This window comes from Pinus tabuliformis, chromosome 8 (assembly GCF_031772625.1).
Source record: "Pinus tabuliformis cultivar Carrire ecotype Pingquan chromosome 8, CPIR1, whole genome shotgun sequence".
In the NCBI taxonomy this organism is placed as follows: domain Eukaryota; kingdom Viridiplantae; phylum Streptophyta; class Pinopsida; order Pinales; family Pinaceae; genus Pinus; species Pinus tabuliformis.
In genome coordinates, this window is record NC_142294.1 from 548,657,859 (window position 1) to 548,729,947 (window position 72,089).

The 72,089-nt window shown below is 38.6% G+C and overlaps 1 protein-coding gene across 2 annotated transcripts; it reads right to left on the reverse strand.

Annotated features, from left to right (window-relative positions):
• Positions 1–2,766: 2,766 nt before the first annotated feature.
• Positions 2,767–60,079, reverse strand: LOC149236609 (uncharacterized). Of its 2 annotated transcripts, none has more exons than XM_089372438.1 (4): positions 59,321–60,079; positions 5,156–5,505; positions 4,792–4,878; positions 2,767–3,136 (listed from the first exon to the last, which is right to left on the reverse strand). In XM_089372438.1, the coding sequence occupies exons 1-4, from the start codon at positions 59,595–59,597 to the stop codon at positions 2,924–2,926; spliced, it is 927 nt and encodes a 308-aa protein (XP_089228564.1). In that variant the 5' UTR covers positions 59,598–60,079; the 3' UTR covers positions 2,767–2,923. The 2 variants fall into 2 exon arrangements, with proteins under 2 accessions (XP_089228564.1, XP_089228565.1); XM_089372439.1 differs by having other exon boundaries at positions 2,767–3,133; positions 59,321–60,074.
• Between the last annotated feature and the right edge of the window lie 12,010 nt (positions 60,080–72,089).

Below are 72,089 nucleotides of genomic sequence, written 5' to 3' on the forward strand. Positions count from 1 at the left end.
ATATAAAAATAGTCTTAATCCGATGAGCAGAACTTATATTGTGAATTTATTATTCTTAATAAATTATATGTGCAAGGTCAGCCAGTTTTGTAATGTAGGCTCACATGCCCAACAGATGTGTCACACACCCTCATTGATGGATATATATACAGGAAAAGTTGGAGAGAATTTGATCACAACTCAACTCACATCTTCCTCTCTCATCTTAGAGAGTACGCTACCTGGAGGACGAATTTCAGCCACACGTGGGAAGGACGAAGAGGACAGACCGTACGGATTTTCTGCTAGGGTTTCTGCTGCTAGGGTTTCGCAGAAAGTTTGACCAGCATTGACTTTGGTCAACGCTTGGTCCAATCAAGCTGAAAATTGGTGGAAAGTTCGATTTTTGAAGGCCGTACTATCTGGCACAAAAATCGAGGTCAAAGGGTTGACCGTTTTGCTGCTGCGTTGACTTTTAGCTTGCTGCCCCTGCGTTGACTTTTGTAGAATTGACTTGGGTTGACTCATCTACTAGTTGGAGGGATCTTGTGACACATCTGGGCTGGCTGACCAAAGGAGACTTTGCTGGCTGAAGCATCCTGTTGACCGCCGAAACAATCTCACACATTTTTCCTGTTTCTGATTTGTCTTCTGTAAGATCTGCTTATATGTTCTATCTGCATTTTGCTTAACTACTTGTATGATTGCTGTGAGAAAAGTGAAATTGCTCTTAGCATAGAACATCTTCAAAACTCAACACTCATCCTAATAGCTGCAGCCAAGAAAATTCAGGCAGGGGCGACAGCAGTCAAATTAGCAACCAGCTGGAGACTACTAAGCAGGCTGGAATCCCTGGAGGCAAAGCTTAAGAATCCACAAAGAATAACCTTCCAGCATGTGCGAAGAACAGCAAATCAGGTAGCCGACAGAATGGCTAACCAAGGTGTTTTTCAGACATCACCATACTTCTCCGGCTCCTTGGACATGGTCGAGGATGAACAACTCAAAAAGGACTGCATCGCTTTGGTGCAAAAGGACCTCTCCCTCCCGGATGCGGGTGGTTATATGGCATAGCAGGTCCGTGGCTCGTCATAAGGGCATGTGTACGCCCGGACGAGCCACGTATACCAGGAGGATTTGTATTAGGTGTAGCAGCGTGCAGCATTTAAGTTCGCAGGTGATGGTTCATGGCAGTCGAGTCCTTTCGGCATTTACTGCCCTTCTTGGTAACTGGAACATGGCGCTTCAAAGCCACAGCTTCTCGGTCATTCTCCCGCAGTTCGTGTTGGCTCATGCTCTGGTCCTGAGGGAGGTTGTGGTGGCTCATTGTATTGGCTCCTGCTCTGGTTCTGAAGGTGGTTGTGGAGGTTCTGAGGTCGCGAGGGGGTATTCCTTCAATTCGAGCAATTCGGGGATGTATGTCATTCTCCCGCAGTCTGGTATAAGGATTGGGTGCTCGGCGGTGGTGTGGGCTCATTCTCTGGTTCCGAGGGAGGCTGCGCGAGAGTATACCTGCTACCCGCCCAATTCAAGGATGCAGCGAGAGCGCCAACGAGGGATAAGTCGGCGCGGGAGTTATAGAGGCCGGGCTTCGTCTCAGAGGCAAGCCCCCTCCCCCTCCTCCTCAATCGAGGTTTCTTCCGAACGCAGACGATCCAGGGGACGGGCAGTGGGCAGAGGAAGAGCCGCGGAACACCAAGAACGGATGGAATGTGGGCACTCTGAGCATCCCATGGTAAGATACCGCATTCCATGCACACTGTCAAATTCTACTTTCTTTGTAACGGTTTCGGTGGAGCACTGCAGAAATCCTCGAGGTCAAGATGAGGCTCTTCATGCCAGCCCTCCGCGGATTCCTGGGTTGGCTCCCACAGTTGATATGCAACTTCCCGCCATTGACATGCTGCGCCCTGTTCAAGACAGTTTCTCCCCAGATCCTGGGGCAGGCCCAAGTGAACCTGTGCAGCGCAACATTCCCACCGAACCGGACATCCACCAGCCTCCCAGATGCAAAACGGAGGACGACCCGCACACCACTGATGATGACTAGTTCGCTCTGCAATTCGCCACAGGTTTCTGAGCAAGGAATTTTTTCACTGTCTGCTCTCACCGCTATCTTATATGTGTCAGGTCTTTGTCATTATGTAATTCTGTCCTTCTCTGTTACAGTGACGGCTATCTATAGTTGTTTCAGTCTCCATGTGTTTCAGTCTCAGCTAAACATGTATGTCGGTCTCATGAATGTCGATTTGGTTCAAGTGTCAGTCTTTTGTAATTTTGGAGATGATTATTCCTGAGCTTACTGTCAGTCCTTCGACAGGAATCACAGGGCTTCGGCTCTGTTGTAACACTGATGATGTAATTTTTGCCTTTTTTGTAATATAATAGCATAGTCTTATTCAGGAAAAAAAAAAAAAGTTAAGATGCATTTACGCATCACTGAGAATTGCTTGACAAGTTTACAAGGGTAAGCATTTGATAAAATAGTATGGGAAACATCTCATCCAATCTGATTTCTGAAATACAAGTTAACTGCATGTTGAAGTTTGAAATACAACTCAGTCAAATTTTTCTGCAATTCAAGATACAAATAACCACAAAAGCGATAAGCTTTCCTCTCATTTTCCTTTCGTTAAAAAAAAGTCAATGAAAATAAACAATTGCAACACAGAGAAACATTGCCCTTCAAAAATTACAAAGAGTAATAACAACAGAAAATAGGGAATAGTACAAGTCCTCCAAGCTTATAATAGTAAAGGAAAAAAAAACACTCCAGGACAAATAACATGACATAACCAAGAGCTCTTCCATTACTACACATAGAAACCTACAAAAAGAAAATATATGAAGAGAAGCAACAAACAATTTTTTTTGGAGCATTGGAACCACATCACATTCTGTTCATGGATTCCTACATCTACGAGAAGCATAAATAAATAAATATTCATTTATCTTTCAGGTTTAAACTAGCCATTCCAACAACTGCCCTGTTATCCTCATATTCATTGTACTCTTCTTCATCTTCACCCTCTGAGCCTTCATCTTCACTGCCACCATCTTCTTCATCAGAAACATTTTCGAGGTGCCCAGCATAATCATTACTATATGCATCCCCAAAAGATGATTCCCCATAATAATCCGTTTCACCATGAGCCTGCTACACGGGGAAAATATCGCTGTGATGATTAGTAACTTGAAAAATCTTATCGTGCAGCTGTGTCCAATATTGCTGTACTAGCATTTTATTATTATAAGGATAAATATTTTCCTTGATGAATTTAAATGTTAAAGTGATTTCATTTCACAATCATGAAAAGCAAACATCTAGGCAAAAAAGACAGAACCCCACCCAATGTAGAGACATGCAATCCACAAAAGAAACAAAAAGATTACAACAGGTAAGAAATGAGGAACTGGAGTTCAATTGATGAAGCATTACATTAAAAATGATGATATGTTGCACCAAGGATAGGAAACATAAAAACAGAAACACTAGAAAAAGAGATTTCCAAAATAGGGACAGCTAATGTCCAATGTTGGCTGGAAACTTGGGTAAAGCGTATAGAAGGAACAACAAAACAGCAAGAAACTTCAATGAAACCTCTCGAAACCTTTGTGCAAGCTTTGGAAACCCACAGGAAAGCCTTGAAAACCCCTAGACAATTCAGTGAATATGAAACAGAGCCAGAATACCCTAGAAACAGCCAAAAACTGCTAATACTGTTTTTTTACACAGTTTTATGGGGTTTCCAGCCTCCTTGGAAGCACGCCCAGTGAGGTTTCCAAGTTTGATGTGTTTTCCAGGACCAGAACAAGTCCCAATGTGATGGGAAATGTGTTTCAGGTAAAAATAAAATCACAGTTACCAGGTTCAAAAGTTTCGTCAGTTCAGGAGGGGGGTGTTTGGAAAAGTTTGGTATTTCAGAAAAAGTTCAAAAAGTTTGAAAATGGTTCAGAAATATGGAACAAATAAAATTATACTTGAAATTTAAACATATTATGAATAAATTCAAATAATCATAGAAACATGCATAAATATAGTATAGTTATGTGATGTGGGGAGCCACAGGGACTCTAAAGGAGTTATTTTGCTTTTGAAACATTTTTAAGGATTTTTTTTCCATGCCTTTTTGAAGGAAAGGTTTAGAGGTCCACTCTGGATCAGTTCAGCTGATCTGAAAGGTTCAGGGTCTGGTAGAACCTGGTAACCATGATAGCAATTATGCAGCCTCAGGGTTTATAGAAATAGGGTGATGACACACCAAGTTAAATACCTGTCTAGGATCACCACTAAGCAGCTTGGGATGTCAAATTGTCAATTCTATTTTCAACGTCTTCTACAACTATGTAATATAGTTTTGCTAACCAACATGAATCATCTCTGCTTTCCTATTTCACATGAGTTAATCGTTTACTCCAGACATTGTGTAGATATAAAAAAAAGTAATTATTTTGTGCACTAACATTGTGACTTTGAATGAATTTCCATCTTGAATACAAAAACAGAAGAAAACAAAGGTAATAGTTTCAAGATTCAACAGCAAGTATTTAATTGTTATTTTTGGCACACAAAATCAAATGAAATCCATAGGGTAGCATCAATCATACAGAATGAATAAAATTCCTTTACAGCAGTAAATAAGTTCAAAAAGACTAGGCAAGAGATGTCAATGTGCATGGATACCATAAAAGCAAAAGTTCATCCTATTTTATTAAGCACAACAATACAAGAACAAAAATACTTCAAAAACTAAGTCCTCAAAATAAAGAAGTACAGTTAAATATGATGAAGTTGAAGCTTATTAAGGTTACCTGGCGTCCAAACTTGTGTTGCCGAACAGAAACACTCATATCTTTTGTCTCTCTCAAAGCATAACCACACTTCTTACATGTTAGTCCCTATAGAGTGACAGGAGATAACAAATGTCAATTAGTCATTTTGTTTATTTATCCCTTCAACATTCAGTACAAGAACAGTTTCACGTCTCTTTCCTTATAAATGGAAATCCAGTTAAACTAATTCACAAAGAAATGATATGTAAAATGCACGAACACATTAGCAGATGGATAATAGTGCCAACTCCAAATTCAAATAATAATAATAAATCCCTATCTATGAAAAGAAATGGGTGAATGGCTAGAATGTCATTTGGGAGATGAGAACTGACATCCGTACCTCTCCTTTCTTGGTTGCATTAGTGACACTTTTCACATGATCATCACAGAAGCAAATCTTGCAACGCAAGCATGTATATATTCCAAGACGATTGCAAGACAAGCAATGAAAAGTCTCACTATCAAGCTGTTGGCAGGAAGCTTGATGCTCAAACTGATCATCCTCACACAACCATTGATCACATGAAAAACATCGGAACATCCTCCCACCATGATCCCAAAGAGTCCGCTCACATTCAACACATGTTGCATCAGTTAGTGGACATGTACAGCAATGAGTTGTGAGGCAGCGTTTGGAATGGCATATGAATGCTTCACAGAAATCACATATGCTGCCAACCATGTTCATTCCTGTAAAGTGCATCATCCAAGAAAAATAAATGGAAAAGTCCTGTTAGATGTGAGCAAATAAATCTCAGTTGATACAAGTCCTGTAAAGTTCATCTTACGAGAAATGTAAATAAAATGGAAAAGTACCTTTAAATGTGAGAAAATAAATCTCAGTTGATACAAGACGGATGGCATCAAGCATGTTTGCCATTTGCAAAAAAGATGTCCTAATGAGTACTGAAATAGCATTGCATATGGAATGAAAGGAAATGAAGTGAAATTGTATGAATGTCAACAAATGACCAAAATAGGTCAATGGGACTAGGAAGGTCCAATCATCTAAATTTTACATATTCCCTGTACTGATTTGGTAAGAGGAGCAACCCCATAACAATAACAAAACATTATACCAGTAGAACCCTCACAACCTCTGAACAGTGACAATTATATAAAACAACAATGGCAGTTTGGCTTAACATGAAAAATACTCATAAATCAGGCAGTTTAGGCAAGTAGTTTTAAACTTTTATGTAATTATTATTCTATTGAATATGAAGTTTCACTTTGGCCATTAAGCATCTCAAAAGCAACATTTTGGGATTTAAGACAATTGAGGATACCTTCAACATTTCAGCTTTCCCTTTAGTTGGTTCTTGCAAGTGATCTTAAGCATGCATACTGTTTCGGAGGGCACCAAGGTCATGAAAAGTTCAACAGTGTTGCTCCGATTACTCTTCAATCTGTATCAAATTGTATGAAGGCAACTTTGTCCAACGCTCTTATTGTGAGGTCTCACCCAACCTTCTCACCTGCTATCATGCTAAAACAAAAGCTTTACGCTCAAAGAATAATGAGCTAGTAAGCCTGAGAAACCAATATAGCCCATGGCATTATCATTGAAAGAATAAAACTACAAGAGTTGGCTCCACCCTTCACACAGAACTAGATCCAAGTTGAATTCTAGAACAAGAAGTGGCAGTGGTGAGAGCCACAACAGGAAGGGACCACTTTCCAACCAAATATGGCAAGCATATCATAATCACTAAAAATGAGATTTGCTTCTTCCAATGTTCAGCATAGAACAAGATAATGATTGCCGGGAATTAAATCCTACCCCAGAAACTGAACAATCTATCCTTGAAATGGGCTAAAAACAATAATTAGCAGCTCCTCCTTCAACTAGCAACAATTCAGCATGCGCTAAGTTTCCTACTTTTGGCACTCTCATGTTTTGCCTGTGCATTGATAAGTCTTTAATATACTGTGGACTTCATGTACCTTAGAATTCTTTGCTGCTTTCCATGAAAACCTTTAGGACTTCGCAGAAACTGTGACACAACCCCAACTGCATAATCAAATCTGGCCTCGTAGTAGTGAAATAGATCAAACACCCTACCAGATGCCTGTATTAAGCTGTATCCACTGGCTTTGAACCCTCACAAGCTGATAACTTCTTTAATGCTTCAATAGGACTTGCAATTAACTTTCATTATGCCACATTGAATCTGTTAGGTTTTGAGTGTTTCCTGCAAATACTCAGCCTAGGACATAAAGATGCCGCCATCTTTCTGCCATATTGTATCTTTTGACTGTTTCCCATGCATACTTTGGCCTAGGTCATAAAGATGTTGCCATCCATTTGTAGGGTGAGGCTTTCACACTTCTTACTCTTCATACACACACCCCTCAGATGTGGTTGTGGAGAGTATTTTTCTTGCACTTGCCATAAATGACCCAACTATAGATAACAAGGGCCTTCCACTTGTCCTTGCAACAACTCACTTGTGTTAGATTACTTTCCTTCCAATAACATTGTCTTAGCCTATGTGCACAATTATGGCTAGTCTAGATAATGTCTACTGTTTTGAACTTTTGATAAGGTTTCCTTACCTTTGTCCGCTTTTATCTTCAGCCTTTGGTCACATGTTTGGCCTTTTTGCTATACCCTTTGGGCTCTCAATCTGGGATATCTTCCAAGTGATTTGATCATTCTTGAGCTATGTAAACTATATGTGGTCCCTAGTTGGTTGGAGATGTTAGAAAATCAGAAAGGCAGAAAGATTCTCTTATGTTGATACTTGTGATATTTTTGTAGTCTTATTAACTTTTCTTTATGTTCTTCTTTTATCTTCTTTTCAGCAAGCAATCATCAAATCAAAACATGAAGATCAACCATACCAAATATAGGCACCCAGCCAGGGCTAAAACCCGTCTATAGGGGAACCCAGTCAAACTCTTCCACTAGCAAATTCAAATCAAACTTGAGACAATCCAAGACCTTAGACCAGACCAAAAGACCCTCCTCCTCCACCAAGTCAGCCTTCCAAGATGATTATGCAAACTTCAGTAGTCACTTCTTGTCTAGCAGCTTCAACCCAGCAACAATCCAGAATTTCGGCCCTACTACAAATCTGAAATTTCGGCCTCCCCAGCAGCTTCAGAATTTCACACGTGTGAGTCAAAGAGAGAGAAAAACAACTTCTTCTTGCTTGAAAAATGTCTCCTTCTTTGCTAGGGTTTTCTCCTTCTTCTTGGGAATTTCACTCTTCTTTTCTGCCTCCAACTACTGCAGATTGAACTTCTTAGTTGATGCTCCAAATAAGATCAAATAGCTGTCAATATATAGTGAGTCTATGAAGTCAAATTCCCTTGATGAGGCCAACTTGTCCTTCTTTGAGGCCGACTTGGTGGAAGAGGCCTGAATGACCTAATAGAATTTTTTTCTTGATAGATAAAGCCCAAGAAGGGTCTTTTACATGATGACAAAGACAAAGACCCTTGACATAAACCCTAGAAGCCTACAATGGAGGCTTTAAAGTAAAAATCATTAACCCAAGCATGAAACTCATGTTTTAATAAATCAATTTCTTTTACAATAAATTTTATTTTTCTTTCTTTTGACAAATACATTACATTATGACTCAAATACAATTACGAAGACCGACACTAGTTACATTTTTCAACAGGAGATGCCTCACCTTGGGTCTCCAACATCCCCATATCCATTTGTGCACTCTTTTCAAGGGGTCTAATTGGTCAAACTCTCCTTACTTTTGGTGCATGGTGTGCACTGTGAACTATGGGTTTTCCATATCATGCCATGCAAATCTCCCAGAGCCTATAGATCAAAACAATTACTTTTCCAAAATTACTTATAGTACCCCTATGGTGTACCTTGATCAAAACCTGTAGACCATTTCATACGAGAAGATTACCTTGTCAACTACAATGTTTTAAAACTTCGACTCGGCCGAGTAGACTCCAACTCTGACTCCGACTCGATATCGACTCGGCCGGCTCGATTTCAATGAATCGATCGTTGTAAAAAAATACATTAAATATTTATTTTTTTTTATAAAAAAACATAATTTTAAAGATTTTCATTCATGTTTCCAAACACACAGCATTAGAATATAGATAGAAGACAACATATGATTAAAGTAGGCTCATGATTCATGAATATATCCATTATATCAAAATGGCACCCAGTGCATTGTCCAATACATACACGATGATGATATAGAGATCAAAACAAAAACACAAAACCAAGGAGGCTAGAAATGGCCTCTACAACAAAAGTAAATTGTGACCAGTACTACTGGCTACTGCTAGAGGAGCCAAGATCATCTGGCTCAACCTCTAGATCAGAGTTAGACAAGCCAGCCCATGGCTCCTCATCATCATCTCCAACTGCAACTGTAGAAGTGGTAGCACTAGCAGGCTGTGCAGCAGCTGCAAGCTGAGATAGACGAGATATGTGCTTTTGTCGTGGCTGAGCAGAGGAAGCGCCTGCAACTGGAGGACTTGCTGGCCCTGAAGCTGGTATAAGTGGATCAAGATTTGCATTCAACTGAACATTATGTTCGAGTGATGCTATCGTCTGTAAATCATAATCAATATCCTCATCAGAATGAAACTCTGTTGGATGACTCTCCACTACCCAATCTGATGTTGGATCAATGTCTTCCAACACAATGGGCTCTGAATCAGGTCTTTTGTTCAACAATTGGTTGTGTCTGAGTTGGAGGTTGTATTGGACATAGACTAGATCATTTAACCGTTTTTTATCCAAACGGTTTCACTTCTTCGTGTGAATCCTCTCAAAGACAGACCAATTGCGCTCACACCCAATAGCACTGCAAGTTTGACTCAAAATACGAATTGCAAACTTCTACGATTCAGGACAATGGCTACCAAAAGCCTCCCACCATTGTGCTGCAAAAAACATAGGAGTGTAATGAGTTAGCTCAACAAAATTACAAATGATATCCAACTTTCAAATTATAAACAATTTAACAAAATAAGTATTAAGAATTTGAAAATTGAAATTTTGTTTACCTGGCTCATCTGCTTCCCTTGCAATCTTTGCTAGGTTCTTCCCAAAGGTACCTGAGGCATTGCTAAAGGTTGTGACCTGTCGGTGTATCTCCAGCTGATCACACTCCAATGGGATCATGCAATCAATGCAGTCAATCAATCCATCTCTAACCCCCCCCTTCAAAGCTCTTGTCGCCTTAGCTTTATAATGATACCGTGGGTTCAAAAAATACTCAGCTGCTGAGTTGATTGTTCCATCTTTCATCAATAATTGCCCAAATGGACCCATACTTAACCACTTTATCCTTCTATGCCCTCTTTATTTGCTCCTTTGCTTGATCCATAGCCTCATAAATGAAGCCCATAGCCAATCTTTCCCCATCCACCAACCACAACACCTTAACCAGTGGCTCAGCAAGCTTCACAATCTTTGTTGCCTTTCTCCAAAATATTTCTTCATTAACTTTCTTTTTCAATTCTTTGCCTTCCTATTTGTGGGACCACTAGCTTTGATTCCATTCTTCACTGGAAAATATCTTTTGCAAGTTTCTATGTTGCAAAAGCATAGATTGCAATGTCAAAAAATGAGTAGCAAATCTAGTGATGGCAGGCCTAATAATATCCCTGCCCCCTGTGTGTCTCCTCATAAGGCTCAAAATCCATGAATGATTGTAGATAAATTTTGTTATGCTTTTGGCATGATCTACAATGTTTTTGACCCAATCTAATTTGCCAATATCCTCAAGCATGAGGTCTATGCAATGTGCAGCACATGGGGTCCAAAAGATGGTTCTGTGTTTTTCCTCTAACAGTTTACCAGCAAGAACATAGATAGAGGCATTATGTGTAATGACTTGAACAACATTAGCCACCCCCACCTCCTCAACAACCTCATCCAATAGCTAAAACAACAATTGTCCATCTTTTACCTTATCAGATGCATCAACTGATTTTAGAAACATGGTTCCCTGTGGGAAAAAGATTAAAAGGTTTATGACAGTATGGTTCCTTTGATCAGTCCATCCATCTGACATGATGGTACATCCTATTCTTGCCCATGAGCCCTTGAAATCTTTCAAATACTCATTAATGGGGGAAATTTATTTCTGCAAACGATAACCCCTTATCTCATGCAAAGTAGGGCCTTTGAAGCCTTTCCCAGCAGCATGTATCGCATCAAACATTAGCTCATAATATGGTGAACGGGAAGCATTAAAGGGGATATCAGCATCATACCACCATCTACATATGTAATCACAAGCAGTCTCCCTCAATTCTTTCTTCCAATGGTCATCTAAAGTGGGCTGCAAAGTTCTACTAGCTTGAGGACCATGTGCATCTGATGGAGAGGAGGGTGTGACAGTGAAATAACTTTTGATATTCATATCACCTTTCTTTTGCATTTTACCCTTACCCTTTTTTTGAATAGACTCCAAAGAGGGAAGAACATATCGGAAGGGGTTGGATGCATCAGTACAAGGGATAGAGGAAGAACCCTCAAAATCAAAATGGGGGTTGGTAGCCAGCGTTTTTTGTATACTCCTCTTCCTCCCAATTTCAACCTCTAACTCTTTTTGCCTAGCCTTTTCTTCTTTAAACTTCTCAAAGTTGGCTAACAATTCCTTCCTAATCTCCCCAATTTCATCTGATTCACATGGAGTAATTTGGCCTCTAATCCCCGCCAAGTGTTGTTTCAACCTATTAATGCCCCCAGGACCTTCCTTAATTTTTCTATGGAAAAATTTGCAATGCATTTGACTATCAACCATTTCAACATATGCCCAAGCAACATCTTTCACTCTAGGTGCCATTTTTTGACTTGGAAATGAAAGCAAAAAATCTGAAAATGAAAACAAAAAAAATAGCATTGCTTCAATGTTCATTTCTTTCACAAAAAACACTCTTTTCAATTTCCAGATTTGCACATAAAAATTAATAAGCAAAAACAGATTTTTACAAGTGAAAAAAATACCTCTAGGCACAAACTGCCTCCTCAAGGTTGCTCCAACAAACCAACTCCTCAATGCTGCTCCAAATGGCTGCCCAAGAAGCTCCTCACTCCTGCTACAATGCTTGCCCAAGACTCCTCACTGCTGCTCCAAAAACAAACTCCACAACTCCTCACAAACTCTCACTCAAATGCAATGAGATGGCTGTGAGGAAATGAGAGGGGTTGGGTGGGTTTTATAGGGTTTAGGAGAGGGGAATGGACCCCAAAGAACCTAAAGGCAAATTAGAAATGGGTTTGGGGTCCCCAAAAAGCAATTTTCAAAACAAACAAAAAATCGTTGTTCTGGCTTTTTCGGGCCGCTGTCACCGAGCCGGCCGAGTAGGCTCGAACTCTGCCAAGTTGGCCGGGGTATTATCGAGCCGGCCGAGTTGTCGACTCGATAATAACCCAGCTGGCTGTTCCGGTTCGAAGGTTGAGTCGACCCAGTGGGGGCATGACTCGGACCAACTCGGCCAAGTCAGTTTCAAGTCGGCCGTTTTTTAAAACAGTGATCGACTAGCCTAAAACTCGGTTACACCCTTCAAGAATTTCCAAATCTATTTAAGTTAGTGTTGATAATATTGGCATTGGCAAAAAATTGGTGAGGGCCTAGATTCCAGAAAACATCTCTGAAATATCGGCGAAAAAATCGACAAAACATGGAAAACATTAAAAAATACAAAATATATTTGTTTTCAAAATTTTAAACATATAAAGCAACAACAACATCAAATAAACACATGGGCACATAAATATGGAGAAAGCACTAATATATATGATGTAGTGGATGCCAAATAAAAAATTATACATCAAATTCGATACTGAATCTTGAATCCTCATCATCAATATCACCCTCTAACCATTATAATAAGATAATATAAGCTTAACATGTCAAATTGAGATTTTGTTTTGAGCAATGGGTACATTTTTACTAGGGTCGTGACACAGGAGTTCAACAATCACTACCACCAACATTGAGGTATATAGAGGGCTTGGTGCTCTTGATTAAATGCTAGTGCCATGCCCCCATGCCCTCATACATGACAAAATCGAATGGAAACGTTACAATCTCCCAAATCCTAAAAATTGTTAAGTTTGCTAGATTTTGAGTGGGACCTAAAATTCTACTTTCTCCATATGAAAGCCAATAAGATTGGAACCACTCTCCAACATCCTGAAACAATGAATGGTGATTTTAATAATTTACGTAAAAGCGATCCCTTACTTTAAGAATTTAACATTACCATTAATTACATAACATTAGTAGGGGTTGGACAAATCCACTTGCTCAACACTTGGAATCCCTTCTAAGATTGCACAATAACCCTCAACTACCTCCAAATTGTCTCACAAGTCCAACTTGTTGAATGAAATGACAAAAAATGAAGGCATTATGACTCAAGACCATGATTTGTTAATAAACTGGGTGAAAAATCGAAACAATCACAATTTTTTAGTAAATTGTGCAATGTTTATTTTAAGGAAAAATTGCAAGCCGAAAAATCAGATCGCCACAAAAATTGTGATTTTTCGACACATTGCCAAAAAATCATTGATGTTATCAACACTGATTTAAATCATCTCTTGGTCTTTGTTAAGGGTTCCAAATCTTACTATATTACATGTCATTGCTATGTTAGACTAATGTCAAACTTGTGATCTAGCTCTCTTCCTCTCACCTCTCAGTGACTTGGACATCTTAGATCTGTTGTTTCCTTCAACCCTCCATCATTTGAAGGCTTCCTCGATAGGCTCTCCTTTACATTGGCTTGGTTTCATCCTTGTTGAATTGATTGGTTGTTCTACAATGTCTTTAGCTTCATCCCATACCCACATCTTGGTTTTCCAACATCACCACTTAAAGGGGGCGATGGTTTCCAACATAGCTTGCAAGGAAGGTGCATTCAAATTAAGGGCATTTGGGTTACCAAACATGCCTTTTAGGGTTTTATATTTTCTGTGTGATTCATTGCTTTTGCATATCTTTCCTTATTACATTGGTAGATAGCATATCCAAGTTTGTTTTGCAAGATTATCTTAGCACAATCAAGTGCACTAAGTTCATTCTTTTCCCTCTCCTAGCTACCTATTGTATTGCTTCTTGCCCTAGTCCAAGTAGCATTCAATTTGGATTCTTATTTACTTCCAAAGCTAGTTAAAACTCTAGTTCACCTAGGATGGTCAACAAACCCTAGGACCTCCTTCCATGTGCTTTATCACTAAAGTAAAAGAGTAAAATATTTAATGTTTCATGTTCATTGTGTGCATTGAATGGAATAGTGGGGTTAGATAGGTTGCATCTCTCTTTCCTTTTTCTTTATTTCAATTCTCTTTACTTTCCTGCGAGTAGGTAGACACACCAAGAGTTTAAAGGAAGATGAGCCCTATTTTGGCTCCCTTTGCTCTTCTTAATTCACCATCATATTTACTTCTTGTTGTTAAGACTTAAGAGAACTCGCCACTAATCATAATCACCATAGTCGTAGGTTTCACATAATCAACTCTCTAACCCTAATTAAGTTAGTGGGCTATTCCCCTCCTTTTAACTTCTATCCTTCCTTAGTTTGCCTGATTTCTTCTGAAAACTAGGGGGCCACCCCCTTTCCTTGTAAAAATTTATGAATCTCACACATTAGAAATCCCTAATACATTATCTGGTTTATTATCTCCTACTTATTCATTCCATTAACAAGTTATTTATTAATATAAATATCAAAATAAACACAAATGCAACCTTCACACATATACAAATCAGCAACTGAAATAACTGAGACAATCACACAAGGGACATCGTTATTTTTGGACAATCGTCCCTGGAAAAACCCAATGTGGGAAAATCGGTGCAGCAGATATGAGGGTTTTATTATTATGCAGTTTCTGAATACAACTAGGGTGCCAGAAATGGCTCACCCTTTAGAGATTTTCCTTGGCAGAAGTACCTCTCCTCGGAGACAGATATTCCGACTGATCAGCAACCAGATGATTGATCCCACAACAACTTTGACAGTTCCTTAGCTGGACAGCGAAAGCTGCTCCAAGCTTCTCTCTGGAACTGCGTCACCCTCTACAGCTCTGCGTCTACCTCTTAGCTCCCAGTTTGTCCCACGAAAATTTCTCAGTGCTGCCTCTTCAGCCCAACGTCAGCTCTGCAACCCTCTAAGTAGCCTCTGTTGCCTCTGCATCTTCTGCATTGGCCTCCTTAGCCTCTGCGTCAGCCTTCTTAGGCTCTGCGCTGTCTCTCCAACACTTTCTCTGCCTCTCTGATATATATTCTCGGCCTTTTGTCGAACTGCCCCTCACTGCAACAGATCACTAACTCTATTTCTCAGCAAACCCTACCCCAAAAAATCGAATTCTTGATCAACTTGGTGTGTCTCCAACTGACCCTCAAGCCTCCTCTTATACTTTTCCTGTTGACGATTCAACGGCCGAGATTGCATCCCTAATCAAAAGCTAAGATTAGATCTGGCTTGATCCTCGTCTCTTAGAAATTTCTCACCCATTTTATATTAATACACATAAATATTTTAATTTTCCTAAGTTTAGACTTAGGAACACCATTAAAAATATTAATTATTTTAATATCTCTCCATCTTGGTGGAATATCCCCAAACAATTTTTGGGTCTTGGAGATCTCATTTGCCTTACCCTCTCCACCAATTTTCATGGCTAGAGCACATCCAATGCTACCAAAAATCAACACTTCCTCTTAGCAAGGAATGTGCTCTAGTAATGCTTCACCATTGAAACATCACACTAATCTTTCGCATCGGTACTTGTGTTGATGCTTGGCCTGCTGCCTCACATCCTCCGCATTGTTGCTTCCTGTACTGTTGCCCATGACACTGCCATTGCCACTGCTATATCTGTACTACAGCTCCCTCTCAACATGCTGCATCATGTTGCCCATAGCACTGCCACTGTTAACTGCTGCATTGCAACTCAATTACCAAAAAGTAAGTAATTGACTTCTCCCAACCACTGACATCCCGGTCAATCTGGAATCCTCGTGATGTTGAAGTTGCCTCTGCTGCTAACCCATGCTCCCTCTGTTGCCATTGCGCTGCTGCAACCTCTTATGTGCCTCTCGCACTACTACAACCTCTACTGCACTGCTACAAAAATCTGCACTCTAGCCCTGCCTTGCTGCTCCACCACACTTTGCTCTACTCAACCCCTGTCATCATGCTACTGTCATTAAGGGCTCCGTAACCGGATGTGATCCAAGAGTTTGGGCACCTCAAGGATCCTGCCCCTGCATGTAGTCCTACTGACTACAACTCGATGTCACCCCATCTCTTCTCTAGAGGCGCATGATCACTCATGGCACAATCGTCATCAATCTCGACATCCTTCTCCACCTTTGTTGGAGCTACTTTTGAGTCAGAAGCTTCTCCCTTGCCTTTCTTCCTGGGGCACTGAGATGCATAATGTCCCATCTCCCCACAGTTGAAGCACTTGACCTTGGAGATGCCCTTCTTTCTCTTCCCTTGTTGTCCCGCAGATGCTAGAGCTGCATCCTCCTCCTCCTCTTTCTTGACTCGAACTCCCTTACTTCTACTCCCTGCCTTGGTCAACCTCCTAATCTCTTCCCATCGAAGAGCTACCCACATCTCCTCCCAACTAGAGAGAGTTGCTCTACCCAAGATGCTTTGGACAAACGTCTCCCGGTCCTTGAAGACTGCATTCAGAGCAATGCTGACCATAAATTCTAGATCCGGTGTAGACCCCATGGAAGTTAGCTGGTTGCGAATTCCTTGCAACAACCTGAGGAGGAAGTGATCTATCTCCTCTCCTTTCCACATCTGATATGACCTCAACAGATTTTCCAATAACATCTTCCGCTACACGGAAGAGCCCTAGTATAAGGTGGTCAGCGCCTCCCACATCTCCCTTAATCTGTTCTTTTCAGCAATATGTGGTATGACATGATCCTTGACCCCGTCTAGGATCATGCATTTCACTTTCGCCATGGCCTCCTCATACTTCTCATTTGCATTCGGGTCAACAGGGACAACTACAGTTTTCAAGGCATAGTCTTTGATGCGATGTTTATCCAAGATTGCCAGCATCCTGGCCTTCCAGATGACAAAATTGAAAGCCCCGTCCAATCTGTCCTGATCCCTCAATCCGTTCACTGCCATCTCTGCTCCTCTTCTAGACTCCCTTTGAGTCTCGACTTCCCTCTTAGAAATCGGCCAACTGTTGAATCAATCCACTCCAATCCCTCTTTGTTGCTACAACTCGGATCTGGATTTCTTGGCTAGAAATACATCGAGGTAGTGCTTCCCTCTACCTTGGTTTCGTCTCCTTAGACACTGTTCTGTACTGACAGAACCAGCATCCCACCAACTCCTCAAATCACAATCTGCACAACTCCCTTAGCCTCGGACACTGAAGAATCTGAGCCCTTCTGGCTCTGTGCAATCAGTGAGATCTAGATCAGCTCCTCCTGGCCTCGGTGTCAATCCTTCCTGGCTGAGAAAGATGATTGAGCATGGTGTAGGCCTGATCTGCCTCCTTTTGTCTCTGCGTTGGCCCTTCCCTTGGCTCGAAATGCTGACACAAGCTAAGCCTCTACATCACCTCTAAGCACTGCATCACTTCTTCCCTTGTTGCTTTAGCTCTGGAACAGCGCTGTCTCTCGGAACAGCTGCTTCTCCTGCAAATTTTCAGATTTCTTCTGCTGGTGTCTTCAGTCCTCATGTGATCTACAATCGCTCTGATACCATGTGAAAATTTATGAATCTAACACATTAGAAATCCCTACTGCATTATCTGGTTTATTTTCTCCTACTTGTTCATTCCATTAACAATTTATTTATTAATATAAATACCGAAATAAACACAAATGCAACCTTCCCACATATACAGATCAGAAACTAAAATAACTGAGACAATCACACAAGGGACATCGTTATTTTTGGATAATCGTCCCTAGAAAAACCCAATGCGGGAAAACCGGTGCAGCAGATATGAGGGTTTTATTATTATGCAGTTTCTAAATACAACTAGCATGCCAGAAATGGCTCACCCTTCATAGATTTTCCTTGGCAGAAGTACCTCTCCTCGGATACAGATATTCTAACTGATCAGCAACCGGATGATTGATCCCATAGCAACTTCGACAGTTCCTTAGTTGGACAGCGAAATCTGCTCCAAGCTTCTCTCTAGAACTGCATCACCCTCTACGGCTCTGCATTTGCCTCTCAGCTCCCAATCTGTCCTACAAAAATTTCTCAACACTGCCTCTTCAGCGCAGCATCAGCTCTGCAACCCTCTGCGCAGCCTCTATTGCCTTTGCGTCAGCCTCTTGGCCCTATGTGTATCCTGCGATGGCCTCCTTTGCATTAGTCATGTCTACCTCTACGTCAGCTTTCCTAGGCTCTGCACTGTCTCTCCAACACTTTCTTTGCCTCTCTGATATGTATTCTCGGCCTTTTGCCGAACTACCCCTCGCTACAACAAATCACTAACTCGATTTCTCAGCAAACCCTACCCCAGAAAATCGAATTCTTGATCAACTTGGTGTGTCTCCAACTGATCCTCAAGCCACCTCTTATACTTTTCTTGTTGACGATTCAACAGCCGAGATTAAGTCCGTAATCAACGACTAAGATTAGATCTGGCTTGATCCTCGTCTCTTAGAACTTTCTCACCCATTTTATATTAATACACATTAATATTTAAATTTTCCTAAGTTTAGACTTAGGAACCCCATTAAAAATATTAATTATTTTAATATCTCTCCATCCAGGTGGAATTTCCCCAAACAATTTCTAAGTCTTGGAGATCTCATGTGCCTTATCCTCTCCACCAACTTTCATGGCTAGAGCACATCCAATGCTACCAAAAATCAACATTCCCTTCTAAGCAACCAAGTTTGCAATTTCCTAATTGTGGTAGCATAGTGCCTCACTTTAACTATCACACTACATTTTGGTAACTCCACTGGGGAGTACTAGTCAATTGTTTCCTTTCTCAAGTGAGGGTTTCCCTCTTCCTTTTGTCACTTCCTCTTCCTTATCCCTAGAGGTCACTTCCCCTATCTCTTTCAATCTTGGTGCCAACCAACTCGTCTCTCAAAACATGTCAAAAGTTATTATATGTATCAAAAACAAGCATTGTAGACATACCTCCAACCACATCCAAGTATGTATCCATCAAAAATTTACATGGACAACTTCGTAGCCAAGGATTTCATTCACATATACGACCTCAACCTATGCCTCAAGCGTTGCCTTCAAACATAAGACACCTTACACCTCTCTTCAACATAAACCAAGTTAACCATGAATATCTCTAGTGTTTCCTTTCAACATGACACAAGCAATTGTTCCTTTCCAAGGGTATCATGTGACTTTGCCTCTACCCTCAAGACAAGATGGCCCTCCATCGTTTCCTATCCAAGTCGGCATCCAACCTAAGATAACATGTAGGACAAGTGACAAACACATGCCCGATATGAAAAGAGTCAAGACTAACTCACCAAACTTCTCAACTCGAACAAACTCAAAAGAATTGATTTCAAACTTTAGAGCTTGAACTCAAGAACCTTAGAGACCTCACAAGGAACCAAAACCTTTCTCAACTTCAACTCAAATAGAAGTAGCTAAAACCTCAACCAAGGCCAATGAAATTGAGCTTGCCATTCGGCATTACTTACCTCCATCCTTACAATGTAGATTACATGGGCCTTCCTTTCTAACAAAAGTTCTCATCCAATGGATCACAGTGACTCAAATGACCAACCTTTCCCTTCCCCTCAACTAGACAACTAGAGTTAGTATCATAAACACAACATTCAAGCAACTATCTAATTTCATGCTCTTCAAAGAAAGGATTCTAAGACTTCATGTTATAGCATCAAACATTCTAAACCTTTCCAAGTTTTAACATCTCAGCTTGACACTTTTTCATTGAGACAAGAAGCTACAGCTCAACTTGGTACTTCTACCTCTCATTCTAAAGTTGAAACCTTAAACCAGTTCCCCACAACTGAGATTGTGGTCTTGTGCCTCCTTATGCACGCAAACCTCAAAATCATTTCATAAAATGTGTAAGCATCTATACTTGCACCTTAGACATAGAGGTTGAACCTTCTTACTACACCCTCGCAATGAGGATTGATTGTCCACTATGATTACCCTTATGCCTAGCCCTCCTCCCATTGTCCCTCCATCTCCTTCAAACCCTCTTACTTGGAGCCTCTCCCTTTACGTGAGACTCCTTGTGGCCTTCCCTCATTCCCTATCTAAAGAAATGCTTCTTGTCTTCCTTCCTTGCTTAAACATCCTCCATCCTTTCACCTTACTCCTTTGTCCTTTCTCCTTACTCCTTTGTCCTTTCTCCAAAGAAGCTCCTTCGCTTATCCAACCCCTATTGTGTCCTCATTTTCCCTATCAGCCTTCCTCATCATGGATGTTATCATTCATGATTGCCTCTCTTTCTTAGTATGCTTCCTTTTCTCATGCTCCATGCCTTTGGAAAGACTTCAATTTTCCTTGCTCCACTCAATATGAGCACCTTTCCCTTTTTTCTCTCTCTTTCAAGGCATCCCCACCCTGTTTCTCCTTTCCCATAGAGGCCCATTGTTAATTTTAGATAGCAATGGTATGTTCTATGCTTTAGCACAATTTACTTCAATGTTCCTTATTAGCCCAATGACAATTTCCAATTATATTCAGTGACAATCACATTAACTTAAACACATTGACAGTAAATGCAGATAGAACATAAAAACATGTGCAGAAGACAAGCCAAGACAAAAGGACACAAGATATGGCGAATGCCAAGGAAAACCCCAATGTGGGGAACCCTTTGGTCAAATCTTCTTATTATTCTTCAATAGTTCAGCAGAGAGAGAAAGTACACATATCAAATTAACTTGCCCAAAATAGTCCTATCAAATCAGCAGTCAACTTTAGCCCTAACCAGAAAGTCAACGGCGGTCAAAGCAGCGCCAAAATGTCCTCCAAGCAACTCGATCAACAACAGATAAATCCGGCCTTCCAAGAGGGTCAAAGTCAACCCAAAACATATTAGTCAAACCAGTCAAAGGAGAGAGGAAAAACTGCAATAAATTCTGCAGTCAACCCTAGTCAAATTGTCCCAAACTTCTCGAAAATTGTGCCAATGAATGCGGCCTTCAAAAATCGGATTTCTGCCCACAAAAACAAAGTCAACGTTGGTTAAAAACACCTTAGTCAATGTTGGTCAACGTTGTTCTGTTTTCCTGAAATTTTCGGCCAGCAAGCAAACCCAAAAATTCGTCCTCCTTTCAAACATGCGAAGTAGAGAAGGTTGCCTCCAAGTTGTATGAACCAAGAGAGAAGAGAGAGAGATATGTGATGAGATGAGTAATGTCCAAATGAGGAGAGAGGTCACTCCTATTTATAAACTTCGTTGAGGGTGAAGAGACACATCTATTAGGCTTCATGAGCCTACATTTGACTGAGGTCGACCTTGACAATTTGTGAATGAGAGAATAAATTCAAAATTCCACTTCTGCTTGTCAGAATGAGATGATCTTTATATCAAAATTGGACTTCTCGAAAAGAGGAATCCACTGTAGTAATCATCTCCATCATATGAGTTGTCCTAAGGTGGAATTTGGCCCTAGTTGCCAATTTTAAGTTTTAACGCTCCCTCTCAACTAAGGAGAATCCCACCTGCCGGTCCATTTGTCATCATCATGCCATCCTGTCATCCTATACCATCCTTGTCATCACTGCCCTGCTGATCCATGAAGTAATAATGAAGAAGTGATCGAGAGTGAGTCATAACATCATACCACTCTCCACTGACAAAATTCAATCCTTGATCCCAAATCAAGTTGTTGAATACCATGCATCCTAGTCATAGGGAGTATGGCAATACACGATGCACCCATCGATAGTGCTATGGTCCCTAACCATCTTTTCCCAACTCATTGGCAAGATGAGAGGTACTTCCCATGAGTCCCAGACTCTATGCGCAAGATGTGTGTTAGGGCATCAACAGGAGAAGGTGAACCATTCATCCTACTCATATATGCCATAGGAGAAGGTGAACCACTCATCCTATGCATATGTCATTCGTAGGGAAAGGTGAACCACTCACCCTACATACATGTGTCTGGGTAGGGGAAGGTGAACCACTCACCCTACACACATGTCAACCATCATGGGGTATCACAGGGGAAGGTGAACCACTCACCATATGGTCGCTCATAGCTCCAAGAAGTACTCCAAGCCCTCAGGAGCTCCCAGAGCTCAGTGTCCAACTCATACGAGACCCTCATAAGAGGGTCGTTCCACGACTCCAAGTCTCTCTCGGAAGGTTAAGAATTTGACCTTCCCCAAAGGCTTCGTGAAAATGTCTGTGACCTGTTCATCCGTCCTAATGTGTTGGAGTCTTATTGCTCCCTGTTGTACCATATCTCGAATAAAGTGGTACCTGATATCAATGTGCTTGGAGCGGTCATGGAACACGAGATTCTCTGATAGGCAAATCCCACTCTGGTTGTCGCAAAAGATCACGATGGTATCCAACACGTGCTCAAATAGCTCATTGAAGAGTGTCCTCAACTAAACAGCTTCACAACAAGCCATACTCATAGCAATGTATTTAGCCTCGTTGGTGCTTAGTGCAACCGATTTTTGCTTTCAGCTCATCCAAGATATAGAAGAAAACCCCAAATAGAAGCAGCACCCAAGCGAGCTCTTACAATCCACCACACTGCCATCCCAGTCATCATCTGAATATCCATGTAGCCTCAAGTTCTCGGCAATGTATCTCAGTCCATAGTGGATTGTGCCCCGGAGATATCTCAAGAGATTCTTAGCAGCAATCCAAAGAATGTGATGAGGCCCAACCATAAACTGACTCAACTTGTTCACAGCAAAGCATATGTCAGGACGGGAGTTGACCAAGAACACCAGGGCCCCCACAAGTTGATGATAATTCGGGCCCAGCAGCACTTCCACATAGCTTCTTAAAGTTGAGTTCCATCGAAGTAGTCACGGACTTGCAATTCACCATCCCACATCTTTTAAGTAACTTCACAATATATTTTCCTTGAGAAAGGAAAATCTCACCTAGCTTTTGCCAGACCTCCAACCCTAGGAAGTTATGCATCAGTCCTAGGTCCTTCATCTCGAATTCAGAAGCCAAATCCCTCTTGCATTGATGAATGAGAAGGTCATCCCCTATCAAAAAGAGATCATCCAGATAAAGGACCAGAATGAGGGCTCTGTCCTTTTCAACCTTGAAGTATAGGTTCGGGTCAGCATCACTCCTTGTAAATCCCAGCTTCATAAGATAGCTATCAATCCTCTCATACCAAGCCCTAGGGCCTTGCTTCAACCCATAGAGGGCTCTCTTCAACCTACATACATGTGTCTCATGATCTTGAACTTCAAACCCCTCGAGTTGTTCCACATAGACTTCCTCTTTAAGCGAACCATGCAAGAAGGCATTTTTGACATCCATTTGGTGTAGGCTCCATCCTTGCGAGGCAGCAAGAGCTATGATCAAAAGGATGGTGGTATATATTGGGCAACCGGTGCAAATATCTCATCATAGTCTACTCCTTCCTTTTGAGAGAAGCCTCGAGCAACAAATCTAGCCTTGAACTTTTCAACACTCCCATTAGCTCATGTTTAATCTTGTAGAGCCATTTTGAAGTGACCACTGACTTGTCCTTGGGTCTAGGAACCACATCCCAGACATCATTCTTCGTGATCGACTCATACTCCTCGTTCATTGCATCCTTCCAAACTTGGTGTTTCAAGGCTTCTTCAAATGTACAAGGCTCAAATTGTACAATGGTACTCATGGTAGCTAAATACCCTTGGTACCTATTTGGCTTCTTGCTTTTACAAAATGTCCCCCTCGATGCAATATGTTTCTTAGCATCTTCAAGAGTATATTTGAGCCACAAAGGTCTTTTTCTTGAAGTAGTGGGCTCACTAGGAGGTGAATCAATGGGATCCATCGAACCTTCCACGTTGGGCATCGGTTCATAAGACGGAGGTTCATCCTGCTTTTCTGCATCAACATCATCATTGTCCTTCCTAGGGATAGGAAGTTCTCAGACTTTCCTAAGAGCAGAATCTTCATCGAAAGTGACATCATGACTTAATTCCACTTCCCTTTGACCAGGCACATAGATTATATATGCCTTAGAAGTTTCATTGTAGCCCATAAACGTTCCTTTCTTCCCAGATACATCTAATTTGTTTCTTTTCTCTTTTGGCACATGAGAATATACGAGACAACCAAAAATTCTAAAATGAGAAACACCGGGTTTCTTACCGATGAAAACTAAGTTGCACGAAACGGGGAAACGGAAACGAGTTTCCGAAACGGGAAGCGATACGAAACGCGACCTCCCCAAATTTTGGAAACGGGGAAACGCGAATATATATATATATATATATATTAAAAATATTTAAAAATTATTATTATATATATGTGCAATCATAAAGCATTAATGATACATTTACATTATATGATTATAATTTACTACATTTAAACATTAAGATTAAATTTACATCACATTTACTCATGAGTCATGAATGATCACATAATGAAAATAAAAATATAGGAAAATCCAAAATCAGCCTTTATTTATATTGCTGCTGAAATCTCTTTCTCCTGCTGCTGAAATCTACTTTGCTCACTGCTCAAAACACCCTAACTGAAACAACTGCCAGTCTCCAAGAGAAACGACTTGCTGAATAGTGTGATGAGAGAATGAGACAAACTGCTCTTTTATAACTTTAGAATAGGCTTCTAGAATTTACTGGAAACCTAAAAAAAATTTAAAAACAAATTAAAAAAAAAAACAACACATTACAACTGGGAAACGTGGCTTGTACGGCCTGGAAACGCGTTTCCAACCGTACTGCCACGTTTCCGTTTCGGGAAACGTGGCAGTACGGCCGGAAACGCGTTTCCAGGCCGTACCGTACGCGTTTCCCAGTTTCGTTTCCGTTTCCTGCCTAAAACGACCCCTCCCCCCACGTTTCCTGCAACTTAGGATGAAAACTTCTTCAGGTGTCTTGAAGCCCAATGCTTGATGTGGGCATCTATTTTGAACATACAAAGCGGTGTTGGCAGTTCTACCCATAAGAACTTTGGTAGACCTTGGTCATGAAGCATGGCACTGGTGGCTTATATGATAGTACTATTCTTCTTTCGGCAACACCATTTTGTTCAGGAGTATATGCAGTAGTGGTCCCCCTCTTAATGCTAGCTTCTCTACAATAGTCTTTGAATTTATTTAAGTCATATTCGACCCCATTATCGGTGCTCAATATTTTGATCTTCTTCCCTATTTGATTCTCAACCAAAGCTTTGAAAGAGCAAAACCATTTGAACACTTCATCCTTCTTCTTTAAGAAATAGATCCATGTTTTGCAAGAGAAGTCATCCACAAAAATAGCATAGTACAAATATCCACCCAAAGATGTCACAGGCAACATACCTGATAGATCAAAATGGACCAATTGAAGAATATCGATGGTTTGAGTTTCACTTGAGGGGAATGGTCCCCTTTTATGTTTTCCAGCTTCACAACCTTGACAAACACCTTCATGATCTAAGTTGAATTTAGGCATGCCTGTGACCATCTTCCTTACATCAGGAAGGGCTTTGAAATGAAGGTGAGCAAATCTTTGGTGCCATAACTTGGATTGAAGAGAAGTATCATAAGTCATTGCTCCCAACAGACTTCCTCCAACCTGATAGAGACCGTCAACCCTGAATCCAAGAGTGAATGCATCTATTGGGTTCCTTTGCCAAACACAAACCTTCCCATCAATGAATGTCACCTTGAAACCTTTATCCTCCATCGCAAAAATAGAGACCAAGTTCTTTTTCAGATCAAGTACATATAGCACTTCTTATAAATGAAGAGTTTGACCTTGATTTAAGTGAAGAGTAACAGTCCCAATTCCTTTCACGGGATAAGTGGCATTATCCCCAAGTATAATTTCCATATCCGTCTTCTTTTCAATCAAGTTAGAGAGAGCTTCTTTATACCTTGTGAATTGCCTTAAGGCACCACTATCAATCTGTTATCACCTAGATTGACCTCAGGCTAAAGGGAGGTAATGCCAGGGTAACCAAAAACCAAGCTTAGCCAAGTAGCTAGCCCCACTAGGCCGAGAGAGGGCTCTCTCTGTAAGGATCTCAGTCAAGATGACTGGATCAGGTAAAGGATTTTAGGCTAGGTATAGTAGCACAAAAGTTTTGATTGGATTTTTTAGGGGTTTTGCCAGATCAGGAGGAGTTGGGCAGTTTAGGTCTGGGAAATTAGGTCAGAAATGCAGGGTGTTCTATGGGCCAAGGTAGGCAGAGGCTTTAGCACTCTTGGGCTTGATGGGGTGAGATGTTTTAGACTAGTGAGAAGCTAAGAGGGGCGTGTGACAATCATGGATCCTTCCTGGACTGCAGAAAACATGAAATGGTGAATGATTTCCAAAGGGAAAGCACTGATACAATGGATTCTACCTATCAAACTTGAAAACATTCAACTAGAAGCAATGAAATGATTGATGGAATACATAAAACATATAATCACAGAAGAGGAAACTGTACTAGAACTCCATACCACAGGGATCCCATAAAAATAGCTACAATTCTTATTAATTTCCTGCCAAACTGCTTACAAAGGTGTACAATCAAGCTCTGAGCATCCACACTGAGTCCAACCAGTAAAATGACTAAGAAACTACATGATATAGGCCTCAAAACAACTAATCCTAGCCTCAGGGGTCGAATCCATGAGAGGAGGAGCAGTTGCACAAAAGACTGAACTGATAGCTAAAGACTAGGGTGGTCAAACTGACTCATCCCTAATATGAAGCAAACTGATTCATTACATGCCACTTAGGCCATTCATCTAACATATCTACCTTAGGTAACAAAAACACACTTTAATTACATCATCATTATGAATTACATCAGTGAAAAATCAAAATCCCACAGGTGGAAAGTATTTTTTGAGAGAAACAGTGAAATTTAGCTGCCTGTCAAGTGCGCAGCGCCAGTGTCAAACACGCAGTGCCTGAAGGAAGCCCGCAGCGCCATCTTCAAAGTGAGTTTTGACTGTCTTCCTGGTGTCCAAATCTAGCTCAAGATAGCTCATTGGAAAGCTTATCCTGTCTAGTTTCCAAAAATGCCCTTAGTTTCCAAATTGATCTTGATTTGCCCCTCCAAAACTGCAATCTCCCGAGATTGCTCAAACGTGCAGCGCTTGGCTCAGAAAATAGGCAGAAACATGATTTTTGGGTAGTTTTTTTCCTTTTCCACCTAGTAGTTTTGACTTTCAAATTTGGAAACATGGTTTTCTTGAGTGTAAATGGTCTTCTGAATCCAATGGTGGTGGCCATTTCTCCAAAAGATGCCCCAAAAAAGTGCGCAGCGCCCTAGGCGTTGCGCGTTTGACCAAGGGACTGATACAAAATTACCTGACTGTGGAGTACGCAGTGCCTGAAGGGTGTGCGCACCGCCATCTTCAAGGTGAATTTTGACTACCTTCCCTATGTCCAAATGGAGCGTGGGATAGCTCGTTGGAAAGCTTGTCGAGACTACTTTCAAAAACATCTTGAATTTTTCAATTTGGAGCTCATTTGCCCTGTCAAAAGCTCAATCTCCCAAGACTGGTCAAAATGTGAAGAATGAGGCTGCCAAAATGCAGAGTGTTGTTCCAGTGAACTTTTAGAGGTCTCCCTCAACTCCAAATTGAACTCATAATAGCTCATTGGTGTTAGGATATTCCGACACATAGGAAATAGTTAAGTACAACTTGGTCTAGTATAGAGTTAGGTAAAGTGTGTTTCTTTACCGTTGTACATTTTGTAACTTACAATCCGACGGTCACGATATGTAGTGATCCGACGGTTCATTCTCTCCTCAGTATTACCGACACTTGATCCGTGGCTTGACACCCGATTGGTCCATGAATTCTATTTAAAGCGCATGGAGGGTCATTTGTAGGGTAATCTGTGCATGAGAGAAGCTTATGTAAATTTTCATTCTTTGATTAATAAATTGCCTGAAGTGGCCGCGTTGGCTCAGGCTGTGGACTGTTTCCCTCTTTGAGGGTTTTAACCACGTCAAAAATACTGCTGTTTCTGACTGCTTTCGGGCCGAGAGGACTGCTCTGTTGTGTTCGGAGCATCTGTTCCAATGAGGAACCCCTTTCGTTTCACGCGAAAAGGTTTCCGGTAGCCCTAGCTGCGTCATTTTTAAGATCTGGAGGGAAAAAGAGTTTTCTCAAAGCAAGCACGCAACCCAAGGCCCCCCCCCCTCTCTCTCTCTCTCTCTCTCAAATTTTTTGTATAGATCAATTGGTTCAAAGCTATTTTAAGAGAGTAGATGTCTTGGGTTCAAGTCTCCATTTTGTGGGGGCGGACTTTTTCATTTCCGCACATTCCCGCACTTCGTCGGCAACTTCAACAACTTTTTTTCAAAAAGCCATAACTTCTTCATCCAGAAGCCTTTTTCAGAGCCGTTTTTTTTTAAACCAGCCTAATTTTTCGAGATCTATCCATTGGAACACTTACTTTCAGCATCTTCAGCTTCAGTTTCTGTTGAAATGGAAAGTCAATACCAAGTTACCCTTGACAGCACCAACTACTTCCAATGGTTGTCCTACATGGAGGATTTACTTAGAAGTAAAGGTCTCTACCGAATAGCCACAGGCCAAGAAAAGAAACCGAAAGATGAAGACAAGGCTGCTAAATGGGAAAATAGACAAGATCAAGCACGTGGTTTGATAGGGATGTCTATTTCTCCAGATCTTAGATTCCATATTGCAGAACTTGAAACTCCTCATGAAGCAATGGAACAAATCAATAAAGTTTTTGGGATTAAAAATGAAATTAGAGCCCATCAACTTGAAAATGAGTTGCTTACATTGGACCCTAATAATTTTTCTTGCATTGAAGATTTCTTGTCTAAGTTCAAGACCCTTAGATATCTTTTGGAAGGTGTTAAGGTTAAGAAAGAAGATAGTAACCTTATTTATTCCATCCTTACTAAGTTGGGACCAGCCTACTCTGTATTTGTTTCCACCTTCCATTCTACAAGGGAAGCCTTCATTTCTCAAGGAAAAGACTATAAGCCTCCTTCCTTTGACTGTTTTTGTGATTCTTTAATAAGAGAACAAGAAAAACTCTTACACCTTGGTCTTCTTAATCTTGGAAACTCTTCCAAGAAAGCGTTAGCCGCCTAGCAGCAACCAAATTCAAAGAATCCTAAGAAGTCATATCCTAAAAAGAATGGTCCTAAACCAAACAAGGGTCCTAAGCAATTTCAGCCCCAAAATGAAAAATCATTTCAACAAAATGATAAGACAAATAAAAACAAATGGAAGAAGACTGATAGACATTGCAATTTTTGTAATCGAGATGGCCACTTAGAATCAAAATGCTTTAAAAAGATGGAAGCCTTGGAAGCAGCAATGAAGAAGCATAACATCCATTTGGGCAATCTTCAACTTCAACTTCATCTTCAGGAATGGCACTTTTTGCATGTGGTTGTCAAGCATCTCGGTCTGGCTATGCATTAAATGTATCTTCTTCTTCTCATTCTCATGAGTGGCTCATTGATTCTGGAGCTTCTTATCACATGGCCAAAAACAAAGCCATGTTTTCTTCTTTAAATGATTGTAACACCAAAAATATATATGTTGGTGATGATAGATCTCTTAATGTTGTAGGGACTGGAATTGTTCATCTAGACAATGGTCAGTTTAATGATGTATTATGTGTTCCAACCTTATCCTGCAACCTTCTATCTGTATATCAAATAACTCATTCAGGTGAAGGTAAAATCGTTGAATTTTCACCTCATGATGTTGTAATCAAGGACTTAAAAGATCCTAAACAGATTTTGGCTACTGGCATTGCTGATGATTCTACAAGGTTGTATAAGTTTCACAACTTTGGGTCATCAAATCTTCCCTCAGTATTTGTTGCTCATAACGATGAAGTGAGCAAACTTTGGCATGAGCGATTTGGTCACTTAAACTATCGCTCCCTTCAGCATCTATGTAAAGAAAATATGGTGACAGGTCTTCCTATGGTATCTTGCAGAGATGGTGTTTGTTCCGGATGTGTACTCGGAAAACATCATCGGGACAGTTTTGAAAAACGTGCCTCTTGGCACGTCTCAGCCCCTTTACAGCTTGTGCATACTGATTTATGTGGTCCACTACCTGTTGTTTCATTCTCTGGCTGCAAGTATTTCTTAACTTTCATTGATGATTTCTCCAGACGCACTTGGGTATACTTCTTAAAACTCAAGAGTGAAGTATTTAACACTTTTTTGGCCTTCAAGGTCTTTGTTGAAAAACAATCTGGACATCAAATTCTTAAGTTAAGATCTGATAATGGCGGAGAATATGTTAAAAACACATTCATCAACTATTGCACTGAGAATGGAATTCAAATGCAACATACTGTTCCATATACTCCACAACAAAATGGTGTAGCTGAAAGGAAGAATCGCACCTTAAAGGAAATGGCTAATTGTATGCTACAATCTAAAGGACTTGGTCTTAGTTTTTGGGCAGAAGCAATTAACTGTGCAAATTACATAATAAATCGCACTCCTACTAAGGCTTTAAAGAATATCACTCCAGAAGAAGCATGGAGCTCAATCAAACCAGATGTAAGTCACTTTCGTGTTTTTGGAAGTGAAGCGTGGGCCCATATTCCAGATGAAAAGCATAAAGCTTTAGAACCTAAGAGTGAAAAATGTACTTTTGTTGGATATTCTGAAGATGTCAAAGGCTATAGACTTATTCCATTTAAGTCCAAAAATGTTATCATTAGAAGAGATGTAAAATTTGATGAAAATATATCGGCCTGCGAGCCTAGTCCGGCGGATGTGCCACCTCTCCCTATCTCTTCTACCTTTGAAAACATTTCTTCTTCAGATGATGAAAGTGAGGATGACAATCCTCCCCCACCATCTCAGGATCCTCCTTCAGCTCCTGAGCTTCCAAAATGGGTTCGTGCTACTCGAGATGCAGCAGGTGATCATGCCGGTGATCCTACAGATCAGCGACGCACACGTTCTCAGTTCGAGAGAGCCTCTTCTTTACTGGCTCAAGCTCCAGTAAATTATGATCCTGACACCTTTGCAGAAGCTTCAGGGCATCCAGATTGGGAAGCAACTATGAATGAAGAATATCATTCATTATTGGCAAACGATACATGGGATCTTGTTCCTTTACCAAAGGGACGAAAACTTGTTAGATGCAAATGGGTTTACAGAACCAAGTATGGACCAGATGGGAAAGTTGATAAACATAAAGCTCGTCTTTTTGCTAAGGGCTTTTCACAGGTTGAAGGCATTGACTACACTGAAACCTTCTCCCCTGTTGCCAAAATGAACTCTATCCGCCTTGTTCTTTCCCTTGCTGCCTCTTTCAAATGGGAAGTCCATCAGATGGATGTTAAATCTGCCTTCTTGCATGGGGACTTGCATGAAGAAATCTATATGGAACAACCCATTGGCTTCATACAAACAGACTCCAGCCTTGTTTGTCGACTTAAGAAATCCCTTTATGGTCTCAAGCAAGCTCCTCGGGCTTGGTATGCCAAAATGGATAGCTTTCTTTTAGAATCTGGCTTTTCTAGGTGTCATTCTGACAATACTGTCTACACCAAGAAAGTGGGCAACTCTCTTATCATCCTTGTTCTTTATGTTGATGATCTTATCCTTACTGGTAGTGATCCCAACCTTATAAACCATGTGAAGTCTAGCCTCAAAAGGAAATTTGAAATGACAGACTTAGGACACTTACACTATTTTCTCGGTCTTCAAGTCTTGCAATCCAAGGAGGGTATTTCCCTTTCCCAATCCAAGTATGCTTGCGATATTCTACGTCATTTTCACATGGAAGACTGTAAGCCAGCCCCTTCTCCCTTTCAGTCTGGAGTCAAACTTTCAGTCACTTGTACTTCTCCTGAAGTTGATGCTACCTTATACCGTCAACTTGTAGGAAAACTTTTGTATCTAACCCATACTCGTCCTGACCTTTCCTTTGCTGTTGGCCTTGTTGCTCGGTTCATGCAAAACCCCCATGAAAGTCATTGGAAAGCAGCTAAAAGAATACTTCGTTATGTTCGAGGTACAGTTCAGTTTGGGATTCATTACAGTGCCCAAGCATCTCCTCTATTGGTTGGTTTCACTGATTTCGATTGGGCTGGTGACCCTGATGATCGAAAGTCTACTGCCGGTTATGTGTTCACTCTTAGTTCAGGACCTATTACATGGGCTTGTAAGAAACAGGGTGCCATTTCTCTTTCATCAGCAGAAGCAGAGTATCGTGGTGCCGTAGAAGCTAGTAAGGAAGCCTTGTGGCTTCGTCAGATCCTGTCAGAGTTTGGCTTTCAGCAGCAGCATCCGACTACACTTTGGTGTGATAATCAAAGTGTCATTCAGCTATGCAAAGATCCAGTCCAACATCAGCGCAGCAAACACATTGAACTGCACATGCACTTCATCAGAAAGCTCATTCACGACCATGTTCTTGAAGTGCAATATTGTTCAACAGATGATCAAGTTGCAGACATCTTCACAAAGGCTCTCACAGAGGCGAAGTTCACTAAACTTCGATTTATGGTTGGAGTTCAGGAAGTTGTCACTAAGGGGGGATAGGCTCTAGTGCCTCCTTCCTTCTCCTATTGTGTCATATTTGTAAATCCTTCAATCCTATCCCAAGTTGTTCTTAAGGGGGGATGTTAGGATATTCCGACACATAGGAAATAGTTAAGTACAACTTGGTCTAGTATAGAGTTAGGTATAGAGTTAGGTAAAGTGTGTTTCTTTACCGTTGTACATTTTGTAACTTACAATCCGACGGTCACGATATGTAGTGATCCGACGGTTCATTCTCTCCTTGGTATTACCGACACTTGATCCGTGGCTTGAAACCCGATTGGTCCATGAATTCTATTTAAAGCGCATGGAGGGTCATTTGTAGGGTAATCCGTGCATGAGAGAAGCTTATGTAAATTTTCATTCTTTGATTAATAAATTGCCTGAAGTGACCGCGTTGGCTCAGGCCGTGGACTGTTTCCCTCTTTGAGGGTTTTAACCACGTCAAAAATACTGGTGTATTGATCTGTGATCTGGTTGTGAGCGGTGTCCTTTTGGTGTTCTTTCTGAGGAACTTACCCTGTAAAGCTCTCTATGTCTATTTATCATTTGACTCATCAAGCAAGTCTTTTGGACATTCCAGCTAGGAGAAATCTTGATTTTCCCAAAGTCACTCTAGAAGTGCAGCGACTCTCCTGAGGCAAATGATGTTTTGGACATTTCTCCCAAACCATGAGACCTGTGTAAAAATTAAAGGAGGTTTTTCTTCTTGAGTCTATAATGGACAAAAACCTCTCACTTTTGTCAAATTCATCTTTTCGTGCTCAGAAACATCATTTGAAGAAAACCTATCATGATGTGTGGAACAAGGGATTTATAGAAATGAAGGGAAATGAAGGGGATGAGAGGCTTCTATTTTCTTGAGAAAAAATTTTAGAAGTAGGGAGGGATGTTAGGAAGCAGGGGAAAGTGGAATTTCAAAGATTGAGTGAGGGGAAGGGGTCCAAAAGGGCAAAACACAGGCCAAAATGATGAATTTGTGCGAAAATGATGAATTTAAGGGATATCAGTGATGGAAAGTGTTTAAAAGGGTATTTTAAAGGTAGGGGAAGGTGTATGAGCATCAGGATACAAGTTTTGTTGATGATTTGACCATCCAAGGAAAATTACCTTCAAAACCCTAGGAGAGGGAAATGAGTCTTACCTAAGCACAAACAAGGTGTAAAATGACCCATTGAAACTTGAAATAATGATGACAACTCTTTGAATGATGGTACACTCAGCCGAATGGTGACATGGACCAATATTTGGAAAACTTTGCAAAGAGTGAAAATAATCCTAGACCTAAAACAATCCTAGACCTAAAACCTAGTGACCAAATTTTACTTGAAGACATTGAAATGACAAAATTTGACTTTGACACCCTAAGACCACTTGGTAAGAGCATGTTTGATCGCTGGTGGAAGGCTGCAAAGACCGACTCTAACACAATCAACCAATGATCCAATGTATCCGAAGTAGAGGCAGTGGTGAGGGCAAAAATAAGATAAAATTATTTTTGCTTTACAACATTAACTTCTTCATACCTAGAGTTTCTCGACTTCTTGGGAGGACGACCATTTCCATTTCCAACAGTGGGAGCATTCCTCTTTCCTTTGTTATTGAACCTGTTGTTCCTTTGATTGTCATTGCCTTTGAAGTTGTTGTTATTGTTGTCATCATCTCTTGGAGTATCCTTCTTGTGAGGACACTCTCTAGCAAAGTGGCCAACCCTGTTACAATTGAAGCATCTTCCTTCTTTGAATCTCGGCTTGAACCCTTGACCTTGATTTCTTGGACCAGCATTGTTCTTCTTCTTAGAATGAGCGAAGAAGACGGTAGGATTGTTTCCATTTGAGGATTTGTCTCTTTCCATCATCCTTATTTCTTCTTGAGTGCATCTAGCCAATAATTCATCAAATCTTGAAATCTTGTCATTGTTGAGGATGTTAGTGTTGAACACATCCCATTCTCTTGTAAGGCCTCCAAGTGCGATAAGAGTAAACTCCCTGACACCAATGACTTCTCCAATAGATAGGAGATCATTCTTGATCTCAGTAATCCTCATGAAGTAGGATTGGATGGATTCTCCTCTATCCATCTTGATTTCTTTCAACTTGTTCTTGAGAAAGAGAATTTGATTTGTATGATTTACTTTGAACCAAAGTTTTTAGAACCGGAACTGGTGACCGGACCGGTCCACATAATGAACCGGTTTACCGACCGAAGCCAGTCTAACCGGGACTGGTTTGGTCTAAACGAACCAGTTTTAGAAAAATACATTAAATAATTAATTTTTAATGAAACAAAACTATTTTTAAGATTCAAAACCATGATTCCAAGCTAATAGAGACAAATTATGCAAAGTTTGCTCATTTATATACCATGTAAAGGTGAATATATCAAAATGGCACCGAGTGCAAAACGTATCATCGACAAAATAGCAAAATAAATAAGCAATGAGGCTCTAAATGGCCTATAAAGTCCAAAAACAATGTTGCAAGCTATGAGGCCATTGGCCTACTACAAGTCTACAGTGTACACATGATCAATCATCAAGTTCATCACCACTACTAGCCACAGGATCATCATCAAAAGCTACATAGACATCATCTGGTTCAAAGTCTGAGGATGTCTCAACCTGATCTACAACCTTAGTAGCAATGCCACCAATAACAATAGAAGTGGACCTAATGGAAGCACGAGTTTGTCAACCTGCACGACTAGTGTCTTCCATTGGTTCTTTGCCTTTCTTTGATGACGCTACTGATCCTGGTTCTGATGCATGGGCAAACTCGTGAAAGGAAATCTGAAGTTCTGATGCATGGGCAAACTCGTGAAAGGAAATCTGAAGAAGAATATATCATTTTAATCAAAAAAAATTGGGAAATGTTTTAAGGTTTTTAGGCTACCATTTGCCCCTTTTTTCTTCCTCTCTAAAAAAATTTCGAATTTCTCTGCAGCTTGGGGTTTTTCATTTCTTTTCTCCCTTACTGGTGCCATCGCTCCCTCCTTTGCGTATTACCAACTCGCAATTTCCTTTCTTCTCGAAATCTGATCTCTGTCAGCTCATTTTTCGCTACCTCCTCCCAAACCAGTACTGCCATCTCCTTCCCCTGCCTCGTTGCTACCTAAGGTCGAGCCCTCCTCTACTCGCGGTTTTCTAAACCCTCTTACCTTAACCTCTTTTCCGCATCTCCTTCACATGTTTCCTCCCTCACCTGTCAGCTTTCTTCCTCAAGCTCCCTCGCAGCTTATCCTTGTCCCTTTGCGTTGCCATAAACCTGCTCTCTTCCTCGTTGCCTGCATTTGCGACCTGCAAAACCCTATTCGCGCCCTTGCATATCTCCCTTCTCCGTCGCTTCCTAAGCTCATTCGAGCTTCACTCCCTCGAGCTTCCTTTCCGCTGCCGTCAACCTACACACAACAAAACAATCTGATTTCCCTTTGTTTGGTTTCTTTTTACTTTGTTTTGATATGCATTAGGTTTAGGTTTTGTTTTTTAAATAATTTGATTTTTTTTGTTTAGTTACTTTTCATTTTAACTTTTGTTTTGATTTTTTTAATTTTTTTTTGTATGGATTATTTTTTATTTAAATTAAAAAAGAAAGAAAACCTAAGTAAAACATTTTGATTTTAAAAAATCCTTTTTTTTATGAGTTTGATTTCTTTTAGAAATTGAATTTCATTTTTTATTCTTCTTCTTCTTCTTCTTCTTCTTCTTCCTTTTCTATGACATTTGGATTTTGTTTGAGATACGAAAAACAAAAAATTAAGAAAAACCAAAAAAAAAATCCATTTTCATTAATGTGACTTTGATTTTTCTAGAAGATTTAAATTAAAAGAGAACTCTATGCTTTCACATTAAAAAATTTAAATTTTTATGTGGCCTTTGGCCCATTAAAATTTTAAATTATTAAACCCTTTTGATTTTCTACTTTTGTCATATTAAGAAACTTAATTAATCATTTGCCACATTAAAAATTTTCTCATAAAACTTAGCACATTAAAAATTGCCTAAGGAATAATTAAATTTTCAATCTAAAGTTCTTTCTTGGGTTTTTATTTGTGTTAGGTGTTTTTTTGACTTTAAAATTTAAAGGGAAAATTTTGTGGTGTTAAATTTTTTAATTTCTTTATAGTCAAACACTCTTAATATCTTTTAAATCGTCTCTAAAGGCTAACTATAGAAAAGCGACAATTTTTTCTAGATTGGAGTCATTAAAGAAAAATCATTTTAATTCTAGGATTGTGAATTGCTTAGCATTTGAATTTCATGGTTCTTCATGGTATTTAGATCTTTCAAAAGTTAATTGCTAGAATATTTTGCATGCTAAGGTTTTGAGCATTTTTTACATCTATTGAGATTGATCGTCATATTAATTGCTTGAATTATCTAATGTTTATTGCATGTTAAATATTTCGAATAATTATTAAAGTACTATGTCACAGAATTGTGATAAATTGCATATCTTTTGTTTCCTAAGTTAAGTATTTTTGTTGGCATTGATATTAAATTGTAAAGAAGTTTTTGTTCTCTTTGAGCTATAATTGTATCAAAAATATTTGAAGTAAGCTTGTGGTTTAATTGTGATATTTTAAGGTGTTTATTTTTAAATCTTTGTCTACTGAAGAGAAAATTTCATTTTGGTGATTAAGGGCTTTTGTGACATAAGTGTTTCTAATCCTCGAATCTAACTTCATCCCATCATCTCGTGCATTTACATATTAAGTTAGTTCTGCATAATCAAAATTTACTTCCAAGCATAAGCTTGGTCGATAGAGAGATAGGTACCCATCCATCTTTACTTGAGAAGCCTGCTTTTAATGGTACCTAAAATGGTGACCTTGCAGTTGTCAGAGCCACAGCTTGCTGCAGCACTGGAGGCATGTTAGATTTTCAGGAGAGGTATCATTAATCACATATTAGTGTGCTTCACCTTATCTTCTCTTTGCCAATTACTAGGAAATCAGGCTCAATATAGAAAGGATTGAAGGGTTTAAACTTAGATAGGCATTTAATTAAAATTAACCAAGATTCCTGCATCTCACATTAGTTTTAGGATCTGCATTTCATATAAGATAGTCATTCATCCAAGGCAGCAGTTGTTAATCAATTACTTGGTCCTAAATTTCCTGGCAAGATTGTTGACTCCATAAGAAACTGGTATCAGTCGTTTAAATCTAATTAAATCCTATATGTCTTGCTAAATCTTAATCAAGTACTTGGTCGCTTCATTGTGTCTCTCGAACTGGTTGGTTCCCAACTAAGTTCTTCTTCATTCCATTTCCATAGGGTCTACCCCCCTTAGCCTGCTATAGGGAGACAGCTTAAACGGAGAGATTGGGGATTAGGGTGACAACCCCCGATCTAAGTCGTTGTCACAGTGCCTAAACATTCTATGCGACAACAAGCACAATAGATGAAGAGGTCTACATAAAACAACCCTTGGGATTTGAAATCAAAGATAGGAAGGCATATGTTTGCAGATTAAAGAAAGCATTATATGGCCTCAAGCAAGCATAAGGACATGGTATGCTAGAATGGATGCATACCTACAAAGACTAGGCTTCCCAAAGAGTTTTGCTAACTCAAATCTCTATATTAAGGTTGTAAACAATGAACCTGTAATTATTCTTCTGTATGTAGATGATCTTCTCTTGACAGGTGTAGAAGGTCGAATTGAAGAATGTAAGAAGCAATGGCCAGCAGAATTTGACATGAAGGATCTGGGGCTGATGCATTACTAACTAGGACTAGAACTCTGGCAGGAACCTAATGAAGTCTACTTAGGTCAAAGAAAGTATGTAATCGAGATTCTGAAGAAGTTCAACATGATGGTCTGTAAAGAGATGACCACTCTGATGATCACAAACTTGAAAAGACTAAGGAGTTTTGAATCAAGCCTAATGGATCCTTCCAGATATAGACAATTGATTGGCTCATTAATGTACTTGGTGAATACTCATCTGGACATATGTTTTGCAGTAAATGTACTTAGTTAATTCCAAGTGGAGCCAAAGCATGATCATTGGATAGCAGCAAAACATATCTTGAGATATCTGCAAGGAACCATCAACTAGTGCCTGAAATATGATAAAAGGAATCATGTTCAATTGACTAGTTATACAAATTCTGATTGGGGAGGCATTAACAAGATGTGAGAAGCACTACAAGAGGATGTTTTAGTTTGGGATCATCTATGGTCTCATGGATGAGCAGAAAACAAAACATCGTTGCTTTGAGTAGTGCTGAAGCAAAATATGTTGCAGCATGTGAAGTTAGCCCGGAAGTCGTTTGGTTAAGGAAATTGTTGTCTGACTTATTTGAAGGACTAATGAACCTACAGTGATACGTTGTGATAACACTAGTTGTATTTGTTTGTTTGAGGACCCAGTGTTTCATGGAAAGACAAAGCATATCAACAACAAGTATCACTATATACGAGAACTAGTGAAAAATGGTGTGGTGCAGCTACAATATATCTCCACTGATGAGTAGGTAGCTAACATATTGACAAAATCACTTCCAAACAAGAAGCTTGTATACTTAAGGGACAAGCTTGGTTTGGTGGATTTGTCCTCCCGAATTGAGAGGGAGGGATAGACACAACATTATTGTCTTCACTTGGGAAGAAAGAATGGAGGATTGGGTAGCCATCTGTCATTCGATACACTTAGAGAATGTGGTAGGTCATTCAAGACAAGAGTAGTCGTAGACCAATAATCTTTGAGGATTAGCTACCCACGATAAGAATAGTCCAACGAGAGGTCATACTCTGGGAACACTTAGGTGGGGTATGTACTTTGGAGAGACAATGATGATGGTGTCTACACATCATTGGTCTTGCCAACACTATGCTTTGATCTTGTGGAGAGATAGAGTTGTTAGTCAAGGCCTTGCTATATGACAATGCTAGTTATTATAATGCTAGACAGACGGTTTACCAATCCGATTCTTCTTATGAGATCTCTTCAGATTGAGAATGACCATGTACCTCCTATGAATACCTCCCTAGTTAAGAAGGAGTGTTGAAAAATGTGTAACTAGGTTCGGTCTTCATTAGCATGAAATGTATTTTTGTATATATAAAATGAAAAAGAAATTATTTTTATCATTGGAGCATGGGTTTCATGCTCAAGTTCTTTTATTTTATAGGTCAAGCACCCATTGAGTGCTTCTAGGGTTTGTCCTAGGTATAAGAGTCATTGTCATATATGGAAGACCCTATGGGCACATTGTAAATTGTAAAAGAAAAATTATTTTGTCTTGAAAATGTCAAAATACCTCCAAGATCAAGTCGGCCTACATAAGTTGTCAAGTCGACCTACATGAAGAGCCACATCCACCCTTGAAGGAAGCCTATATATAAGAAGAACTCGTCCTCCATTTTGTTCATTCACTCACTCATCACTCATACAAAGAAGGAAGCAGTAGAAGGACGAAGAAGGAAGTGCGAAGAAGAAGGACAAGAAAAGTCGAAGTGTTTTGGGTCTCTCTACTTTCTTCTGGGAATGCGAAGTTAGGGTTTCTACACTGGGCAAGTCTAAGGTTTGATTTTGAAGCAAGAAGAGCAAGAAGGCAAGCGAAGGTCTCTTAGGGTTTCCTACTAGCCCTAAGACTCAAATCAAGGCAAGTGAGGTCAAGGGAAGAGCAGTTAGAGGGAGATCGAAGTCTCCTAGAGAAGCAACAGCGGTTGTTTGGGGCAGAATTTCGGATTTACAGGGAGGTCGAAGATATTGCAGCAAGAGGTCAAAGGAAGACTTGATCTTGGAGGGTATTTGTCTGATTCTAGGTCATGGTATTTGTCAATTGAAAGATTTGAAAGATAAGAAAAGATTTTACTGGTTTTCCCCTCAAGAGAAGGGGTTTTGGCCCTGGCTGGTAGCCTACATACTGTGTCATTGTTCTTACTATTTTGGTAGTTGTTTGATGTATTGCACTTTGAAATAAGAAAGATCAAAGCAAATAAGTAAAAAGCTAACACAAGCAGTTATCAATTTAAGAGAATTAGCATATACATTGCCCTACTAAATTCTCAACAATTGCCTCACATCTAGCCATGCTAGTGTTGAGAAATCTAACTAGTATCAGTCTTCATAATCGTATTTGAGTCATGATGTAATGTCTTTTTCAAAAAGAAAGAAAAGAAAAATTATTGTAAGAGAAAAATTATTTATAAGCATGGGTTTCATGCTTTCTTTATTTTATTTCTAGGTCAAGGCCTCCATTGAAGGCTTCTAGGGTTTGTGGCATATGTCCTTGTCCATGTCATCATGCAAAAGACCCTTCTTGGGCTTTGTATGTCAAGAAAGAAGTTTATTTTTGGGTCAAAATTGTATTTAATGCCTCCTCCACCAAGTCGACATGTCCTCCAGCCAAGTCGGCCTTATCGAAGGAATTCGACCTCACAAAATGACTATAAAAGCAGTGCTACTCAACCTCATTTGGACATTCAATCAAGCAAGTTCGATCTATAGTTGCAAGAAGAAAGAAGTGTGAAATACCTAGAAAAGGAGATAACCCTAACGAAAAAGGAGACACTTGTCAAGCAAAAGGATGCCGGCATTCTCTCTGTTCTGCCACACGTGCGAGTTTATGGGTTGTTGCAGGAGGGCAGAAGTTGCATATCTACAGTAGGGTCAAAAATCTGAAGGAGGAGAGTTGAAATCTGGGTTTGTTGCAGGATTGAAGCAGTTTGACTAAAGTTGATGATTGAAGTTGGACTAATCATCTTGGGACACTGACTAGTGGATTGGAGGAGGTCTTTTGGTCTAGTCAAAGGTCTTGGTTATCTCATTTGATTTAGTTCTAAAGGAAAAGAATAGAAGTTTTGGGTTTTCCCCTAGAAGAGAAGTTTTAGCCCTCGCTGAGAGCATATATCCTATGTCTCTATTGTGTTGATCTTCATGTACTTATGTTTTTGATACCTGCTTGATGATAAGAAGATAATAAGAATTCAAAGATAATCACAAGTAACTATCAAGATAAGAAAATCTTTCTGCCTTTATGATTTTCTAACATGGAATCGGGGCTAAGGCGAAGAAGAAGGGAAAAGGCAGCTTGAAGGTCAATAGCACTCATCATCTTAAGGAAGGATTCAAGAGAAGAAAGGAAGTAAGTTTTCATCAAATAAGTTCACCTATGGCCTCATCAATGAAATCTGAGAACAAACTTCAAGGAGCCTCTAACTATAGAGCATGGAAGACAAGGATGGACCTCATTCTTGCAAAGAATAAAGTATGGGATTTTGTATTAGGAAAGGTCAACGAACCCTCAGATGATGCAAGAAAGGAGAAATACAAAGAAACTGACATTCTTGCCATGAACTTAATAGTGGATGGAGTAAAAGACAACTTGATTCCCTATATATCCACTCTAGACTCTTCAATAAAGATGTATGATGCTCTCTCTAAGCTATTTACAATCAAGAATATTGGGCAAGTAGCAAGTCTAAAGAATGAACTTCAAACAGTTAAGATGACAAAGGATGATACAGTGTCCTCATATTTTGTAAGAATTGTCTGTATTAGAGATGAACTGCAAGTAATTGATGAAGTAGTCCCTAAAAAGGAACTTGTGATTGTTGCCCTTCTAGGACTACCAAAGTCTTGGAATGCCTTTGGGGTTGGAAATAGTTGTTGGAAGAATTCTCCATACTTCGAAGAAATGTGGTATGCCTCTATACAAGAAGAAGTTCGTCTCTCCTTGGTAGAAGGAAAGCAAGAAAATGAAGAAAATGCCTCAAATTCCTATTCTACTCATGTCCAGAAGAAAGGAGGATATAAGAAGTTTAAGGGGCCAAAGAAAAATCAAGGGAAGATTGATCTTTCTAAAATAGAATGCTATCATTGTCACAAGATGGGTCATTATAAGAATCAATGCCCGATAATCCTAAGAACAAGAAGAGAGAAAGAGACCTAGCTACAGTTGCTACCGATGATAATCCTCCAAAGAAGTCTAAAGCAGAGGATTCTAAAGTTAAGCTTTATTCTATTAAGTCTCGTGTATCCTTTACTTATAATATAGGTTATTGTTTTAGTTTTTGTAGAATGTTTGTCTCTAGGATCAATCCTTTGATTTCTAGGTTTTATAGATTTAAAATGTTTTGTTAGAAGGTTCTTGAGTTGTTTTAATGAATTAAAGGGATCCCTCACAAGTCTAAGTTGATGTAAGATCAAGAGGGAGCTTCCCCACCTTTTTCACAAAAGATAAGTATCTTGTTCTTTATTTCTTTTCATTATTAATTCCCTCTATTTGTCTAAGTTTCATTTGTGCTTGTTTATAATCCTCTCTCTTGTGTTTTCCTTGGAAGGAAAGTTTGCAGGTATACTTTAAAAATGTCTACAATTAGGATTATGGCCATAAGAGAAGAAGAAAGAAGCTTAGTTGCAAAGGAAGCCCTTCAATAGTAACTCCTACAAGGTTTGTAAAAGGAGCAACTCAAGGTAAGTTTAAAACTAAGTAACACTAAAACGGATACAGATATGGGGTTTGAAGCGGATATGACAAATTTCCAAAAAAACTGGATACGATACAGCAAGGAAATGGCATATATATATATATATATATATATATATGACAAAATAATAATTTGTATTGTAACTTCTGTTAAAATTGGAAACTAGGGCCAAACTCTATGTGGGTCATCTTATTTATGGCAGCTGATATTTTTCTTGGATCCCTCTCATCGAGAGGTGTAGGATTGATCTAAAGATCATCCGATTCCGATAAGTATCTATGAAGATATGAATTTATTTTAATTATGGACAAATTGTCAAGTCGGCCAGCAACTTATGTAGGCTCAGAAGCCCAACAGTCATGTCTATTCAACCTCTACATTTTAGTATAAATAGAAAAGGACTTGAAGTCATTTGACACACACACACATACTCTTCATGTGATCTCCTCCTCTCCACGTCTTTGGGTTTTTGGTGAAGGAGAGACACCAAGAGTATACACTGGCCTAAGTAAGGATGATGCCCTAGCCACAGTAAAGATATGCCCTAGCCACAGTAAAGATATGCCCTAGCCGCAGGCTTATGAGGAGATCTACACGCGGAAAAGAGGAGACTTATATGTAGCATAAATAAGCCCCTATACGCTGTCCTAAGAAGGAGATCTAGCCACAGTAAATGAGGTCTCTTCACAGCTGGAAGAAAGACCTCTATACGCTGTCTCAAAAGGCTCAATCCGCAGATGAGAGGAGGGCTAATATAGGCCCTAAATGAAGGCCTGAATCCGCTGTCTATTGACCCTATACGCAGCAAGAAAGGGACTCTTTATCCGCAGTCAGAAAGAGGATCTATACACAGTCCTAGAGGAGATGATTTAGCTGCTGTTCTAGCAAGGAGACTTAACCGCAGTCATGAAGCCTAGACATAGTTGAAGGAAGCCCTTGCAGCTGACTTATGAAGAGGACCTATTCGCTGTCCAAGGGAGCTTCATATGCAGCCCTAATCCACAGTCAAAAGATAAAGTATAAACTCAGATTGCTGTAGGTGACAGCATGGTGATAAGACATTGTTACATAGTGAAGGAATGCATCTGCACCTATTTGCTGTCCAAGGGAGCTTCATACGCAGCCCTAATCCGCAGTCAAAAGATAAAGTATAAACTTGGATTGCTATAGGTGACAGCATGGTGATAAGACATTGTTACATAGTGAAGGAATGCATCTACTCTAGATCAGCTTATATAAACAACTGGGTGTTTGAAAGGGTTGACAACACAGTCAAGTCCTTATGATGCTAGCAAGATAAAGTATTGGAGGCCTATCTTGTTGCTAGGCTAGGCCATAGGCCATAGTCAACAACAAGGCTATTCTCAGGATTGCCTATCAGATGGACTGAGCTACTATGCTGAGGGTTAGTCAAATAACAAAGATGCAGCATGGTGATGATTGCAGCAGGATGGGGGCAGCAAAGTGATGATGGATGCTTGATGAGTACAGCATAGAATTCATTGAGTGCAGATCAGCAATGAGTACAACGTTGGGTGCAGATCCATGATAAAGAGCAGCTCAATTGTTGGAGCAGCTCAGTGACAGGAGCAGCAATATGAAGTGCATAGCATGGTCATGATAAGTGCAGCATGGTGCAGTACGTCGAGGTGCAGCAAGTGGACAAGATGCAGCACTATGATAGGTGAAGTAGTCACCTTGGAGAATCAGTTGAAGCAACATGTCCTCAACTAATCTCATATAGATATAGAAAGTCAAAATGTTGACTTTTGTTGTAAATGTACTATCTGCAGTTTACTTTAATGCTTAAGTGATTGCTAATCTGGAAAAGATATTAAGCTAACTGTGAAAATTGAAATAAATTGCTCAAGCATAGAACATACCTAAAATTAACAACTTCATAGTGTCAAATGTGCAGGAGGAGCACGATATGTTATAGTTTCTAGATATTTTTTCTTCTTACTGCTCTTAGCATCTTGCATAACTATATTTATATTTCTCTCTTTCTTAATAGCCTTCATATGTAGAGAAATTAATTCATATCCTATCTCTTTTATTTCATTTATATTGCTTTTTAATCTACTAATTACCCCCTAGAGCATTACTCCGACCTTCTGTTCTTTGGGAAAACTAAAGGAAATTATCTCTAATGTATCCAAAGACAAAGATTTATACTCTACTATCTTCCTTCCTAAGAGGTGGGTTTTTTAGTCATTAAGGCTTTATTTGGACTATGGATAAAAGGGTTAAAACCATGGTTCTCTCAATACCATATATCTAATACAATGGGTTCATCACATTATTGCTAACTACTTGTGGTCCCTTACATGATGTGGGTTAACCACTTTATTTATTAACTATGGCCCATCACATTATTACATTATTCCCTTGGGTAGCACCTCCCTTTGTACCCCATAATATCCCCCCTAGGTATACTACAGAAAATCTTTAAGAGTCTTATGTACACTCAAAAGGTTATGTTACATTACTTATGTTAAACCAGAAAACCTAGTTTCATTAGTCCATGGTCAACAACAAGATAATGGCCCCTAGTCTTACCTAAGACACTTCATCCATGATTGGTTTCTAAAAGTCCTTCCAAAATGAATTTATCATTCATCTTTTAATCAAATCTATTGTCATCATTTTAATACTTGCAACACTGAAATTTCTCCATCACGAGACTCGAAACATGTGGGGCTCAATGCTTGGCACCAATAGATGGGATCTGCAATGCATTGCGATGTTAGTATACCGACCGTGTAGAGCTGGGTTGTGATGGGCAGGGAGAGAGCATTTGCCGCCAGTTGCCGGTTTGATTGTGGTTAAAAGGTTTCATCACTCACAAAGTTAGGACTCACCTCACCACCCGACTAGAAAAGGAGACAAAACCAAAATGATACACACACAAGAGGGATTTTTGGACTCTCTGGACTGCGTTCCCAGGTCATTATGCCTAGCCTAATATTTCTACTAATTTAATCTATCGCGAACTCTGGAATTGATGAGGTCCATGGTGCATGTGAGGGAGAAGCGGCGAGTGTTGCGAAAGTGGCTACGTTTTGGGAGTAATCGCATTGCAAGGTGACGAACAGGTTGGTTCTTTCTTAAGACGATTTTCATGATCCGGATCCATTTCCAAAAATCCGGAAACAGAGACAAAAAAATTTGAAAACCATAAAAACATTTCCATTTCCGGATCCACCGTTTCCATTTTTTGAAACGGCTCAAAAACGTTTCCAAGGCATTTCATACAAGGATCATACCTGTTTCCATTTCGAAAACTCGGAACGGCATTTCTAGCAGTTCAAGGTGACGTTTCCAATAACTTAGGTTTAAAATTGCAAAATTTGTTGATATTCCTCATATAAGAAGGTACGATCATTTTGTCTTGCTTTATATTACTAACTCTCTCATGTCTAGGGTTTTGAATCATAAAGATTCTTATTTGTTAGGGTGATTTAGATTAAATAAACCCTTGTCATCCTCTTTATCCTTTGTTCACTTTGGTAAAACCCTAACCTTTAGGGTTCACTATAAAACCCTAGCCCTTTAATGTTTAGGGTTTATTAATGTTATGATGAAACCCTAACCTCTTAGGGTTTGTTGTTAGTGTCTAAGATATATGATGAGACCCTAGATTTTTTGGCTTTGATAAACCTAGAAGAGATACACTTATGATTCCTTAAATGCGATGTATTACAAAGCTCTTTACCTAATACCAAAAAAGCTAATTAACCACATGATACTAAGGTTGATAAAGGGAAGAAATTCACTTCAAGATTATTCTTATTTTGAGAATCAAGATTTGATGTCATTAGATCAGCATATGATTTAGCACCATTAGGCCTAGGGTCAAAAGCGCTAACCAATTGATCCCATAATACTAAGGTTGATAAAAGGAAGGAACTCACTTCAAGATTATACCTGTTTTGAGAATCAAGATTTTATGTCATTTAGCACAATTCTTACATTAAAAAAGAATCAAATTAAACCCTAAAAGAACGGTATCTCAACAATTCATTCAATGATGTCAAGTCTAAAAACTACAAAGATTAAATATAAATTTATTCACTTGGACATAAATAAATAATGGTTGTCAGTAAACCTAGAATCAAATGCTTCCATTTCCCATTATCAATGATAATCTTGTTAACCTGCGAGACAATTACAACAAATACATTTATAACTTTGAACTCCAAATACCATGGTTGTGTTACACATTCTAAATTTCTAATAGTACAAAATAAATAAAGCTTAATTGAATGTCACATGACATGGAAAAATGATATTTTGGCAACCATCAATCACTAAAGCATCACGAGTGTTGAATGAAATTGACCCATCTGGACTAAGTCGATGAGGGAATTAGATGTTCTCACATATATTGTTGCTCCATGCATTTGATCGTGCTTGCAGGGGGCGAGATTCAATGGTCGGTTTGAGTTTGGCTCTTTATATAACAAAGTCTCCTTTTTTAGATTCAAAGCCAACTGTGGTTGAGGCACCAATAGTCAGGGCGAGTTCAGTGCTCTGATCTATTTACTCAAGCTAGAACTTGTTTATCAGGTCGATTATTTGCAGGTCAATGGTGACTCGTCACTAACTATCAGTTGGATGTATGACTTAGTTCATGATCAATAATTCCCTCTATCACCAAGCAAAGCTATTGAAGGAATTAAAAGAACATTTCGAGCTCAATGATTTTCGACACCTTTATAGAGATCAAAATTTAGAGGTGTATCAACTTGCAAAATCTGGTCTAAATCTGGAAGATAATGTCTTTGTGCTAGAAGAATTTAAAAATCATATTACGCTGACTAGTAGGACAGATGTCTTGAACAACTTAAGTTCTATTGTTTGTTTTAGACAACTTTAATCCCTAAAACTTTAGATTGGAATCCTCAAGAAGCCTAATAGATATTAGCCTACTAAGGTTGAAGGCTAAGAAACCATATTCGTCCTCCCCCCCTCCCCGTGTCCCGAATCCCACGTGTCGGACACATGTCTGATTCGTGGGTCGAGTGTGTTTGAACACATGGGATTTGCTAGGCCCGCAAATCAAATTCGCCCAGCCAATGTGTCTCGATTTTGGGACACGTGTCCCTCTAGAAAAGCATGTCTCAAGTCTTTAAAAGCACGATTTGGGCCGCTTTCTCTTCATTCTTATGTCTCTCTCTTGTTGTGGGTGTGTGAGAGCAAGTAGCAAAGGGTTTAGGAGCATTATGGAGGTGATTCAAGAAACGGGTAAATGCATTTTGCTTCCATTTTTTTTCCATTTTTGCTACAATAGTTTGCCTATCCATTTTGTTTACATGCTAGTGCATTTTTTCTTTATTTTTTTACAGCATTCATGGCTCAATCAAGGGCAGCAAAGTTGGGGGAAAAGAAGGAGAAGAATGTCCCCATTGGTGATGCCCCTCCTGGTCCAATTTCATCAAGGTCTACAAGTGCATTGGCCAACTTGGAACTTAATATGCTAGTGCTAGAGCCTATCACTTTTGATGATGGTGATACTCTTGAGGGATCATCCTCCACACCAACACATGCAAAGATTGCATTGGATACAGAGGAGAATGATGCAGAGGAGAGCAATGGTGAACATGACAATGATGTTGATTTTGATGATGATGATTGATGAGCTATTGTAGTGTTTAGATAGGATTTTTGCCCTAGATTTTTTTTAAGAAACTAGGGTTTCACAACTTTTCTCAAACTATTTGATTCCTTACAAATAGAATAACCTTCACAAAAGGCTTTCAATATGAAATACACTTAACACACAAATAAGATAACCTTCACCAATAGGCCCTTCAACATGAAATAAACTTAACACAAATAAAATAACCTTCACAAATAGGCCTTTCAATATGAAATAGAATTTAACAATATAATACCACGATTACCCCAATTCAGTCCCAGCAAACCATGATAAATTAAAAAGAACACCACTTCAACTTAATATACAGTTAGCCCCAAGGGTTAGCTCAGTTGGTCGAGTCCCCGTAGTTAAGTACCTCATCGATCGGGAGGTCACAGGGTCAATTCAGGTTAGGCCCTATTAGTTTGGCCGATGGAATTTAAAAGATTCTGCTCGGGGTTGATCTGCCCAGATTTTTCCAAGGGAAAAAAAACTTAATATATAGTCTGATAATCAACACATGATGGTTCCACTAAATCGAAATAACCTAGACACCATAGGTCTATATTGATGCAAATGTAATTCACGTGCTTCCTGAAACTTTGTTACACTGCTATAGATTCGCACTTCTTTTCATACTTCGAATCTTGGGAAGTTCGATCCAAGAAACCCTTTCACGCCTCAATTCGCTCTTCAGGAAATTCGAGTTTCGGGTATGCCCTAGAGTCTTCGTTAGAATCTCTGGTGCTTTATTACCTTTCTGATATTCCTTAGATGCTCATGGTCACCTTTTACCTACTAGACAAGAGTTGAACAAGATCATTAGGGAGGACATCTACAGGCAGTTCGTTCAAGACACCTCGATCAATCCTCTGGGAGGGTTGCGCCCAAAGATGGCCTTCCACATTGAGCAATTCATGGAGTTGAGAGACGGGCTCATTCTTCGACCCTAGTATACGTTTCACCACTAGATGCATGCTCTTCGCATCCCTCTAGACCAATACAGAGTAGGTTCTCATAGACTTCAGGTAGAGATGGACCACCAGATTGATAGACTAAACAGAATCTGTCAGGTATGTCTTTTACAGGAAGTGGAGACCAAGGTGCACTTCATTTTTGGATGCCCTATCTATTGCGAGATTAGAGGAAGGTTCCATGGCTTGTTTAGAGATTCTCAGACCCTTGTCGACTTTTTCAGGTATCCCGATCAGAGATGTTTGGCCCTATATATGCAGGAGCCTCTCAGGTTCCGAGTGCATATTCTTCAACCTCCCATCAAACTAGAACCCACACAGACGATCGCGACATTTTTTAAGGTATTGTTGTTAGACAGAGGCACCAAGAGACCGATTGATACCAGTACATATCCAAACTCTAGATCAGTGAGGATCCATGGGACCTCACCCCGCCACACGAGATCTCGGCAGTAGATATGTCTCGGATCCGTTCATAGGAGATGGATTAGGTCATCCAGACCTCAGCAGTGTGCGAACTCCCCCAGGCAACGATTTAGTGGACAGTCCACACTTTCCATTGGCTCTTCATTGGGCCAACAGACTTTGTTGAGTTTCTTCAGTGTTCTTCATTCAACCTCGGATGTTAGGAGAGATGGGTCTAATCCTCAGACCCGTTAGCTCCTGGATCTTCTCTGCCAGGGCATTTCATGCATTGTATCGTTTATATTCATGCATTGTATCTTTTATATTCATGCATTGCATCTTTTATAGGAGACAGTTTGGTTCCCCCGCATTTTATGGACATCACTGTACTCAATAGTCCCTTTGACCTACTTTGTGGTTAAGAGTTGAACATAAATATAATTATCTTATCTTACCTACCAGAACTTCGGATTTATGGAGTTAAGCTTCAGAAACCCTGTGAGAATTACTAGTGAAGATGTATTCCAGTCCATTTCAAGAAATGTGAAATGGGTCTCAAGACGGATCTTGCTGACCCTCAAGAATACGAATCCCACCTTTGAGAGATCTCGGTCCCTTCCTTAAATGAAGTTCAGTGGTGCTTTTGGACGAAATTTGGTCTGACTGTAAAAAGGATCGGGATTAGTGCCCCAGTCAGAGCGGAAATATTCGTGGCTCAAAGTTATAATTGTTGAAGAATGTAACTAGGTTCGGTCTTCATAATTTGTACTTGAGTCAAAATGTAATATACTTGTCAAAAGAAAAGAAAAAAGAATTTTTATTATTATTAAATTAACTTGTTAAAGCATGGGTTTCATGTTTGGGTCAATTGTCATAAGTCAAGCCTCCATTGTAGGCTTTAGGATTGAGTCAAAGTCTATATTATCATGTTGAAATCCTCCTCCATCAAAGTCTCCTTGTTGTCGGCCTCAAAAAGAATCTCCATCAAGTCGACTTCCATAAGGTGATCACATGTCGGCCTATATAGACACAACTATTTGAATTCTCATGTTGGCTAAATTATATTGGACAACCACTATATATACAAGCACAAGGTCTTCACATTAACTTCACCACAGAGAAGCGCAGATAGGGATTTCAGAGACATAAGTTTCAGTGTCTTCACAATGAAAAGTTCGGATATCACAGTGTGCACAATTCGGATGACTTCAGGAAAACGGTCTCAATGCTATTACAGAAGGAGAGGTACGTTGTCATTACATAGATGAACTTGCATTACAGTGACTACAGGATTCGGTGCTATTACAGTGACCTCAATTCGGTGCTCTCACATGACCAAAGTGACCTCATCTCAGTGTTATTACAATGACCTCAATTTGGTGCTCTCACATAACCACAGTGACCTCATCTCGATGCTATTACAGTGACTTCTGTTCAATGCTATTGCAGTGGTGCTTTCACAGTATCTCGGTGCTATTATAATGGTGCCTATCACAGTGCATGAAGGAGCTCGGATTGGTTGCAGAGGTGATCTCTTCAAAGACACGAATGTGAAGACTGACTGCTATAGGAGCAATAGAACTGAATCATGACAAGGTTAACTTGATGGATGGAGGTAGTCTCGAGTCTAACTTGTAAGGCTCTTGGTCGTCTCATCTTGAATCTACTAAAGGAAGAATTTTGACTGGGTTTTCCCCTAGAGTGGGGTTTTTCCCTGGCAGCGTGCCTACATCTTGTGTTCTCTTCTATTTGTTGTTTCGGCATTAGTCTTGATGATAAGAAAAGATAACTCGAAATAACAAATAATAATAATGAAAAACATCACAAGATAATGTCATAATAAGAGAAATCGTGTAACTCCCACTCCTTGGATTTCTCAACATGGTATCAAAGTTATGGTCAAGGTCAAAGGCAGTTTGAAGAAGGCCAGTTATGGGCTAATAAAACTAATGGAACTAAGATTACAGTGAGCATATTAAAGACGCCAAGAAGAAGAAGGATTTTGGTATATCTTAAAGAGACAGAAAGCAACAAAATTTCACAGTGAAAAAGTCAAATCATTTCAGAGAGAAAGATGATCTCACAGTCTAGAAGAAATGTGACTTCACTCCTCAAGACAGTGATATAATCCACAGAAACAAGTGAAGTTCAACCAAAATTTCAGTGAGGAATTTGTAAAAGTTGTAGTAATGAAGTATAAGGTAAACACAAGTCTCAGCAAGACAGTTCGAATCAAGTTTCGATGAAAAATCATAAGGAGACAAACACGTATCATTGAGTACGCATAATCTCATAAGTAAATAAGGATTACAGCATGATGTAAGCTAAAAGGAAGGGTTTGATATGTTAAAGCACTAAGTGCTCAAACAATGATAAGGTCAAAGCAATGAAAAATATTATGTCTTCCACTCATTGAAGGGATGGAACTTGGTACAGCTACCTACGAAGATCTATTAAGTACAAGCACAAGGAACCAGTTTAAGAAAATCAAGTAAGTATTCCGTACTCAATAAGATGCACTTGCAACAAGTCTAATAAAATCAGAGGTATGCAATTCACAAGGTACGTATGTTCATAAGCGTTTAAATTTCTATTATCTCTAATGGTTCATATAATCCTTATTTATAACTAGTCTAGGATAAAGAGTGTACTCTTTAGATAACATATTAAAACCGTAATCCTCTTCCTCTAGGATTTTACAAGTAATCTAGGATTCCAAGCAAAATTCCTTGACTAAAAGAAGGAATAAATTTTCATAGGATTCCATCCTCCATGGTTATGTAGGAAATCTAACCTGAGAAATTAAATCACGTTCTTGGTATCACATGTTTTGCTTGAAAGTGTGCATTACAGGTATAGAAGATCTTGGCTTACGCTTCAAGAAATTCCTACAAGGTTTGCCAAGAGACATCTCCAGGTATGTCTTAAACTATACACCTTATAAAATTCTCTTAAAAGTACGTTCATCTTATTTTTGTAATGTGCATTACATTACTAGCATCGTTATGTCTAGTTGTCTCGAATCATAAATATTTTTGTTTTGGGTGATTCATCTTTTGATAAATCTACCCTCCCTTCATCCTTGATTGTTCTTATAGAACCCTAGACAGGTTCTCTGGAAACCCCTAACCTAAGGGTATGTTGAAAATGAACGAAACCCTAATCTAATTAGGGTTATTGATGGAATCTAAAGAAATTGCTATTATGTTTGATATTTTGATGATGTCATGTTTGGGGTTTTGGTCTAATCATGAAAACCCTAATTTATTAGGGTTGAAATGGTGTTGTCTGAAATCCCAAACCCTTGAAGTGCTGGTAAAGTAGGGTTTGCTATGTTATGAATTGAAACCCTAGATCCTTAGGGCTTGGTTAAGACTATAATGAAAACCCTTGCTATGTACTTAAAGATCCTAGGAATGAAACCCTAGGTATATGTTCATTTGGTTGCAACCCTAGCTTGGTCTAGGTTGGTATATGTCTAAATATGATATTGCCTAACATATGTTATGCTTATGATTGATGATGAATTCCTAGATATATGTGTTAAGCTAATTATTAATGGTCATAAGTCCTAGGGTTTGGAAACAAGCCCTAGTCAAAGTTTGATGGTCTAGGATGATGTTGTTTGGAAAATCTAGGGTTTAGCAACTAAACCCTGGTAGTAGTTAAATTCTCTAGTATGTATAATCGTCTATAATTTATAAATCTATATAGTGATTACTGAGAATTTGTAGATGGAAATCTAGGGTTTACATCAAACCCTAGTAGATGTTAGTCATGATGTTGATTAAGTTGTGAATGGTTTTGATTGTTGATGCTCATGTATAAAATCTAGGGTTTACATGAAATCCTAGTAGGAAGTCTAACATATGAAATTTGAAAATTGTTAGATGCATTAATCTAATTTGTTTCTAGGGTTTGTTATATGAAAGATCGTGTCATGTCATTAAAAGAATATTGAAACCCTAGATATAATGAACTTGATATCTTGATGAGTTGTGGATGTGATTTAGGGTTTGTAACAAAACCTGGGCAAGAAGTTGAAGTATTGAAGTATAGTCTCTTGCTAATTATGTTTGTAAATGCTTCCATTATTATAAGATTTTGATATGGCTAACTTCATGCTTCTATAGATTTGGTTGTACTTGCTATCTAAATTGTGCAGGTACACAATCTTCAAAATGGTGAAGATGTTCGTTGATGTGATAAGCATGATGTGAATAATGATGGTAATGATAACTCCGATGAGATTAATAATGATGGTAATGATAACTCTAATGAGATGGTTGGAAGCCACGAAAGATTCTCCAATGACGAAAAGAAGAAGTTGATCTCCCTGAGTTAAGAGGGAGCCTAGATAGAAGAAATCTCCCTAAGTTAAGAGGAAGCCTGGATAAAGGAAATCTCCCTGGTTAAGAGGGAGAGCATAGTTTTGATTGGAGAATGAATTCTAAAGGATATGTTGTTGCATGTGAAGAAGGAAAGCAAAGTATATGTTTGAGGAATCTTTTGTCAAAGATTCGGTTGATAGTCCTACTGAGTTGTGAAGCAACATCTGTTGTCTAAGAAACCTCGAAGGTTTGTGTTTGATTATGTATATGTGAAAGTATATTATTGATTGCGGTTGTGTTTGTACAGGTAAATCTCTCAAAGGTTTTGATAGCATGCTAGTTACCAATCAGTTTGATCGAGAGATATTTATTGTCCTTGATCTGCCAGATCAATGGGTGTTGAGGCTTTGCGAGTGAAGCATTGTCTGGACTTACATCTGGCCGACACTTTGTGTTGATGCCTAGGTCCCGAAGTTGGAAGGGTGGCGTTGGTCATTGACCTCTAACACACACCTGGATCTTTGGGTTGATCGTTCGCAAGTAAGCCTGATGGTACCTAGAGAGGTTGAAAGCTTGAGTCCATCTTAGTCCTTCCCGGATAGATTTCCCTGGTCAGGAATCTAGTACATGGCATTGCGGTGCCTAAAGTGTTGAGAGACCAATGGATAAATTGCCCTAGTCAAGAATCTAGTCCATGGCATTGCGGTGCCTAAACTTCTTCGCAGATGATGTGTAACCTCCTCTTTGATTATATGTAAATATGAATACCTCCCTAGTTAAGAGGGAGTGTTGAAGAATGTAACTAGGTTCGGTCTTCATAATTTGTACTTGAGTCAAAATGTAAATTGACTTGTTAAAGCATGGGTTTCATGCTTGGGTCAATTGTTATAGGTCAAGCCTCCATTGTAGGCTTTAGGATTGAGTTAAAGTCTAGATTATCATGTTGAAATCCTCCTCCATCAAAGTCTCCTTTTGTCAGCATCAAAAAGAATCTCCATCAAGTCGGCTTCCATAAGGTGATCACATGTCGGCCTATATAGACACAACTATTTGAATACTCATGTCGGCTCAATTATATTGGACAACCACTATATATATAAGCATAGGGTCTTCGCATTAACTTCACCACAGAGAAATTCGGATAGGGATTTCAGAGACATACGTTTCGGTGTCTTTATAGTGAAAAGTTCAGATATCACAGTGTGCACAGTACGGATGACTTCAGGAAAAAGGTCGCGGTGCTATTACAAAACGAGAGGTTTGTTGTCATTACAAAGATGAACTCGCATTACAGTGACTACATGATTCGGTGCCATTAATGTGACCTCAATTCGATGCTCTCACATGACCAAAGTGACCTCATCTCGGTGCTATTACAGTGACATCAATTTAGTGCTCTCACATAACCATGGTAACCTCATCTCGGTGCTACTACAGTGACTTCAGTTCAGTGCTATTGCAGTGGTACTTTCACAGTATCTCGGCGTTATCACAGTGGATGAAGGAGCTCGGATTGGTTGCAGAGGTGATCTCTTCAAAGACACAAGTGTGAAGAAGATTGACTGCTACAGGAGCAATAGAACTGAAGCATGACAAGGTTGACTTGATGGATGGAGGTAGTCTCAAGTCTAAGTTGTAAGGGTCTTGGTCGTCTCATCTTGAATCCACTGAAGGAAGAATTTTGACTAGGTTTTCCCCTAGAGTGGGGTTCTTCCCTGGCAGTGTGCCTACATCTTGTGTTCTCTTCTATTTGTTGTTTTGGCATTAGTCTTGATGATAAGAAAATATAACTCGAAAGAACAAACAATAATAATGAAGAACATCATAAGATAATGTCATAACAAGAGAAATCGTGTAACTCCCACTCCTTGGATTTTTCAACAATAATCTGTTCCCAACAATGTCTTTGTTTAATGAGTGTGACCTTTGGAAATTACGTCCTGCTCCATAATACGTTCAGACTTTGTCCAACCTCCAGGGGTTGTAATATTATGCCGCAGAACTGATCACTAAGATGTGCCACTGCTTCTTAATTATTAAAAAAGAAGAGAAAAAATTGTGCCAAATCCTATGCCAAAACAAGATAGACAAATAAAATGCAAAGATATTTATCAACTAGGGTGGAAGCTTTCACCACCGAAATTGATAGGAGAGAATGGGTCTTAAAACCCTCAGAGCTAATGCTCAAAAAAAAACCAAAAGAATTGATCCACACTGATGATCAAAATGAATCCAATCCTCGTTTATTTATAGGCTTCCTTGAGGGGTTTCATCTTCATAAATGGTTGAGAGAATCTTACTCAAAACCCCAATTTTCGGCTTTTCACCTAGCTTCCCCAAAACTTGCCCAGCAATGGGTATATTTGGGGCTTTCCCCTTTTTAGGTGGACTATAGCCTACGGGGGTGGATAGGCTAATGAGTCCTATTTGTCCTCAATTCGTTGAGGACATTACAGCTACCTACTACCTTGTAGTTGTTTTGTATTTTCCATTGGCATTGCTAGTCAGGAGTCCTCAGGACTCAGTACCTATGTAACACATTTTGATTTTGATAACTTAATGAGAAAACTGCATTTTCTTGTCTTTCTCCTATTAGATCATCGATGAATCTGTCACGATTGTATTTCTATGCATAATGTTACAACTTACAAATTTTAATTTACAATGTAGAATCTAGATCTATGTCTGAATTTGTATCATCATGACAATTTCTGTAATGTGAAATCATTGACATATATATATATAATGTGTCATACATGTCCTGTTCCAGGGGTCTACGTGCCCGGAAACTTGAATTTGCATGTCCCGTGTCACTGTTAGGTGACTTAGGCTGAGGGTTTTTAATTACTTTTTAAGACATCTATCTCTCTCTATACTGGTGCTGTTGCAGCTCGTCTGGATCTGGAAGATAATGTCGTTGTGCTAGAAGACTTTGAAAATCATATTATGCTGACCAGTATGACAGATGTCCTGAACAACTTTTAAGTTATGTTGTTTGTTTTGGATGATTTTAATCCCTAAACTTTAGATTGGAATCCTTAAGGAGCCTGATAGTTTCTAGCCTCCTAAGGCTGAAGGTTTTTGATTACTTTTTAAGACTTTGATCTATCTCTATTATTGGCGTTGTTGCCCATGATGTATGTATTTTGTTTCTACTTGAATAAGAATAAACTATTTCTCAGGGAAAATAATGTTGCTCCATTCTATTTCAAAACCCCATTGCTGGAGGTGAAGGTGCTCCTGATTACTCATGCATATTTTGGGGTAGTTGGATCTTCAATAGTGACTTGGATTTGGCAAACTCCGATAATGAGTTTTGTCTGTAAGAGTGTTTTAGTTTATCGAATATGGATTCTCGTCTTCTCAGTATTCTTCTCCAGATGATTTAAGCCTTCATTCTTTTTGATGATTAAATGTTCGATTAAAGATTGAATGCAGTAATATTAAATATTCCACTCTGGCTTTACCAATTTTACATTTGCAGTTTTGGAGTTTGATTCAATAAACAATTCAGATCTGATAATGCTCCCAGCACAAAATAACTTGATTTCTTGTAAGAACATTCATTAGCCCAGTTTATATCATCTATTAAACATAAATTAGTCTTAGCAGGGTTTTAATTCAATCACTAGACCGATGCACAGATGGTCTCTGCTCTTGAGTTTAGGTTGGAAGGCTTGTTAAGACTTCCATTTTTATGAGATTAACCAAAATTTAAACATTTAAAAATTCTTTAAGTTTAGAATTTAGCCTTTGAGAATGAAATAAATCTGAAACACGCTCTTTCCTTCAATCAATTTTGGTGCCGTTAGGTCCAGTAAATACTTTTGGCCCTAAGTCCTTCTTGGTGCCGTTAGGTCCAGTAAATACTATTGGCCCTAAGTCCTTCTTGGTGTTTAAGTGAGGAACTTGTATAATATCATAGTTTTAGAGTAGCGTTGAGATAAATAAAAAACAATGTTTTGATATCGAGTCCTTGATGAGTCAATTCACAAAATACTCTTCGGCCTTAGCTTTAGGATTCTTAACCCATCCCACTTCGAATACAGACCTATGGATTTTAACCTTGGCATCTAAAAGAGATCTAGATATTAATTGTTGCACCAATTAAGGATCACTGGATGCATTATTGCACTTGGTTTTGATCCTAGGCCACTTTTGGTTCAAGACCTTGTTTAGATTGTCCTTCACTTAAGGTTGACTTTGCCAGACAATTTTGAATCTCAATTCATTAAATACAAATTTGAATCTCAATTGATTAGACCTGGTCCATCTTTCTAATCGCTCTTCACCAACAACCTTACAATCCTAGCTATACCATAGGGCCAATTAGAGTTCTGATATTTTGGCTTTGGCTGTTTCCTGCGTAGAAATATTCAATTCCTTGCGTTAACACTTGTGGTTCAATAGGATGTCGAGCGTTGCATGAATTGGCTTTATGTCTTTGATCTTAGGTCGGTCTGTCTACTGTCTCGACTCTCGCAAGAATGTTGACTCGGTTTTAATTCGAACGGTCAGAATTTGTGATCAACTGAGCCCTGCACTCAAGCAATGCTACCCAAGCTCTAATGGCTATATGGACCGCAGTCTGGGGCCCATTAAGCAGTAACAGCTACTGGATCTCTTCAATATGGAGCTTCATTGTCCATTTATAGCTATCCTCGCCTTGGCAATCTGGTTTTATAGTTTTCAGTTTATTATGGTATAGCTTAGCCATAGCCTTGGTAATTTAGTTTAAGACTCTATTGAAGTTTTAAGCATAAATGTATGAATTTTAGAGCCCGCAAAGTAAATTTTTTTTCCCTAAACCAAATTTCGCCAGCAATACCGAAAATTCGATACTCGTTCTACAGAAGCCCTGCCCCCTACCCGCACCCATTTCTTCCCTTGGTAACAGTACTTAGGTTACAAGACATCACCCAATATAGCTTCGCAGGCATAGGAATCTGTGAATTGACTATATGAAACCGCATAAACCCTACCCTGCTTTCATATTGAATAGGGGAAAAATTGATCTTAAAGGAAGAACAGAGACAGATTTATGAAAGCAAAAAGTGTGTAAAGGGTACCACCTGTGACATTGCGGCCAGGATGACGAACGACGCAGTCCGATCCAGCTGCCATACATTTGGTCTTGCCGCATTGAGCACAGGCAGGGATTTTAGGAACGGAGCCGCAGAAGTAGCAGAAGGCCCTGTTCTTCTGGGGTCGTTGGCAAAAATCGCAAGTATAGAGAGCATTGCATGGATGTTTGCCCAAATCAATCTGGAATTGCTGTTGGGAAATGGCCTTCTGCCTCGCCCTCTGATTCTCTGCCTTCTTTCTGGCTCCTGTCTTCCGCTTTGGCATGTTTCTTTCTGACGAATCTCCTCTGAAAGCTCGTCTCAAAAAATCCGGTGTGCTATGAAATCTTTGATTGTTTTGGTTTTGGTTTATTCCCTTGTGACAGATGCTATATAGTTTGTGTTCTGTTTGGCGATGTGCTATGAAGCCTTTGATTGTTTTGTTTCTAGTTTATTCCTATCTATCAGATGTTATATAAACTTGGTTCTGTCTGGAGTATATAGACAGTGGAATAAGCCCAGACGTTTTGCCACTTTTGCGTTAGCGAAATGAAACCATGAGATTCAGGGTTTGAGGCGGAACGATCCACTTAGTTTTTGGCCTCTTTTGAATCGATAGATGCAAATCCAAAGCACAAGCACATATTCCTACTATATGCTGACTGTATCATGTTGGAATTTGACTAATGGTTTTCTTGAATTCGAGGGATTGAATCCCACGCAGAATTGGAAAAAGCAATTGGTTGTACAAACAATATCTAGTAATTTCAGGCTCTCTCTTTATTTTTCACATATTCATTTATATTTAATAAAAAAAACTATATAGTAAGAATAAAGGGAAAGGTTAAATAAGGGAGAATATAGAAAAGAGTTTGGTTTATTGAGAATATAAAAAAGAGTTTTGTTTATTGTGCACAAGACACTCTATAGTTTAGGATAGCAAAGAAAAGAAAATGTTAAGTAGCATCGTTTAGGATAGGAAAGAAAAGAAAATGTTAAGTAATGTGATGTTATGTTATATTGATTTAATCAAATTATTTAATATATATATATGTGGATTAGGAAATATGGTATGTTATTATGGATAGAGGATATTTTCAGATATCAAGATTTTCTCAAAGGGTTTTTAATATGGAATCTGGTAGCAAGTAACCGAGACCTCATCAACCATCATTTTTTTTGGGAAATTAGAAATGGAAAAACATCGTTTTTCTCACAAGATTCCTGGCAGTAGTAGAGAAAAGTTGTTGAGTCGTCAAGACTTGGGGGAGATATTTCTTTACACTACTAGCCAGAACTATCAGACGATTGACCAATTTTGGCAACTGTCATCGCTCCCTTCAAGCTGGAGGCAGTGGAAGACGCTTCAGGATTGGCCCAATCCGCCCATCTCTGTTCAATGGGAACAACTGGACAAAGAATTAAAATCAAGGAAAATTACTCACCAAGATGGTCTTGATATTCTCAGATGGGCTTACTCTACACGAGGCATCTTCAATATCAAATAAGCTTATATCCTGGGATCGGAAGACCCTCAAAACCAACGCAATCACCTATGGCATAAAATATGGTCAGGCAAGCTTTCGACGAAAATAGCCTACTTCTTATGGTTGATCTACAAAGGTAGGATTCTTACATGGGACCAACTTCAAAAATGGGGTATGCATGGTCCCTCACTTTGCCTCCTGTGTGGTCATCAAAGTGAGGATTTGGAACATCTCCTGAACTCTTGCTCCTATGCCAACCATCAATGGAGACAGCTAGAAACTTTGTTTGGTCACATGGATAGGTATCTCCATAACATTAAAGAAACCCTCTTCTTAGGCGTAAGGGCATCTTTTCAAGCTCGGTGTTGAATCATGCATGGGCCTTAGCTTTGGGTTATCTGGAAGGAAAGGAATAATAGAATCTTTAAGGACGGCCAACAACCCCCAGAGATTGTTTGGCAAGGGATAACTCAGAACATTAGAGAAATGGTTCTTGCAGAGAAATGGTATTCGAATGACTGGCAGGTTGCTCCTCACGAGGCTAGAATTTAACCCTGCTCAATCTATCCCCCTCTATGATCGGCCTGAATTCGTGGAAATTTTTAGTCGCTCCTACAGGATCTTCCAAAGACTTCTCAACACCTCCAGAAGGCTTTATTAAACTCAACTTCGATGGTGCTTCTAAAGGCAATCCAGGTCAAGCGAGTTATGGAGGGATATTTAGGGATTCAAGCAAACGACCAATATTAATATATGCAGCAGACTGTGGCTTTGCTAAAAATAATGAGGCAAAGTTTAATGTTATTAAATAGGGCCTCCTTATCGCCATCAGAGCGGGCTACAGGAAGATTCTGATAGAAGGAGATTCAAAACTTGTAATGGAAATTGTTAAGAATTTGAATCAAGGAACAAGATGGGAGAGACTCGGTCATAATTGGCACCTTGCTAGACTAGTACATGAAATTGGTGAAATCCTTCCTCACTTTGAATATATCCTCTCTTCACATGTTCTGAGAGAAGGAAACAAAGCAGTGGATTTTCTAGCAAATTGTGGATGTGCTAACATGAGCAGATCTATGGAGCTAACTTGGTCACTTCGTCCATCAGAAATTTACTTGCAACCTCTAAAGACAATCCGGGATTAGGATAATAATGAGAGTCAACACTCTTCCCACCAGCCAAATCCTATCCCCGATCAGGGTGTGAGACGATACATATTGAAAATCCTAATGCGTAATGGATTGTGTCCGGATCCCACAACAGATCTTTGCCACCCTCCACATGCTCCACTCACATGGTATGGTGGTAGTTCATAGCAAGGTAATTAATTTGAGGAGGAAAGTTGGCGATAAGGCTTCAATGCAGCATGTTCCTGGCCTTTGTGGTGTTCATTTTGGTAAGTTGTCTATTGGTGAATTGGTTCGGTATCAGCCGGACGGAGAGCTCAGCCAGCCTCGATAGGAGACCGCGTTAACCCCTTCCAGAACCTGGGTTTGCTTTCCGTGGGCTTCGCCTGGTTGTCTCAGGTATGTACTCATTCCTTTGTTCCTCTTCTGTGTCATGGATCCTTTCTCCTAGGAAGATCTGAGATGTGTAGGCAAATAAGGAAGGAATGGTCCTGGGATATATCTTCAGTTGTCTCGGCTTTGTACGATGGATGTTCTATTTTCTTTACCCTTGTGTCGATTCTTTATGGATTTTGTTAATTTGTATGAGGGTTTTAATAGTTAAGCTCTTGAGATTTTCATGGCTCACCTAGTTCTTCTACTGACATATCCAATATGGGTTGTATATGCGAGTTTGTGGTTCTGGGCGAAATCCATTAAGGCCTTTCCGTGTGATTGGTTTAAGGTCTCTCTCTTTCTTCAATAGTTCTGGATATTGTATGACCTATGCCTACGACAAGTTCTTCTCTCTTAGGGCCCTAGCAGGTAACCGACGACAATTCTGGGTTTTGTTTAAGATGCAGCTCTTAACAATGTTTATCCTGGCAGGTGCTCCGGCATAGGGCATTCCCTGGCCACTCCCGGGTCCTGGACTTTGCCTCACTTGGGGTTTCATGTTGGTCTTTCAGTTAAGTGTTTGCAGGTTGATAGTTGGGTATTTCGAAGTAAACCGCATGGCTCGTGCAACAGCTAGAAAAAGCAGAGTCACCCGTGGCTCCAATGGTCGTGGGAAATAGGTTAAATCAGAACCTTATAATTCAGGTTCCTCCTCTGGTAAACCCTGTGGACGGAAACCCACCTCTCGAATAATTGAGGACACAACGAGGGCATACCATGCAAGGTTGGCCCCAAACCACCATGTTTTAGCTCAATGGGAAGTTGAGCTTAATGAGAAAGCAGGTATTCTCAATCCAGATTTGGAAGAATGGAAGGATTTGGTTCCAGACTCGGGCCACTCCCGGGGTCGCACCTCCCAATACAAGCAGACACTGCACTTGTATTGGATGATGAAAATCCTCCTGATGAAATCACTAGAACATATCCCCTCAGGATCGGTCATGCAGGCTGCGGCAATCTTGAATTACAGCCAAGATTTTCAACCATCAAAATTTCAGCTACAATAGCAAAGTGGTTGCCTCAGTCGCATTGAGAGGCACATCCCTTGCATATCGCAATTTGAACTCCCCGGATCGACTGCTAAAGATCCGGCCCCAGTTGATTCTGTAGAAGATGAATATTTTGATGGTTCCCCTCTGTTTTAGTTTATAGTATATGCAACAATTTTTGTATGTCCAATATTTCCAGTATGCTTATAGTTATCTAGATGTTAGGAAGTTCAAAGACAATTAGACATTGATAGTTTGGATATATAGACTAATTCTATATTATTTTTGGATGGTTTATCATGTTGTTAGGTGGCCAACATATATGGTTTCCTTATGGGCAAGTTGAAGCTACCTAACCATTTTGATGATGGATGTATCTTGCCCATTTTTGTGAAAATTAATGAAAAAGAAAGGAATTACCAAGCTTACAAAAATATATATATATTAAAATAATTAGGTTTGGGTAAATTTGAGTGTCAAGTTACCTGAGGTTTTTGAGCTCCATGTTTATGAGAAACCATGGTTTTGTCCATGGTATTCATCTCTATTGTAGCCTATTTAAAGGCGGAAAAACTCCATGTTAATTTGTCCTAGTGAATAGAGGGATCCCTCACAGTGTCTTTAGACACCACCACTTCTATCTGTGTTTCATGATCCTAACAACATTGTAAGATACTTTTCACGAATTTGGTATATTACGATATCAAATCCAACAATATATTGTTTGATGAAAGTAAGTTTGTTTTGTTTTTTTTTTTAATCTGTGTTTCATGATCCTAACAAAATTGTAAGATACTTTTCAAGAATTTGATATATTACGATATCAAATCCAACAATATATTGTTTGATGAAAGTTTGTTTTTTTTTGTTTGTTTTTTTGTTTTTGTTTTGGTAGTTACGGTGTTGTAGTTCTTGAGTTTGTAAGATGCAGGAAAAGTATTGACGCTAGATCTTAGACTTTTGTGATCCATATTGACAATGAGATTCTCTTTCGGTGTAATCACATCATGACAATTTGGTCAACGTTTCAAACCATCTAATGTGGTTCATCCTTAGGACAAAGGTGAAAAAAACAAACTTTCCGAATGATTAAATAGCAGAGATGCATCCAAGTCCAAAGTTAGCCATTATGAATTAGTTGTTAGGAATTAGTTAGGAATTAATAAATGGTAAAAATAAATAAACTAACCTAGATACATCTTAACTCTGGATCTATCAAGTGTCAAAAGGGAGTAAAGCTCTCAAGGTGCAAATATATTAACATCAGGCAACTACCATATAAGGAAAAGTATTGACATGAAGCAACTACCACATATGTAATATCTTCTAGAACATAATGGGAACATCATAATATGAATATGAATGTAATTTGGATTTCACCAATTGAGATTGGATTTTTTAAAATGAACAAAAAATAAATAAAATGAACAAAAAATATTTAGAAATTAAAAAATATACAATTTTAAGTTGTTCTATCTATATAATATAAGTGCAATAAGAATTTTATATAGCATTAAATTTATTTTTACATTTGAAAACACAATTTAAACAAATACAACATTTCAATCTCATTGAAATGGTAAAATAAATAAACTAGCCTAGATCCAACTTAACTATGCATCTATCAAGCGTCAAGGGGGATTAAATATCTCGAGGTGCAAATATATCTTCATGTTTTGCACTAAAAAAGGAGGTTTGCAACTAGAGAGATTTGATCGCTCTTGGCACTTGACAGATCCGAAGTTAAGATGGATCTTGGCTCGTTTAATTAGATGACTTGGAAAGATAGATGTTAAATTGAATATCATAAGAATGTAATGGAAATTATTAGAAAAAAGTATAGAAACTTTTATTTAGAAATGTCATCAAAGGGTTATTTTCAATTAATTTTAGTCATTGTTGTGATTTTATCTCATTCATAAGTAGTTGTTGTGATTTTTTCTGATTCATAAGAAAGGTAACGCAAGAAATTATTTAATTTTGTTGACAATGAAGAAGGGTGACCCATTTTCAGGGGTGGAAGGAGGGGGATAGGTGCTTTATGGCCCTGAGGAAGTTAAAGTTGTAGAGTATTCATAGGGATTAGGATGCATGACAAACAACCAAGCTAAAGCTTATGCCCTCTATCAGGGAATTCAGTTAAACAAAGAAAATCAAGTAGCTTCTCTCACTGTTTCAAGAGATTCCCTCCTTCTTATTCAACATTTGGTGAAGGGCTCCTCTCTAAGGGACAAAACATTAAAAATTGTTATGAAAAGAATTAGGAAAGCAGTGAAATGGTTCTCTTCAATAACATATTTCCATGTTATATGTGATCTCAATAAAGTTGTGGACTTATGTGTTAATGAAGGGTGTAAATTAAGATTGGGAGATTTAAAAATCAATAGTTGAATCAAGCTCTCCCCTATTCATTAGAGTTAAATGGATTGACATTCACAACTATGAAGGATTGCATTATCATTTAGTTATAGTATGACATGTAAATTTTGCTTTTTGGTGGGTCAATTTTGTTAGGACAAAACCTTGTTTTGTGTTGTCCAGTTTAGAGTCCCACTAGGAAAAATTGTAGTTTTGTTGGATAAAAGGGCTCAAGAGAAAGTTTTGAAGATATAGCTATGTACTACCTAATGTATTTGTTACAATCCAAGCGCAGACTTGCATATAAATACAAAATTCTCATTCTAGTCATAAAAAAAAAAAAAAAAAAAAACAAACAAACAAACAAACAAACAAAACAAAACAAAACAAAACAAAAAACAAAAAACAAAAAACAAAAAAAAAACAAAACAAAACAAAAACAAAACAAAAACAAAAACAAAAACAAAAACAAACAAACAAACCAAAAAGGAAGGGTGTCCCATTTTCATTAGTCTTTAATGACTTCCATAATTCATCAATGTATAATGAAAAAGGAGAATAAAGAATGTCAAACACATTATGAAATTGTGTGATATTTATCTTCATATTAATATAATTTGCATTTCAAGTTATGAGGACATTTAATTAATGATTATCAGCTAATGTTAACAATATGAAAGAGTTGAGCATTGAGTTGTTAAGGTTTACAAACATCGTGCACAAGGAGTTTGCATGGGGTAGCACAATTTGGATAAGTGCAACTACACCCTTGTGTGCAATGATATTATCCATGATAATATGTAATTATTGTAGATTGCATTCTTAAACTCACATTATGTTGTGATATGTGCCATAGATAATGGTGCTTGATATGTGTATGTTTTTACTTGAGTTAGTTCTATTTGCAAGGGTATTGATGTGATTTTTTATGATGTCACTATGCTCTTCCATAGTTGTCTTTATTTAGTTATATGATGTTGTGTTAGCATGTTAGTTTCAATTATATTCAAGTTTTTTATTTGGATTTAACCTCATTCCAAATATTGGAAATTACCACGATGGTAGTTGAAAGGATGAGATAGTTACAATAAGCATAGGGAGGGTAACAAATATACATGCACATAGAGGTCTCACCACATTGTGGAGGACCTTCACGTAAAGTGATAACAAATATATAATAACCATTTTCACAATCATTTGCCTTGTAACCTCTTTATTGTCCATCGTGACCAAATTAGGCTTGCATGTGCCTTTAATTTAACCATTGTTGGATCCACTTCACTTCTTATTGGCTTTGCTTTGTGATCTTAGTTAAATTGATACATTTTTGTGTTAGGCCCAAAGAGCACATAACTCAATGACTATTCTACACTTTAGAGCATTAATCTTCAAATGTTTATGCAATCCCCATGGGATGGCATATACTTGATTGTTGCCTACAAAATAATTTATTTTTCCAATTTTCCAACATACAAAAAACATTCATTCATGCCTTTAAGAGACTAATTGCTAGCTAAATTGCATAATTTTAGGGTTTCAATGTTGTTGTGGCATTGTTTCATTGAATTCCTCATTTAACTCTCTTTTTTATTAATAAACATTGATGGGGAGGTTATGTATATTTATATTTATTAAAGTTGTATTTACGCCCTACTACAACTAACAATGTAAACTTTGAAACGGGAACTGATACTGTTACCCGTTTTGTAGAGGTGGCAAAAAAATGACCCGATTTTCAAAAGTGTTGATGCAGAATACACATGTTTTTTTAAGAACATGGTTTTTGGAACTTTAATTTTTTTCATGTGCATTAAGTTTTAGAATGGTAGTGAATGGTAGTGATTTTCATCCTGATTTTAAAAAGTGAGTATTCTGCATCACACCCTTTTTTTAAAAGACCTATTTTTTGACTTTAAATTTTCTAGTGTGTGAAATGTAAAAAATTATTTTCTAAATTTGATAGTTTTTTAAGTCGTCATTGTATTCATATTTTCTTGTTCTCTATCTTAATTTTTTTTTTTAGTGGGGTTTTTATTGTTTTGCGTTTTTAAATTAGAAAGTCGATAGTTTGAATTTTAGATAATCTACATATTTAGACATCCTTAATTAATTTTTCAATCCACATGAAATAATTGTTTCTAAAAAACAACATTTTTTAACAATGGACATAAAAAATAACCATTTTTAACATAAATATAACAAAAAAACTAAACGTTTTGATAATTTTTGCTAGAATTAACATGTCAAAATCACAATTTTTATACAAAAATATTAACTAAAAATGGTCAAATAATAGTTTTTTTTATGAATTTCATGTCAAAAAGGTAATAATAACTACTTTTTTTTCAAAAAAAAATGATTAACTTAAAAATCAATGCAAAAATCACCTATTACCAATATTGAACGTATAACAACCCTAATTGAGTGTTTATTCTTCTCATAAAATGTCAAAGTCAAAACATTGCAAAGCTTGAGTTACAAGCATAACTTAAATTTAATCAAGAATGTCACGTAATCCAAACTCTTCGTCCTCTAGAGTTTCATCATTGTCCTCTTCCACAATATTTTCTGTTTCATTTTGCTCATTTTGCTCATTTTCCTCTTCTAATGGGTCTTTCATGTCTGCAAATCCCCCAATATGTGTCTTTCCATACATTCCATGTAATGGTGGTTGGGGTTCCTTTGCCTTTTTTGCCACACGTGATTCACTAAAGTCCCCTTTCTTCAACCCAATTTCTTGCATTGCATCTGGAAGAAATTGAAGAGCATTAATTCTTTGCTGAATGAAATTGCATTGTAATGGATCTTTCTCAATTGCAATGCAATTTCTTCCTTTTTGAAGGCAGCATGCTAGTGTTGTACCTAATTATCAAGCACAAAAAAATAATGAAGTAAATTAGTACAATGACATATTAATTAAAAAAAAGAACATATTGAAATTCAATTCCATGTGGCAAAACGTACCTGAGCCAGAAAATAAATCCAGAACCCAATCTCCTTCATTTGAACATATGTCTATAAGATAGTTAATCAATAATTGTGGTTTCTGATAAATGTTAACTATCTCTCCTTTCATTTCTTTGTCTTCATATGTTAGTTTTCTCACAACAGCATCATAAGTCAGTATTTGGCTATGACTCTTTTTGTCCACCCGATTAAAAATCATAGACATATGGCTATCATCTTTTGCCCAACTATCAATATGAATGAACTCACAGTCATTTATAAATTGTTGATCTTCATTGTCAAGAAGATTTGACTTTTGCCTGTAACATAAAATAGTAAAAGTTCAATTAACTTGTACATAAATTAAATTTTCAACATTAATCAAATATACCTTTAAACATCTTACCATGTAAGCTGCATCCTTGAATTTGTTTTCCCCTTGAAGCTTGACAATAACATTGCCAATTGTGTGTCTGAATGAAATGTCACAAATCTCCATAATGGTGATGACGTCACTTCCTTAAATCCCGCCACCACTTTATTAAAAGCTTGATAAGTATAAGGGTCAATATCATAGCAAATGTTTGGAATATTGAAACCATGGGGAATATCTGCAATAACCAGGGCATAATCCCTTTTTGGTACGAGTTTCGCAATGTCTTCATAGTCGCCTTGTATTACTTGATATTGAATAGTGTCTAGCCCATTCCAAATGAAATGATTAAGAGTTGGATCAAGTTCAAAATTCTTAATACGTTGCTTTCTCAGTCTTTCAATCTTTATTTTTTCAATAAAAGTCTTGAAACTGTCAGGTGCTCCATTATATTCTTTCTTCATCTTTTACCAAACAAACAAATGTATGTGTAAGTTTTAAATTAAAAATAGTACACAGATGATTAAAACTAAATGTATAAATCAAGTTACCTTTTTAAATGCAAGATAAAAAGCTTTCAATGTTGATGTAGAACTTGAATCTGGATAGTTGCGTACAACATCATCCCAACTATCTTCATTCAACAATTTAACCATTTGTTCCTGAATTTTCATGTAAACTTTGTGACTGCATAGATAAAGTAAGAAAAAGTTAATATACTGATATGTATAACAAATACTACCAATAACAACATGTTTTAGTTAAAAGATAACTATAATCCTGGAAATAAGTAAAAATAATTCAGCAAACTTACTTTTGAAATTATTCAGACATTTCTTCCAATGATAATTCCCCCGACTTCACACGAGATAATATTGTTTTGACAATTTTTTCATCTTTCACTCCTTGCATCGCCCTCCAAGGCGTGATGGTCATATCGTCTGGAAGTTGCTTCAGTTCAGGCGCTGATTTATTGTTGCTACATATCAATGGCTTAGACTTTCTGACCCTCTGGTTTTTAATGCGAATGTCTTCCCACATGCTAAAAATGTCATCAATCAAATTCCAAATATCGCCAGTTCCAAATGCCAAATGGAAAATGTTATCAACACCTCTGAATAAATCGCTAGATCTGTTGTCTTTTCCATTTTTTGAATTGCCTTTATCTTCAATTTGATAGCCTATTTCCATACAACATTCCTTTCGGAAATCTGTAGTAATATTGATCTTATCCCCACCACATTTTTCTAGGAATTCACTATGAATAAATCTAACCTTTTAGATCAAAGTCATAGACATCCTATATTCATTATCTGAATTATGATCCCATGCCACTAACTTTGCTTCTGTTTCATTTAAACCAGCATAAATGATACATTTCATCGTTTCAAAACGTGGGTTATTAGGATATTCCTCCATCAATTGTCTTTGAGCTTCAACAGAATGGTTCCCCCCAAGCACATAATAATTGTATTCAAAACATTTTGACTTATCAAATGCTTCTTTGTTGGGAACTTGAAGTGGATCAACAAGAAGCACATAACTAACCACATGAGCATATGGATTGTACCTCATCAATGTCTTCAAGTTGTGAACATGCAGATGATGTGGCTTTCTGACTTGATATTGGCATTGTCCTTCACTTGCCTTATAGGTTTGTGTGACATTTAACTGAAATGTACGACCACCATCAACTAAGTTTCTCTTTGTCAAATTCTGTCGAATGGCATTTTGTTTTGTTTTGATAATGCCATCACCTAAATCAGCTCCTGGTGTAATGATTTCTCTGCTTTCTTTTGAAGTTTCACTAGGTTCTTGACTGCTGGTAATGACTACTTCAAGATCTTCAACTCTACTTTTTTTCGTCTTAACATTCTCAAGAGATCTATTCTTGGGCATTGTTACTTTTGGTCTTTTACGACCTTCCACAATTTCAATGTCATCTTCAGTAATGGCAACATATGCTTCATTGTCAATTTCAACTTCATCGTCCTCAAAAGTAACTTGTTTACCCTTGCTAGATTTATCCACCAAAGGCCTTTTTTTTTTATTCTTTGGATGTAGTTTTGTAGCATCATCAATTACTACATTTTCCATGTTTTGCATATCTTCTTCTGACACTGAGTAAAAATGGCTGACAACTTTCATGATATCATGCTCTATGTAATGAATGCCTCCCAACATAATTGAACAGTTTTCAACAAAATTCTGCCAAACAAAATATCATATGTTAATATAATCAAAGTTAAAAAATATAGAGAGACATTTTCAAAACGCAAAATAAAAATACAAATAACAATACTTACCGTGTTTTGTGTCATATCATTTATGATTTGTTTACACAACTTTGTAGATACCTCTCTCCTGTCATATAATGAATATGATAGTCGGTATTTAATCCTTTCATGTGACTTGGCAGCTTTTGTAAGTACGTAAACAACTTCAGTGTTTGGTACCGAACACATATCTATGACTTTTCCCATCACCTCCAAATTTTCATTATTATTGCGTGTATCAATGTATAGATATATATTCACAGTTGTGCTCTCTCTTTCTTTCACATACCAGGCTCTTGATGGAAATTTCACCTCTTTTGAACTTTTCCAATCTGAGATTAGCTTCTTATCACTTAAAGCAGTTGACATATTTGTAGGTATGAGCTCAGGTGGAGTTCGTTCACCAATGTTTTTTGAAGATACACCTTTAAGACTCCTTGCTCCAGAAAGATTCACAGAAATTTTCCTTGATGCCATTTTCCTAAAAAAAAAACACATAAATTAGTAAATAAAAAAACATATTAACTTAAATTAACAACAAAAATATACCATAAATTTTTTATTTGTATAACCAAAATTGCCCTCCCCCTCCCCCGACCCGCCCGCCAGCCCACCCCTAGGCCCCCCGCCCCCCTCCCCCTCCGGCCCCCGGGCCCCCGGCCCCCTCCCTCATGGATATTTTCAAAGCATGGAGAGTGTATGCCAAATAGAGAGACAATACATATTCCAGATAATTTTTCAAGACGAGAAATCTACAACTTATACAAAGAATATGCAGAACGTGCTG

Excerpts from the sequence above, each read along its gene's own strand:
- LOC149236609 (XM_089372438.1), bottom strand. The coding sequence starts at position 59,597 with ATGCCAAAGCGGAAGACAGGAGCCAGAAAGAAGGCAGAGAATCAGAGG. Across the intron at positions 4,879-5,155 it reads ATGCAACCAAGAAAGGAGAG|GGACTAACATGTAAGAAGTG; the intron begins GTACGGATGTCA and ends GTCACTCTATAG. Across the intron at positions 3,137-4,791 it reads AACACAAGTTTGGACGCCAG|CAGGCTCATGGTGAAACGGA; the intron begins GTAACCTTAATA and ends TTCCCCGTGTAG.